Below are 62,002 nucleotides of genomic sequence, written 5' to 3' on the forward strand. Positions count from 1 at the left end.
AAATTTTTCAAAGGTCCTACGTACAACAACAACAACTTGCATTTATATAGCGCCTTTAACATAGCCCCATTCCAGAGACTTGAGCACAAAATCCAGGCTGACACACCAGTACAGTACTGAGGGAGTGCTGCACTTTCGGAGATGCCATCTTTCAGAAGAGACGCTAAACCGAGGCCCGATCTGCCCTCTCAGGTGGACGTAAAAGATCCCATGGCACTATTTCAAAGAAGAGCAGGGGAGTTCTCCCCAATGTCTTGGCCAATATTTATCCCTCAACCAACATCACTAAAACTGGCCATTGTCACATTGCTGTTTGTGGGAGCTTGCTGTGTACAAATTGGCTGCAGCATTTCCGACATTACAACAGTGGCTACACATCAAAAAAGTACTTCATTGGCTGTGAAGCACTTTGGGACATCCTGAGGTCATGAAAGGCGCTATATAAATGCAAGTCTTTCTTTTTTGTTCCTGGGCATTGACTGAAGCCAGGGCAAATGTGAGCACTAACACAGTTCTGGTAGTCTGAATCTATGTGGCAGGTAGGTGGAGGACACAGCAAGTCAAAGAAGAGCCAAAATGAAGAAGGAAAAGAACAAGGTGAGAGACAAGAGATGAGCAATAAGACGATAAGAGACAAGGGACAAGAAAAGATAAAAACAAATAAGCAACATGGTAAGATAGGGCAAGGAGGGGGGGGGGGAGGGAGGAAGGGAGGAGCAAGATTTAAGATGAAAGTAAAGTGGAAGAGAAAGAGCTAGCCGAGAGGGAAAAAATAAAATGAGAGACAGCAAGGAGGTGAGGAAGAGGAAACCGGATAAGAGAGGGAAAAGTAAAGTAAGTTAAAACAGTGGGGGAGATTTTGAGAGCAGGTCAAATGGGCAGTCGCGCCCTGAATATGGTGGGGAATGGCTTTCCACCACATTCCCACCATCGCTGTGATTGCCACAATAGCGCCTGCCTGAGTCAGACGGTAGGTCTTTACAATATGCAAAGAGGAGTCCTATGATGTACGTAGGAGCCCCGATTGCCATTTTAAGATAGGTGGAAAGTAAATTGATCACAGTCCCCTTCCTCTTTCATTCCTTTCTCAGATGTCTAAACTGTGGACTTTCTTTCCCCCTACAACCTAAAGGCTTTCAAAAGCCAAGATTGGCATCAGCTAACTCTGCTATATCCTGATTTGTATTGTCTTCATACCCCTTTGAACATTGGTGGGTGCAGGGGAGGAGTGGGGGAGGTTGAGGAATTCCAGTAGAAATTCTACTTGTCTTGAAGTTCTTGCCTTCTCTGAAGTTTCCCCCTGTTTAAATCAACATTTCTTTCCCCCAACTGATATAGGAGCGTTTACTGCCGCTCAGTGTTACTTTAGGATGTTGCCCATGTCATTGTGAGGTTTTCAACGCGTCGAGAACAGTAATTTTGATTGCTGGGCGCTGTGGGATTGGGCTCCTTTGCAACCTGAGCTGATAATTCGGACATTTCAACTTGGAGTCGTGGGCTTTCCGTTGTGTGTTTTTTTTGTGTTTTATGGGCAGAGATTTGTGCTGGTATCACGTTCGTGTCTGTCTGGTGTTCTGACCAGAGTGGGGAGGGAGGGGGTGGGTGGGGGGAGAAAGGTTTGTGTTGTGTTGTATCTGAGGGATTAGTGTGTGTGTTTTAACAACGAGTTCAACACCAGCCGGAGGAGAAAATCCACTCACAACAACCACCCTGGGAAGAGATCGCAGCGAATCAGGAGAGGAGAGGAGGCGACAGACAGACAGACAGGGGACGGGACGGTCGGTCTGGGAGTGTGGGGACCGGGCACAGGTAATGATGGTGAAACGGGTGAGAAAAGTCAACGCAAGTGTAGAGATGAGAATAACAGAGTCACAGACTGACAGTGATAAAGTAACTGAAGGTACCAAACTCACCAAAAAGTTTTATTTGTACGAAAAAGTATTAGTAGAACAGTATTGTGTTTATATATATATATATATATGTGTGTATGTAATGGTGTTGCTTGTTAAAATTAGGTTAGAAAATCGTACAGTGATCCAAAAATACTGACCTTTTTGAATTATTATAGATCAGTCGATGCGAACTGGCTGCTGTATTTGTAATGAAAGAAGTTTCCCCCTCCCCCTCCTCCCATCAAATAGCCCCAAACAATATTCATTTCGTAACAATCGCTCTTTCTGAATCCATTTGTGTGTTTGGGGGGTCGGTTTCCCCCCTGAGATCTCCTCCCCCCCCCCCCCCCCCCCGGTATCTGTAACCGTGTAGAGATCGTGTTTAAGGCAAGTATTTAAACAATCCTGTGTTGCCACCTCGACTGTTAAATATTGTTAACATAGAAAATTCACATTTTTTCCCCCTTAAAGGTGGGGTTTTTCTTTATTTAAAGCCTGTTTTTTAAAAAGTAGCCGAACTTGTGGGGAACACGTGCCAACTTCACATTTGTGTTTTCCAGGATTCCTTTTCTTCAGGGGTCAAATCACTATCTTATGTATCGTCCATTATCCCACAGCAGTTTGTATTCTTGTGGGAGGGGGAATGGAGGGAGGGGGGAGGGTTACACATTGAGTGCAGGACAATAGACAGGGATCAGTAAATCTATCAGACAGCTTCAGTTACATCATAAACCAGGACAGCCAGGCTTGAGTGGTACAGGAGCACCAATAGATCCAAGAGATTGGATTACCACTGTCAGGCCACTGTCAAGACAACTGCTGCGCTTCATAAAGTGTGACACATGGGATAAGTGGACAAGCTTGCACTCTAGGTATGGGATGTCACCAGCCGTTAATGGATGGGGAGATGGGGTGCCCACGTCCCTGCTAGTGGGGAGCTTCGAATTGTAACATAAGGACCCAGGAACTGCTGGGGAAATAACGGCGTGTTTGGTGGCGGCAGGCCGTTATTAGCGTGTAAGTAACCCAGCAATTTGTGGCGAGGGGAGAGGTGCTCCCAGCGAGTGGCGAATCGCCATGGATTGCTGGACGATTAGCGCCTCTCTGCCCCGTTAGCCTCGCGGAAACGGGGAGCTCGTCCTCAACCTGCCCCATGAGCGTCAAGAAATTTGCCGGGTTAGTGCGTAAATACGAATGGATCTCGCCGCGGAAAGTTAGGGCTGGTATTTCATGTCGTAAGGACCCTGTTAATGACGTGATTTATGGTCCTGACGATGAAACTCAACCTTTTAGGCCCAGAGAGGGAACAATTTAAATTACGGAGTCTCACTCCCGCAGATAGTAAATTGTTCCTACAGGTTTTTAAAATTTAAAATTTTTAAAAAATTCTTACTTTTCCTTTGTCTTTTCTCTCTCTCTCTCTTAATCCAATCTTTATTCCCCTCTCTTTATTTCTTTTTTTTGTACCTAATTTGACTCTACTACATCCTGTTTCCTTCGTTTGCTCTGTTTCTTTCTCAATCCTTAAATCTCACTGGTTGAGGAGATAGACTGTTGGTCCCGTCAATCATCAAGGTCCTCGCCGCACAGTTATCAGCTCACACTACCAGCGATCGGTGGCGCAATAAATAACACAATCTTAAGGGTGAGGGGAAAAATCCAATTCACGGCGCTCGTCAGGAGACGCAATTTCTGGGTCAAGATCAATAATGTTCACTTAAAAAACAAAACAATGTTCAGCTCTTGTTTTCTCAATGTTCTCGTGTGGGTGCGGTGGAATGTGAGATGGAGCTGACCTATGTGAAAGGGCAATGAAGATGTACAATATTACCTGCAGGTCTTTATCTAAATTCCCTCTTTACTCCTTTAGGGCACCTTGAAGTAAGGATCAACCGGGGCTTAAAACTTTACTATATAATTGGTTTTGTTGACATTAAAACACAACAGTTTTACAGATAAGAGATACTTACAAACTTAAGTCAGAAGTGCAACTCGAAACTCAGATTGGTCAAATACTTCTGCTTCAGGAGACCGAGGAATTAACTCTTCGTTGACATCCTTCTTTGTCTGCTTCTGGTCTGTCTCCTCGAACTTACTGAAATGGCCGTTTTTTTTAAAAATCGTTCTTGCTGACACAAGAACAATTTGCTAACGTGTATGACGGTTTCTCACAGTCTTACCTGTAACCTCGTCCTTATCTTTGCAAAAGTATATAGGAACAGGAGTAGAACGTTCAGTCTCACAAGCCTTTTCCGTCATTCAGTTAGATCATGGCTGATCTGTATCTTAACTCCATCTACCTGCCTTGGTTCTGTAACCCTTAATACCCTTACCTAACAAAAATCTATCAAATTCAGTTTTGAAATTTTCAATTGACCCCCAGCCTCAACAGCTTTTTGGGGGAGAGAGTTCCAGATTTCCGCTCCCCTTTGTGCGAAGAAGTGCTTCCTGACATCACCCCTCAACTGCCACCTCTAATTTTATGATTATGCCCCCTTGTTCTGGACTCCCTCCACCAGAGGAAATAGTTTCTCTCTATCTACCTTATCATATCCTTTATTTGTCTGAAACACCCCTTAGCTCACCCCTTGATCTTCTAAACACAAGGGAATATAAACCTAGTCAGTGCAACCTGTCCTCATAATTTAACCCTTTTACTCCAGTTCCAGTTAATCTTCAACAGTCTGAAACAATAATAATAATCCATGACTCCTTTTTCAATTTGGTCAACCTTCCCAGCACGCCTTATGAACAGTCAAGTTTAACAGTTCTGTGTTCTATCCTTTGTTGTTAATACTTTTAACCGAACTCTGCTCTGTCAACAAGGCTTTCTTGCCCATCCTTTTAGTTTTCATTAAAAATGGTATTGAAGGTCCATATTGAAAAACCCAACATACTTCACACCCAATTGGAGCTATCCAAATACCAAATTGGGGCAAGAAGTAGATTGTTGAGTAGTATAATATACACCATATAATAAATTAAATTATCAATCCTGGATTGATTCACTTAGATGTCAGCTGTAGCTCAGTGGGTAGCTCTCTTGAGTCAGACGGTCGTGGGTTCAAGTCCAACTCCTGAAACTTGACCACATAATCCAGGCTGACACTCCCAATGTCAGTACTGAGGGAGTGCTGCATTGTCGGAGATGCCATCTTTCGGATGAGGCGTTGAACCGAGGACCCGTCTGTCCTCTCAGGCGGATGTAAAAGATTCTGCGGCACTATTTCGAAGAAGAGCAGGGGAGTTCTCCCTGGTGTCCTGGGCCTATATTTATCACTAAAAACAGATTGTCTGGTCATTATCTCATTGCTGTTTGTGGGACCTTGCTGTGCATGAACTGGCTGCCGCGTTTCTTACATTACAACAGTGATTACACTTCAGAAATACTTAATTGGCTTTGGGATGTCCTGAGGTCATGAAAGGCGCTATATAAATACAAGTCCGTGCCTTTCTTTTCCTTTAGCACAAGTGTTTGTGTGTAAGAGAGACATTAGTCAGGAATTTCCTTGGGTTCTCCCGATCGGCTGGTGTAACTTCGGTGGAAGATCAATGGAAATCCCAGATACGAGCGTAAACGGAGCATCCGCTGATTTTCTGCCAAAGCCACAAAGGTCTCCTCCCCGAGAAAATTCCTGGCGACAGTCTATAAGGGGAAAAAAAAACTGTGTGCATTTAAAGGACAGAAAGTGAGTATCAGAATATGTGTGCGCACGTGCGTGTGTTTATATGCGTAAGTGCATGCGTGTATGAGCACACGTGTGTGTGAGTGCATGTGTGTGTGCATGTGTGCACTCGTGTGTATGAGAGAAAGAAAGACAGTGACAGACAGAGGCTGAGTGAAGCTTCCAAGGTCAAAAATTTCCAGAATCCAAATCTGATCTTCAGTGTCATTTTGAGTTGAGTTCCATTGAATGGAAAGACACACCAATATCAAAAGTCTCCTACTGATTCTTTCCCAGGACCTCAAAACTGTGCAACTTAGAGTTTAGTCTTTTCTTCTTTCTTCTTTCCTTTGTCCTGACCAACATTCATCCCTTAACATCACTAAAACAGATTATCTGGTCATTATCACATTGCTGTTTGTGGGATCTTGCTGTACGCAAATTTACTGCCGCCTTTCCTACATTACAACAGTGACTACTCTTCAAAAGTACTTCATTGGCTGTAAAGCGCTTTGGGATGATAAAAGGGGCTATATAAATGCAAGTTCCTTCTTTCTACAATCTACGGGTTTTTATAACCCAAGTTATTTGTCACTTATCCACTGTTCTGTGATTTGCCTGGTCTTCTCTCCTGTTCTTCATCAACCCTGGCAGTATCCTGCTTTATGGGCCTTGGCCTCTTACGCAGGTCTCTTGAAAAACAATCTATATTGCACGTAGGTTCTTCAGGGCTCCGGTGTAGAGCGGAGAAGCTCACAGACAATTCACACCAAGAATTACTTTGATCTAAATGTCAGTTTTTGCAGGTTAATGTTGGCGATATATTTTCAGTGATTTGAATTGAGTGGGACAGTTTTGTGGAGGAATTAATTTTGCAAACTGACGTGTCAGTGACAGCGACACCACACTCTAATGCTCAGCACAGGTACAAAAGCGAAAGATAATTTGATACCGTTGTATCGGAAAGTGATATTGAATTCTATATAAATTGAATGTCTGTAGCGAATGCTGCTGTCATTCTATGAAGCCAATGACAACATTTAAACTGAAGTCAAAGGGATAAGAGTGTCTGTTTGCCTTTCACATGACGGAGTGAGAATCTGTGGGCCAGAATTTGCTGTAGCAGGGCATCTAATAGCAGGGCATCCAACGGCGTCTGCCTGTCAATGGTGAGCCAGACAGCGATTTGCTGTTTTCGCGAAGCTAATGGTGGAGAGGCGCGACTCGGATAGCAACTTTTGGATATTCGCATTTTAATCAGTGTACCTGCTCCTCGCCTGAGGTCGCTGTATCATCTACGCTGAAATAACGGCGAACGCCGTTATTTTGACAGCAATTTCTGACAAACAGCATTGGAGTATTATTGCTGAACATTGCTCAGGTATTGTCCTCATGTTTGACGATTAACTGGCCCTGTTTTTTTTTTCAGCAATTAAGTTAGGAACAGAAGAGCTTGAAGTACACGACTTTTAGGTCATGTTTTTGCAATTCGAATTCTGGCGAATGTACGTTGATTAGCACAAAACGCTGTTTTGTTTAGCATGCCGCAGGTCTCTGACTGGTCAGTTGGCTGCTTGGTCATTGTAGGCTGTGAGTTCATCATGTGTTTCCTTTTGCTCTTACATCTGCAGAGGTGTGAATCATGTGTGAAGCGGTAATGATGCCACCAACAATTCCCCAAGAGGTCAACCCCATTTGCAAAAATACGTAAGTTCAAGTTCTTTATGCAGCTCGTGTTTTTTTTTATAGAATTACACAGCACCGAAACAGGCCACTCGGCCCATCTGGTCCATGCCGGAGTTAATGCTCCACACGAGCCTCCCCTCACCCCTCTTCATCTCACCCTATCAGCATATCCTTCTATTCCTTTCTCCCTCATGTGTTTATCTACCTTTCTCTTAAATATATCCATGCTATTCGCCTCAACTACTCCTTGTGGTAGTTTTACTCTCTGATTAAAGAAGTTTCTCCTGAATTCCCTATTGGATTTATTAGATTTATTTTAAATCTTATATTTATAGCCCTCTAGTTTTGGTCTCCCGCACAACTGAGAACTTTTTCTCTACGTGTACCCTATTGAACCCTGTCATAATTTTGAGGACCTCTATCAGGTCACCCCTCAGACTTCTCTTTCCTAGAGAAAGGAGCCCCAGCCTGTTTGATATACAGAATATATGACTGAAATATATAATCCTCATTCCGATAAGAATAAAATATTGGGAACCCATTTAGGCAATATTCTGTGGTCTGAACAAACTCACATAGGGCAACTAAATGTCACGATATATTAAAAATTCAAAATAAATAACCAGTCAAACCTTTTTAGAGGTGTATCCTTGAATGACAATCTAATTGGACTTTGGGGAGTGGGTGGGGTGAGACACACATAAGAACATAGAAAAAGTGAAATGTCAAAGAGCCAGTAAACCTAGTCCTTCCATATATAATCTGCACTGTCTTCTGAACTCAAGAGGGAGGGGAATTACTAGAAATGCAGCTTCCAAGACTCTGAATTTTCTCTCTTAATGATTCACGACTGAAAACCTCATGCCTAGATCTGTCTGCTGGCGACAGCTTCGTGCTAGTTCTGAATTATGTAACAGAAAGGTACCCAAAGCAGACATCTGTAGAATCCATTGCAATGCCCCCGCAATCCAATCTTTGCCCCCTTTCTTGGCACCTTTTGAATTCTATTGAGAAGACAATTCCGTCTAGCTGGTTTACTGTAAATTCAATGAGTCATGAATTATGTGAAACGCCTCCTGAGAACCTACACGAATCGGTCACTAATTTACATTACCTCCTCAAAGAATTCCAGTAAACTTGTGATGCTTGAAGTATCACTTTGGAAATTGCAATAACCCTTATGGGCTCTACGCTCTTTAGATGAGCACTTATAATCCACCGTTCGATGCTTTCAAGTATTTCCCTACTATTGATGTTAAACGAGCTGATTTATTATTTCCTGCTTCTTGTTTCATTCCATTTTTTGACTATTACAATCATATTAGTTGTGACCCTTGCTCATCCCCCACTTCCATCGCGCCCCCCCCCCCCCCCATTGGCGGCCGCGCCTTCAGCTGCCTAGACCCTAAGCTCTGGAATTCCCTCCCTAAACCTCTCCGCCTCTCCACCTCTCTTTCCTCGTTTAAGACGCTCCTTAAAACCCGCCTCTTTGACCAAGGTTTTGGTCACCTGTGTGTCGGTGTCAAATTTTGTTTGATAACGCTCCTGTGAAGCGCCTTGGGATGTTTTACTATGTTAAAGGCAACATATTATTAAAAGTTGTTGTTGCTGTAGTAGTAGTAGTAGTTATGTAGTAGTATTAGTTATCCAGCAGTAGACACTTAAAGGGTCCCCTGAACTCAATGTCGGAATTTCCAATATGGACTCACAGCACACGAAGCTTTGCGGGAAGGACAAATGCATAAAACTCAACCCTTTAAATACTTTAACAATCTTTATGCTACATTTCGTAGAGCTGGATTATCTGTTTCTCCACAGCTTTCATCTGTAAACCTGATGTGAAGGATCCACTGAACAGACATGGCCACCTATTGATCCCCTGCAATATTTCTACCCAATTTATCGCTTGAAGGGAACGGTTTAATTTTTAATACTCCGCCAACAGGCACATGCAGTGGTTTCGGGTTATACTAAATCGATTTGGATAAGTCCATTACAAGTGGCTGATCGCTACATTCTCAGATGTCCTATGTGGCTCCATGTAGAAGATCACTGATCCCGCCAAGTATTTCAATGTTGGCATATAAAAGTTGGTGAGGACGGCATGCTGTTGCCAGTAACACCAGCTGGTTACTCTACATTCAATAACACGCGCTCCACTCACTGACACTTCAAACACAGAGATCCAAATGTTTAAAAGTTGAGTTCTAAATGTTTAGAGTGTGAGGGAACAGAACACGTGTTGAATGTGACAATAGGTAGTTACTGTAAATTCAACAAGTCGAGCTGCACTTGATTTTTAAACTTCCTCAGGACTCTGGTTGGGGTGGGGGGAGGCGATGCATCGGCTTAAGTGGGCAGGTGGGTGAGAGGCAAAGCAGTAGGTCACAGGCGGGTCGATGGGGAGAGACCACATATGTCGAGATTCAGGTAAGAAGAGATAGAACATTGGGACTCAGACTGCAAATAATCTTGAGCATCGGTTAGAAGAACAATCTGTGAAATATTGTTCAAGGAAGGAAGAGGAGGATAAACCAGGTCACTAAAGACCAGTTTGTGGACAAACTCTTAGAATCCATAATTTGAGCTCAAATTAGTAAGTAATTAGAAATGTATCAAAAGTACCAAGGGCAGCCAATATGGAACGTAGAAAGAACATAGGAACATAGGAACAGGGGGAGGCCGTTCAGCCACTCGAGACTGTTCTGCCATTCAATTAGATGATGGCTGATCTGTATCTTAACTCCATCTATCTGCCTTGGTTCCATAACCCTTAATACCCTCACCCAACAAAAGTCTATCAGCCTCAGTTTTGAAATTTTCAATTGACCCCCAACCTCAATAACCTTTTGGGGGAGAGAGTTCCAGATTTCCACTACCCTTTGTGTGAAGAAGTGTTTTCAGACATCACCTCTGAACGGCCTAGCTCTAATTTAAGGTTATGCCCCACCTTGTTCTGGACTCCCCCCACCAGAGGAAATAATTTCTCTCTACCTAGCCCATCAAATCCTTTAATCATCATAAACACCTCAATTATGCAACCTGTCCTCATAATTTAACCCTCTTAGCCCCTTGTTAAAGGGAAACTCATTAGAATTTTTTGGGTAGGTAAAGAGAATGCAGTAGATGTAGTGTACATGGATTTTCAGAAGGCATTCAATAAAGTGCCTCACAAGAGGTTTGTTGGAAAAATTGAGGAGTATGGTATAAGAGGAAAACGGCAGCATGGATAGAAAGTTGGTTAACGGACAGAAAACAAAGAAATAGGGGAAATGGGTGTTGCTTGGACTGGAGAAGGTGGGATCAGCAAAGTATCCATTTTTGTTCTTGGCATCTTTAGATGATTAGAATTTGGGTAGGGGGAGCAGAATCTTGAAATTTGGCGATGACACAAAAGTTTGACAGTTCTGATGGAAGGTCATCGACCTGAAATGTTTAACTCTGTTTCTCTCTCCACCACCCCCCCGCCCCACCTCCCCCTCCCCCCCCCCCCCCGATGCTGCCTGACCTGCTGAGTGTTTCTGGCATTTTCTGTTTTCATTTCACATGTCCAGCATCCGCAGTATTTTGCTTGAACGGTGATTTGCAATAAACAGACCCTATCTTATATGTTGGAGATAAAGTTTATTTTTCAGTAATTTTTTAAAAAATCCGTCTAGAAATGAACCATTGACGACGCGAAGCAGATTGGCGCAACCACCTCTACCTTGCCTCGGCTATAGTACGTCTAGACCAGCGACCACCAACGCCTGCAGGTTCGGCAATCTCAGCCAGAACACATTCTTTTCTCGCAACATTCCTCACCCCAGAAGGGTCTACCATATCCAAGGTAAACTGTACATACACACACACGCTAGATTTAATAGGGGTGTTCAAAATCATCAAGGGTTTTGAGAGAGTAAATAAGGAGAAACTGCTTCCAGTGGCAGGAGGGGTCGGTAACCAGAGGACACAGATTTAAGGTAATTGGCAAAAGAACCAGAGGGGGACATGAGGAGAATTTTTTTTTACTCAGCGAGTTGTTATGATCTGGAATGCGCTGCCTGAAAAGGTTGTGGAAGCAGATTTAGTAGTAACTTTCAAAAGGGAATTGGATAAATACTTGAAGAGGAGAAAATTTGCGGGGCTATGGGGAAAGAGCAGGGGAGTGGGACTAATTGGATAGCTCTTTCAAAGTGCCGGCACAGGCAAGATGGGCCGAATGGCCTCCTTCTGTCCTCTAAGATTCTATGTATTGGAATCTTTTAATTCCTGATCATCTGTGTCGTTGTTAGAAGAATCCTACTCTTGGTGCTATTTAATTATCTCTGTGGTGTCCACCCATTTGTGTCTGCTCATCTCCCCAGAATGCTTTATTATTTATAATCTCTTGTTTGGTGATAATGTGAATCATTAACTGTAACCAGAACCACGTAATCTGAGACTACTCGATAAATCATCTTCAGTCTAGCTCAATGGAGAGGACAACAGATGAAGTAGATAAATAAAATTATGAAAGGGTTTGATAGGGTAGACACAGAGAAGACGTTTCCACTTGTGGGGGAGAACAAAAATAAGGGCCATAAATATAAGGTAGTCACTAATAAATCCAATAGGGAATCCAGGAGAAACTTCTTTACCCAGAGAGTGGTGAGAATGTGGAACTCGCTACCACAAGGAGTAGTTGAGACGAATAGCGTAGTTCATTTAAGGGGAAGCTGGATAAACACTTGAGGGAGAAAGGAATAGAAGGATATGCTGATCGGGTGAGATGAAGAGGGGAGGGAGGAGGCTCGTGTGAAGCATAAACACCGGCATAGACCAGTTGGGCCGAATGGCCTGTTTCTGTGCTGTAAATTCTGTGTAACTCTATGTAACATTAGGGGAAAGTACATTCAGCATGATGTAGTTACCACTTGATGTTCTCCAGATGCTTATGTTTTTTTAATTTCCTTTCTATTTCTTGAGTTGAAGGCAGTCAAAGGAGGCCTTGAGCAGAGGCCAGAGGCATTCATTTAATTGATTAGGAAATAGCTAAAATATATACGCACACATGCATATTTACATTTTTGTTTATATATTCGTTCATGGGATGTGGGCGTCGCTGGCGAGGCCGGCATTTATTGCCCATCCCTAATTGCCCTTGAGAAGGTGGTGGTGAGCCGCCTTCTTGAACCGCTGCAGTCTGTGTGGTGAAGGTTCTCCCACAGTATATGGGCTATTCCTGGTGCTAACACACACATATATAATATCTATACCTATAACCTATCTATATGTGTTAGCGCTAGGAAACGGGAGAGTTATTTCGGAGAAGAGCAGGGGAGTTCTCCCCGGTGTCCTGGCCAATATTTATCCCTCCACCAACACCATTAAAACGAACAGATTATCGGGTCATTAGGAAAGAACTTGCATTTATATACGATCTCAGGACGTAATCTCATTGGTGTTTGTGGGATCTTGCTGATTGCGAATTGGCTGCTGGGTTTCCCTGCATTACAACAGTCACTGTATATGCGCGATATAAATGCCAGTTTTCTCTTTTTTTTAATATATGGATAGATTGATCGATTGATTGCAGGATTCTCTGGATTTTCTAGCACTGTAAATGTAATGAAAGTTACTATTGTACACACAAGTAGATTTGACGAACTTGTGCTCCCAACACAGGAATCAATGGGATGAAAATGTGGCAGGTTTTTCAATGGCGGGAGGGTGGGGGGCGGTGATATGCTCCACCAAATTACTACCCAGGGGGTGAAGGTGAACGTTAGCCCCATGGTAAGGATGCACTTTGTGTATTGAGGGTGATGTTCTGTCAGGCTTTATTTTGCCAGTAGATGTCATGGTAGGGAGCAAGGGATGGCAGGCTTCCCTGATCAAATTACATGATTTGACCAGCCACGATACTGTACCACGTGGTAGGAATTATTTCACTGCAAGTTAGAAGGGAATAAATAATCACACCCTTACATATAATGTCAAAAACCCCGCATCACCGCCTGTTCAAATCACATGGTACACCAGCCCTGCAGTTCAGATTCACCTGATTCGCTGTAAGTGGTTTGTTATCATGGAATCATAGAATCTTATAGCACAGAAGGAGGCCATTCAGCCCATCATGTCTGTGCCGGCTCTTTGAAAGAGCTATCCAGTTAGTCCCCGCTCTTTCCCCATAGCCCTGCAAATTTTTCCTTTTCAAGTATTTATCCAATTCCCTTTTGAAAATTACTATTGAATCTGCTTCCACTGCCCTTTCAGGCAGCGCATTCCAGATCGTAACAACTCGCTGCGTAAAATAAATTCTCATCCCCCCCCCCCCCCCCACTCCCAATTTGCCAATTATCTTAAATCTGTGTCCTCTGGTTACCGACCCTTCTGTCAGTGGAAACAGTTTCTCTCTATCTACTTTGTCAAAACCTCTCATGATTTTGAACACCTCTATTAAATCTCCCCTTAACCTTCTCTGCTCTAAGGAGAACAATCCCAGCTTCTCTAATCTCTCCACATAACTGAATTCCCTCATCCCTGGTACCATTCTGGTAAATCTCCTCTGCACCCTATCCAAGGCCTTGACATCCTTCCTAAAGTGTGGTGCCCAGAATTGGACACAAAACTCCAGCTGAGGCCTAACCGGTGAATCATTTAATTGACATTCTTTGCTCGCGGAATAAAAAAGGTTACTAACAACAACAACAACTTGCATTTATATAGCGCCTTTAATGCAAGTGTCGCAAGGCTCTTCACAGGAGCGATTATCAAACAAAATTTGACACCGAGCCACATAAGGAGATATTAGGACAGATGACCAAAAGCTTGGTCAAAGAGGTAGGTTTTAAGGAGCTTCTTAAAGTCGGAGAGAGAGGTAGAGAGGTTTAGGGAGGGAATTCCAGAGGTTAGGGCCCAGGCAGCTTAAGGCATGGCCGCCAATGGTGCAGTGATGAAAATCGGGGGATGTGCAAGAGGCCAGAATTGGAGGAGTGCAGAGATCTCGGACGGTTGTAGGGACCGGAGGAGGTTACAGAGATAGGGAGGGGTGCGAGGCCACAGAGGGATTTGAAAGCAAGGATGGGAACCTTAAAATCGAGGTGTTGCTGGATGACATTCTCTACTGGTTTACTTTACTGTCCCCTGGCCCTTGATGATACACTCTAGCATCTGTATTAGCATTTCAGTAGATTCATCAACAGACTTTGTATTAGCAGCTAAAATGTTAAGTCGGAGATCTATTCAGGTGCCTCTGTTGACTGTGTTGCAGGTCTGAATGATTCACTTGTCTGTAAAGTGGATGATGATTGCTTCTCTGCACAGGAACAGATCAAACCGCCAGTTATTAGACAAGATCTCTTCAGACCTAAGCGGCCAATAACTGCTAATATTCCCCTAACTACTCCACATCCAGCACATATCATCTCAGGAATACCGCAGCCCCCATGTAAAGAAGGAGCACAGCCTGACATTGGCTTATTATGTGAGTATTAATGGGTATTAATGTGAGTATTAATACATATAGAGGCATCCAAAACCATGAACGGATTTGATAGAGTAAATAAGGAGAAACTGTTTCAGTGGCAGAAGGGTCGGTAACCAGAGGACACAGACTTAAGGCGATCAGCGAAAGAGCCAGAGGCGACATGAAGAATCATTTTTTTACGCAGCGAGTTGTGATGATCTGGAATGCGCTGCCTGACAAGGTGTTGGAAGCAGATTCAATCGTAACTTTAAAAAGGGAATTGGATAAACACTTGAAGGGAAAAAATTTACAGGGCTATGGGGAAAGAGCAGGGGAATGGGACTAATTGGATAGCTCTTTCAAAGAGCCGGCACAGGCACGATGGGAGGAATGGCCTCCCCCTGCGCTGTACCTACTATGATATCTAGTTTAATTCACGGAGAGGAAAGAGCTGATAGGCCATGAGCAGGGCCTTCACTTTATAGGGAGATGAAAAGGATCATTCTGTTACCCAGAGTCCTGTCTCAGAGTCCAAATTGCTTTTCCTGACCCAAACCCATGGATCCATTGAATTTTAACAATGTAGAATGGAGCCATTTGGTTCATTTCACCTGTGCTGGCTCACTGCAAAAAGGTTTTCACTTAGTCCCATTCCCCTGATACACGCACTCCTTCAAGCTAGCAATCAACCAGCAACTTAAGGATGACTTTGTTTTGTATTCCACCGTAGTTCTACACTCCGCCAGTTGAGGTATTGAAGGCCCATTATTTCCTGTTGACTCAGGAATTGATTTAACTCCAACAACTGCTCACATTTTCTATTGACCTGGGTAACATAGTGAACTGAAAGGCCTTTCCTTCTGCCTACATTGCATTTTCTCTAGAAAAGAGAAGGTTGAGAGGTGACCTGATAGAAGTCTTTAAAATTATGAATGGGTTCGATAAGATAAACGTAAAGAAGATGTTTCCACTTGTGGGGGAGTCCAAAACTAGGAGCCATAAATGTAAGATAGTCACTAATAAATCCAATAGGGAATTCAGGAGAAACTTCTTTACTCAGAGAGTGGTGAGAATGTGGAACTCACTCCCACAAGTAGTAGTTGAGGTGAATAATATAGATGGATTTAAGGGGAAGTTAGATAAACACATGAGGGCGAAAGGAATAGAAGGATATCCTGATAGGGTTAGATGAAGAAGGGTGGGAGGAGGCTCATGTGGAGCATAAACACTGAGATGATTGGCCTCCAACAACCACAACTTCCTTTGTGCTAGGTATGACTCCAGCCACTGGAGAGTTTTCACCCTGATCCCCAGTGGCCAGTTTTACTGGGGCTCATTGGTGCCACACTCGGTCAAATGCTGCCTTGATGTCAAGGGCAGTCACTCTCACCTCACCTCTGGAATTCAGCTCTTTTGTCCATGTTTGGACCAAGGCTGTAATGAGGTCTGGAGCCGAGTGATTCTGGCGGAACCCAAACTGAGCATCGGTGACCAGGTCATTGGTGAGTAAATGCTGCTTGATAGCACTGTTGATGACTCCTCCGATCACTGTGCTGATAATTGGGAGTAGACTGATGGGACGGTAATTGGCCGGGTTGGATTTGTCTTGCTTTTTGTGGACAGGACATACCTGGGCAATTTTCCACATTGTCAACCCTTGTTGTCCCTTTCAGAAAACATTTTTAAACATGTTGCTTGTCCTAGTGCTGGAAAAGTGTGTTTAGACTCCGTGGTTATCCACTTTGGTTAGCAGGAGATTTTTTTTTGAATTTCCAGAAGTTAATTTTTTACTTACTGAGAAATTGTTAACTGAATTTTAACGGGAGGAAACTATTTGTAAAATTGCGATGTTTCAACATAGTTTTAGTACACAGACCGAGGCGGAGGGGGAGCAATACAGATGGCGAAGGATCAGATGCAGCAAGATATCAGAAAATAAGCCATTATTACTAACGTTACTGGAAAGCGGGGAAGTAAATTGTCTCGGGTCAACTCTGGTTTGTTTCAATGAATGTAAATGTCAAAGGTCAAGGGCCAAGTTCTAGACCGAAAACAATTGAAATGGGCTTGAGTGTACATTGGTCGAAATTAATCCCCCTTTGGAGACCAGCAGAACCTTGACTGACGAAAGGTCTTCGACCTGAAACGTTAACTCTGTTCCTTTCGCCACAGATGCTGCCTCACTTGCTGAGCGTTTCCAGCATTTTCTGCTTTTATTTTCTATTAGAACCTTGACTGCCTTTGTTATTTTTTGTGCAGACTCGCAAGCTTGGCGAGAAGAACTGAGGGACCTAACAGCAAGAGTGGAATTCTTTACCCAACCAACAAAAGAAACAAAAGAGGTGAAGGATTCGCGTCTCGGGTGGCATCAATCTGTAGGCCTGTAAAATCTAAAGACTCCATAAAATCCACATACAAATCCTGACATCAATATCGGCTCTTTACAAAGTCCTGAATTATTTCCTAATGTAGCTTTCGGTTGGGAAAGATTTGTGGCTCCGTGAAGTATAATTTTCCAAAAAATTTGCTTGTGTCACTTGTTGTCCCTGGAGTTCCCTTTGTGGATTTACATGAAGCACAAAGAATAGTTGCAAAATGATAGAGATAAAAAGAAAACTGAATGTTGGAAATCTGAGATTACAAAACAAAAATTGCTGGAAATATAAAGCAGGCTGATCTAAACCTTTATGAAACACTGGATGGGCCTCAGCTGGAGGATTGTGTTCAATTCTGGGCACCACACTTTAGGAAGGATGTCAAGTCCTTGGAGAGGGTGCAGAAGAGATTTACTAGAATGGTACCAGGGATGTGGACACACTGGAGAAGCTGGGATTGTTCTCCTTCGAGCAGAGCAGAGAACGTTAAGAGGAGATTTGATAGAGGTGTTCAAAGCCATGAACGGTTTTGATAGAGTAAATAAGGAGAAACTGTTTCCACTGGCAGAAGGGTCGGTAACCAGAGGACACAGATTTAAGGTGATTGGCAAAAGAACCAGAGGCGACATGAGGAAACATTTTTTTAAGTAGCGAATTGTTATGATCTGGAATGCGCTGCCTGAAAGGGCGGTGGAAGCAGATTCAATAGTAACTTTCAAAAGGGAATTGGATAAATGCTTGAAGGGATAAAAATTACAGGGCTATGGGGAAAGAGCAGGGGAATGGATCTAATTGGATATCTCTTTCAAAGAGCTGGCATAGGCATGATGGGCCGAATGGCCTTCTTTTGTGCTGTACGATTCTATGATCACTATGACACTATTTTGCACCCAACTGTGCTATACCTCTCCTGGGAGTGTTGAAGCTGACATGGGTAAGGGGGAAAATTCCTCCCATCAATAATTTTACCAAAAAAACGTTGGCATGAATGCAAAATGGATTTCCTCACGCCAGCCATTTTGAAAGAATTATTGGGAGGATGAATTTCGCCCAATGGGTGCCAGATAGAGTTGCTGACCCGAGTCTCCAGGAATCGAAGGTTGATCTCCAGGACACTGCTGCCAGCAAAAACCCGGGGAGAAAAATAATCGTGAGATTTTAAAAAAACGATGGGTTTTAAAAAAATTTTCTTTGAATGTTTTATAAACAAAACATTGGCGATCGGGGCATAAAGGGCTGTTTGACTGAAGTTGATTGGGTGACGAAGAGTTTGTTTGCAACTCTATTGGCCGTGGGAAGGCGGGGCCCCGCGAGGATGGACGTGTTGGGAGAACAACGGTGGTGGGGGATGGGGGCGGGTCAGTGGGAGCCGGGAGGTCATGAGATGAAACCTCCAGGAATACACCCAACCAGAGTTGGCAACCCTTGTGCCTGAAGTGGGAGTGTTCCATTCCCCACAACTGACATCCCTCACTTTGATGAACACGGATCAGTTTGTCTCCCCGAATTTTATGTTTTACGTGCCGATTTTCCAGTTTTATTTTTTTTTTAAGTTAGTTTGTGATGTTAGAATTCACACGGGCAAGGCCTGCATTGTTTGAAAATCGAGGAGATCAAAAGAAAATGGAAGTGTCAATGGCCAATAATGGCCAGTTGTTCAATAAGTATATTCAAGGCCAAAAGATGGAAATTAGGGGTTACGGGGAGCGGGCAGGAAATTGGACATGAATTTAGATTTGAGGTTAGGATCAGATCAGCCATGACCTTATTGAATGGCGGAGCAGGCTCGAGGGGCCGATTGGCCTACTCCTGCTCCTATTTCTTATGATCTTATGTTCTAAATTAAAATACTTAATACAGTAGAAGCCACGTAAACAGGATATCCACTTTATGGGGACTAGGAAACAATTTTCCAATACTCCAGATGGGGTCTGACCAAGGCTCTCTAATGATACCAAAATGATTCGGGGGCCTAAAGGGTTAAATTATGAGAACAGGTTGTATAAACCTTGGGTTGTATTCCCTTGAGTTTGGAAGGTTGAGGGGTGATCTAATTGAGATGTTTAAAGTGATAAGTGGTAGATATAGAGAGAAGCTATTTCCTCTGGTGGGGGGAGTCCAGAACAAGGGGCCATTACCTTAAAATTAGAGCTAGGTCAGTCAGTGAAATCAGAAAGTACTTCTTCACACACAGGGTAGTGGAAAAGTGGAATTCTGTCCCCCAAATGGGTGTAGATGCTGGGGGTCAATTGAAATTTTCAAGACTGAGATCGACATCTTTTCATTAGGTAAGGGTGTCAAGGGGACATAACCTTAAAATCAGAGCCAGGCCACTCAGTAGAAAAGTTAGGAAATATTTGTTCACGCAAAGGGCGGCAGACGTGTGGAACTCTCTCCCACGAAACTCAGTAGGTGCTAGCTCAATTAATAATTTTAAATCTGAGATTGGTAGATTTTTGTTAGCCAAGGGTAACAAGGGATATGGAGCCAAGGTGGGCGGATGGAGTTAGGATACAGATCAACCATGATCTCACTGAATGGCGGAACAGGCTGGAGGGGCTGAATGGCCTACTCCTGTTCCCGTGTTCCTGATATGTATCAAAGGCGGGTAAATGGAGTTGAGGTACAGATCGGCCATGATCTAATTCAATGGCGGAACAGGCTCAAGGGGCTGAATGGCCTACTCCTGTTCCCGTGTTCCTGATATGTATCAAAGGCGGGTAAATGGAGTTGAGGTACAGATCGGCCATGATCTAATTCAATGGCGGAACAGGCTCAAGGGGCTGAATGGCCTACTCCTGTTCCCGTGTTCCTAATCGTAGCACAGAAGAGGGCTCTAATAAAAGGAGAAGTCTATCAGCTTGGAATATAGCACATTGGAAAATCTTTATTTGGTCCTGGGCCAATTCTGTAAAGTAGTAGAAAATTTAAACATTTCAATAATATCCTGAAACTCTGGTATTGCTTGACAGAGAATGTATCTGCACAGCCCTCTGTGTCGTGTTTCTGGACCAAGTAAAAATCTGATTGTATTTGAACTTTTTTTTTTAAAAAAAGGAGGAGAATTCAAAATGGAGCTGCCAATATCCCGCTGAGAGAGGGCAACTGACCCCTACTCCAACACGACCCATTTCCCGGAGTTCCTCTAGGCAGAGCTCACGTGCTGGATCCACAGAATGTGCTCGGCCCGTCCTTACAGCTGCTGAACGTGAAGTTCTTGTGAGTAGTCCCGGAATTTGTGGCGTCGCTTATTCCCTGCTTTTTTTGGTTGTTTGTATATTCGGTGGCCATGTAGGTAACACCTCTCTGTCTGCACACTGTGATTGCCTTGGCAGCGGGCAGTTGGAAAGACTATCTGTGATCACCAGGTATTGTTCTGTGATTTATAAATGCCTTTGTGGGGGGGGGGGTGAGTTTTTGACAGCTCTAGAATGTCATCATCACTCTTCACGTGTCAGCCGTGGCTCAGTGGGTAGCATTCTTGTCTCTGAGCCAGAATGGTTGTGGGTTCAAGTTCCCACTCCTGAAACTTGACCGTGCAATCCAGGCTGACCCTCCCAGTGCAGTACTGAGGGAGTGCTGCACTGTCAGAACTGCTGTCGTAAGAACATAAGAAATTGGAGCAGGAGTAGGCCAATCGGCCCCTCGAGCCTGCTCCGCCATTCAATAAGATCATGGCTGATCTGATCCTAACCTCAAATCTAAATTCATGTCCAATTTCCTGCCCGCTCCCCGAAACCCCTAATTCCCTTTACTTCTAGGAAACTGTCTATTTCTGTTTTAAATTTATTTAATGATGTCGCTTCCACAGCTTCCTGGGGCAGCAAATTCCACAGACCTACCACCCTCTGAGTGAAGAAGTTTCTCCTCATCTCAGTTTTGAAAGAGCAGCCCCTTATTCTAAGATTACGCCCCCTAGTTCTAGTTTCACCCATCCTTGGGAACATCCTCACCGCATCCACCCGATCAAGCCCCTTCACAATCTTATATGTTTCAATAAGATCGCCTCTCATTCTTCTGAACTCCAATGAGTAGAGTCCCAATCTACTCAACCTCTCCTCATATGTCCGCCCCCTCATCCCCGGGATTAACCGAGTGAACCTTCTTTGTACTGCCTCGAGAGCAAGTATGCCTTTCAGATGAGATGTTAAACTCTCAGGTGGATGTAAAATATCCCATGACACTATTTGAAGAAGAGCAGGGGGAGTTCTCCCCGGTGTCCTGGGCCAATGTTTATTCCTCAACCAACATCACTAAAAACTGATTATCTGGTCATTATCACATTGCTCTTTGTGGGAGATTGCTATGTGCAAATTGGCTGCCATGTTTCCTTACATTACAACATTGACTGTACTTCATTGGCTGTAAAGCGCTTTGGGACGTCCTGAGGTAGTGAAAGGCGCTATCTCAATGCAAGTCTTCCTTTCTTACCTCTGCAAGTTGTTATTGTTATGATAACAGAGTACCAACATTTGTTTAACCTGCACTGTCAATGTACAGTGGACTGCCTGGTGCCCACCAGGCACGTATTAAACTCGACCCATTGTCCTCCTCATCCCACACCATTCCTGCATCTACTTGAGGACTGTAATATTATGGGAAAAATAGCGTCCCTCAAATGGGGCAGATGAGCTTCCTGTTGACATACTGAGCTTTGCGCCACTGTCTGTTTTTTTTTCCATGCTCACTTTTAAAATAACAAAAGAAGCCCTGAGAAATTCTGTGACCCTCACAATCCGACGGGAGATGATGTGATTGTAGGTTTAGGTATTGCCTCAAGAGAATCAACCGTGCGCATTTTGAAAAGAAATCATTTTGGGTCAGGAGGGAGAGGAGAAACAAAAAGAAATGTAGAAGTTGGAAACAAAAAAAAAAACATTTTCACGTAACTGACCTGGCCGTTTAACTCATCTCAAACCTTGATCACTTTGATGGAAGTAGATATGCTCCATCCACTGCACTGTATTATCGTTGCCCACATTCCCACTCCATCCCCACCAAAAAAAAAGTGCCATAGAGTTTTTGGAGGAAGAGTTTGCGAGCGTAAAGTGAAATGTGTATCCTTGTTCTCGTCACAGTTCGGGTTAGTGAAACAATGATCCACTCTCCTGTTTAATTAAACCTGTGCTGCCCTTCACTCAGGTCCTGGAGCTGCTGTGTCAGATCTTGCAGACAGATTCATTGCAAATGGTACAGCAATGGTTACTCACAACAGGACAGAAAGGTTAGTGATGCAGCCCTGGATTATTGCACAGCATAAACAACCTACTGGACAACTGAGGGTAGAATTTCTTGGGTGGGGGTCAGCTGTGGTTCAGTGGGTAGCACTCTCGCCTCTGAGTCAGAAAGGTCGTGGGTTCAAGTCCCACTCCAGAGTCTTGAGCGCAAAAATCCAGGCTGACGCTCCCAGCACAATACTGAGGGAGTGCTGCACTGTCAAAAGTGCCATTTCTCAGATGAGATGTTAAACAGAGGCCCCCATCTTGCTCTCTCAGGTAGATGTGAAAGTTCCCATGACATTATTTCAAAGAAGAGCAGGGGAGGTCCCCTGGGCCAATATTTATCCCTCGACCAACATCACTGAAACAGATTATCTGGTTGTTATCGCATTGCTGTTTGTGGGACCTTGCTTTGCGCAAATTGGCTGCTGCGTTTCCTACATTTCAAAAGTACTTAATTGGCTGTAAAGCGCTTTGGGACGTCCTGAGGTTGTGAAAGGCACTATATAAATGCAGGTTTTTTTCTCCTGACCTCCCGCTGCAACTTTGGTGGAAGATTGGTCGAAAGCTTTAGAATTGCCCTGTGAAAATTCCAGGCGCTGCTCTTCAAAATAAAATAAACAATTGCCAGATGCACCTCACTGTCCATAGGTTTGAACTCAAGAAGTTCTACACCGTCCAGGATAAAGCAGACCTTCACCCCACCATTGGCGGCCGTGCCTTCAGCTGCCCAGGCCCTAGGCTCTGGAATTCCCTCCCTAAACCTCTCCACCTCTCTCATCCTTTAAGACGCTCCTTAAAACCTACCTCTTTGACCAACACTTGGCCACCTGTCCTAATGTCTGCTTCTTTGGCTCGGTGTCGAGTTTTGTCCGATTCCATTCGTGTGAAGCGTGTTGGGATGTCTTACTAAGCTAAAATAGGAAAATAGGAACAGGAGTAGGCCATTCAGCTCTTGGGGCAGTCTGAAATTGCAGCCACCATGCCTGCTATTTTTTTATCAAATGACCCCAGGACAGACAGACAGGCACTCCATGGCATTGGCATCACCAGGGATGGAGAAACAACTTGAGTCTCCGTGGGTAATAAAATGGACTTTTCTACAAAATTGTCAAAAAAAATGAGGGTATTTTAAAAAATTATTTCTTGGGATATGGGCATCGTTGGCAAGGCTTGCATTTATTACCCGTCCCTAGTTGCCCTTTGAGAAGACTGTGGTGAGCCACCGCCTTGAACCGCTGTAGTCAGTGTGGTGAAGGTGCTCCCACAGCGCTGTTAGGTAGGGAGTTCCAGGATTTTGACCCAGTGACCATGAAGGAACGGCGATATGTGTCCAAGTCAGGATGGTGTGTGACTTGGAGGGGAACTTGGATGAACATAGGAACAGGAGTAGGCCATTCAGCCCCTCGTGCCCGCTCCGCCATTTGATAAGATCATGGCTGATCTGTGATCTAACTCCATATACCTGCCTTTGGCCCATATCCCTTAATACCTTTGGTTGCCCAAAAGCTTTCTATCTCCGATTTAAATTTAGCAATTGAGCTAGTATCAATTGCCGTTTGCGGAAGAGCACTATATAAACGCAAGTTGTTGCACTCTTCCATATCTGGTTTAAGAAATGTGATTATCATTTTCAGTTTTCTTCTGAGAGGATTTTCAGGAGGCCTGTTGTTAAAGTTGAGTTAAAATGGACACATCTAGCTTCACCTTTTGCTAATTATGTTTCCCCTCCCCCCCCCCCCCCCCCCCCCGTCTTTCACGTATTTTAGAGAAAGAGATGGCCCTCGATTTGATTCGTTTGGCACTGTCCAACATGAACCTGAGTAGTCCAGACAGTGCAGCCTCCAGCACTTCCAAAGAAAGCTACACTTCACGTCAACCGGCTGAAGATGCAGAAATTACGATATTCCGAGCGCCAACTGCAAGTGAGAGACGACGTGCCAGGCAAGTATCACCCTTCAATCCCGACCTCTTCGTGCACTTTTATAAGTTTCTCGCGCAAAAAAAAAAGAATGTTTTCTGCATGTTTCCATTTCCGTCCGCCAATATTCATCCCTCAACCAACGTCACTAAAAAACAGATTATCTGGTCATTATCTCGTTGCTGTTTGTGGGACCTTGCTGTGCGCAAATTGGCTGCTACGGTTTCAGTGACTACACTTCAAGAGTACTCCATTGGTTGTAAAATGCTTTGGGATCACCTGAAGTCGCTATATAAATGCAAGTCTTTTCATATTCAACTCCAAATAACCCTGAACTCCAAGAACTGTAGAGTAGTGATAATGGGGGACTTCAACTATCCTAATATAGACTGGGATAGTAATAGTGTAAAGGGCAAAGAGGGGAAGAAATTTCTCAAGTGTGTTCAGGAGAACTTTCTTGATCAGTATGTTTCTGGTCCAGTGGGGAAGGAGGCATTGCTGGATCTGGTTCTGGGGAATGAGGTGAGTCAAGTGGAGCAAGTGTCAGTGGGGGAACATTTAGGGAACAGTGATCATAGTATCATAAGGTTTAGATTGGTTATGGAAAAGGACACTGAGCAATCTAGAGTACAAATACTTAATTGGAGGAAGGCCAACTTCAGTGGGATGAGAACGGATCTGGCTCAGGTAAATTGGAATCAAAGATTGGCAGGCAAAACTGTAGTTCAACAATGGGCGGCCTTTAAAGAAGAGATGGTTCAGGTACAGTCTGGGTACATTCCCGAGAGGGGGAAAGGTAGGGCAACTAAAGCCAGAGCCCTCTGAATGACAAAAGAGAGTAAGATGAAGCAGAAAAGGGGGTGTATGACAGATGTCAGGTTGATAATACAAGTGAGAACCAGGCTGAATATAGAAAGTACAGACGAGAAGTGAAAAAGGAAATAAGAGGGGCAAAGAGAGAGTATGAGAATAGACTGGCAGCTGATATAAAAGGGAATCCAAAAGTCTTCTATAGGCATGTAAACAGTAAACGGGTAGTAAGAGGAGGGGTGGGGCTGATTAGGGACCAAAAAGGAGACCTACTCATGGAGGCAGAGGGCATGGCTGAGGTACTAAATGAGTGCTCTGCATCTGTCCTTACCAAGGAAGAAGATGCTGCCAAAGTCACAGTAAAAAAAGAGGTAGGTGAGCTACTGGATGGGCTAAAAATTGATAAAAGAGGCACTAGAAAGGCTGACTGCACTTAAAGTCACCCGGTCCGGATGGGATGCTGAGGGAAGTAAGGGTGGAAATTGCAGAGGTGCTGGCCATAATCTTCCAATCCTTCTTAGATACGGGGGTGATGCCAGAGGATGGAGAATTACAAATGTTACACCCTTGTTCAAAAAAGGAAGTAAGGATAAACCCGGCAACTGCAGTTTAACCTCAGTGGCGGGGAAGATTTTAGAAACGATAATCTGGAACAAAGTTAAGAGTCACTTGGTCAAGTGTGGCTTAATAAAGAAAAGCCAGCACATATTTGTTAACGGCAAATCGTGTTTAACTAACTTGATTGAGTTTTTTGATGAGGTAACAGAGAGGATTGATGAGGTTGATGTTGTGTATATGGACTTTCAAAAGGCGTTTGATAAAGTGCCACATAAAAGGCTTATCAGCAAAGTTGAAGCCCATGGAATAAAAGGGGCAGTGGCAGCATGGGTATGAAATTGGCTAAGTGACAGGAAACAGAGAGTAGTGGTGAACGGTTGTTTTTCGGACTGGAGTGGGGTGTACAGTGGTGTTCCCCAGGGGTCGGTACTAGGACCACTGCTTTTTTTGATATATATTAATTACTTGGATTTGGGTTTGCAGGGCACAATTTCAAAATTTGCAGATGACACATAACTTGGAAGTGTAGTAAACAGTGAGGAGGATAGTGATAGACTTCAAGAGGACATAGACAGCTGGTGGAATTGGCAGACATGTGGCAGATTAAATTTAATGCAGAGAAGTGCAAAGTGATACATTTTGGCAGGAAGAATGAGGAGAGGCAATAAACTAAATGATACAATTCTAAAGAGGGTACAAGAACAGAGAGATCCGGGGGTATATGTGCACAAATCTCTGAAGGTGGCAGGACAGGTTGAGAAAGCGGTTAAAAAAGCATACGGGATCCTGGGCTTTATAAATAGAGGCATAGAGTACAAAAGCAAGGAAGTTATGTTGAACCTTTATAAAACATTGGTTCGGCTACAAATGGAGTATTGTGTCAAATTCTGGGCACCGCACTTTAGGAAAGATGTGAAGACCTTAGAGAGGGTACAGAAAAGATTTACTAGAATGGTTCCAGGGATGAGGGCCTTCTGTTGCGTGCATAGACTGGAGAAGCTGGGGTTGTTCTCCTCGGAGTAAAGAAGGTTGAGAGGAGATTTGATAGAAGTGTTCAAAATCATGAAGGATTTAGATAAAGTAAATAAGGAGAAACTGTTCCCATTGGCGGAAGGGTCGAGAACCAGAGGACATAGATTTAAGGTGATTGGCAAAAGAACCAAAGGCGACATGAGGAAAAACTTTTTTACGCGGCGAGTTGTTATGATCTGGAATGCGCTGCCTGAAAGGGCGGTGGAAGCAGATTCAATTGTGGCTTCCAAAAAGGATTTGGATAAATACTTGAAGGGAAATAATTTGCACGGATACGAGGAAAGAGCGGGGGAATGGGACTAACTGGATTGCTCTTACAAAAAGCCAGCACGGGCTCGATGGGCAGAATGGCCTCCGTCTGTGCTTTAACTATTCTATGATTCTATGACTCTACTCATTCCAATGTACCAAACCACTTCCTATTTATCGCAATGTATAGAACACCTGGACTAAGCACATTTCTTAATCGTCTTCCAAGTATAAGATGCTACCCCGTGGTCAACAGTCTGGGCTCCTGATGGACAACCCAGGGAAAGAGACAATCTTGGAACTTAAAAACATCCTTACACTTACTGCACAGGTGACTTCACTACTCTGTTCACCCTCCAGCTGAAGAAAATGGCTGCACAAAATTCAGGATGGTGTGCACACATCAAAGAGCCGGTACAGGCACGATGGGCCGAATGGCCTCCTTCTGTGCTGTATGATTCTACAAATATTGGATTCCAAAACCCTTGACCTCCCACCACTTGCATTGACCCTCCGTGAAAAGGTTCGGCAAGTTCCAGCCCCGTCTCCAATGGCCATGAAAGCACAGAGTGAAATTGTCTGTGATTTAGAGCTGTTAGCCAATCTGGGACATTGTACAGTTTCGCTTTTCAGGCATAAGCTGAAAATTTATGATTTTTTTGATGGTGGAAGTATTTGATGCCGATCAAGGCAGAGGTGCTTTTACTCCTTGTACCCAAGACTGCACTGAGTGGTACCAGGTCAGGTAATGGTAACACAGGCTACATGGAGTGTATATTCCCTTCCGAACGTGCCTTAATCACAATTGCAGAAGAGCCCCTTCCCTCATATGACAACAGAATGATATTTACATTTATTTTTAACCTAGCATTACAGCCTCTCCGAGTCAGATTGGCTAACAGCTCTAAATCACAGACAATTTCATACTGTGCGGGAACTTGCCGAACCTTTTCACGGAGGGTCAGTGCAAGTGATGGGAGGACAAGGGTTTTGGAATCCAATATTTATAGAATCATACAGCGCAGAAGGAGGCCATTCGGCCCATCGTGCCTGTACCGGCTCTTTGAAAGAGCTATCCAATTAGCCTCGCTCCTCTGCTCTTTCCCCATAAGCCTCAAATTTTTCCTTTTCTATTATTTATCCAATTCCCTTTTGAAAGTTATTATTGAATCTGCTTCCACCGCCCTTTCAGGCAGCGCATTCCAGATCGTAACAACTCGCTGCGTAAAAAAAATTCTCCTCGTCTCCCCCCCCCGCCCCGGTTCATTTGCCAATCACCTTAAATCTTTGTCCTCTGGTTACCGACCCTCCTGCCAGTATGGTGTTGTTTAGAAATTGTCCTATTTGGGGAAGTTTCATTGAGCTCCACGAGTTACCTTGCATTGTATTAAACTTAAAAGCACGTGTTGTAAATATATAACTGTCACTTAAATTTGGAATAAAAGCAGTAAATTCATCCTTACAAGCACATTTTCCTCTAAAAGACCCAAGCTTTACTGGATTATGAGAAGGACCGAGGGATGGAATGATATTAACGGTTAATGATTAGCGCTAAGGTTTTTATTTTCTATTTCACAGGTCACAATGTCAAAGACTGGACTCAATCTTTGAGAAGGAGCCAGGTATGCAGATTATGAAGCAGAGGGTCAAACAATATTTTCTTTCTGATGTATTAGTGGCTCTAAACAGGGGTTACCCAAGGCTGGTTATAGTAAGGCATGACAGCCCACCCCATCCACCACCCTAAACATTCACTCCCTTCACCACCGGCGCACTGTGGCTGCAGTGTGTACCGTCCACGGGATGCACTCCAGCAACTCGCCAAGGCTTCTTCGACAGCACCTCCCAAACCCGTGACCTCTACCACCTAGAAGGACAAGGGCAGCAGGCACATGGGAACAACACCACCTGCACGTTCCCCTCCAAGTCACACACCATCCCGACTTGGAAATATATCGCCGTTCCTTCATCGTCGCTGGGTCAAAATCCTGGAACTCCCTTCCTAACAGCACTGTGGGAGAACCTTCACCACACGGACTGCAGCGGTTCGAGAAGGCGGCTCACCACCATCTTCTCAAGGGCAATTAGGGATGGGCAATAAATGCTGGCCTCGCCAGCGACGCCCGCATCCCATGAACGATTAAAAAAAAAGTCAACATAAGTCATTAATGGAAGAAATGGTCTAACGTATGGTGATAGGTGATCCTTTCAACTCTATCAGGCAAGAAGGGAAATTTGCAGGGCTATGGGGAAAGGGCAGGGGATTGGGACTAATTGGATAGCTCTTTCAAAGACACGATGAGCCAAAAGACCTCCTTCAGTGCTGTAAGATTCTATGATTACAAAGAATTACATAGAATGTACAGCACAGAAACAGGCCATTTGGTCCATCTGGTCCATACCGCGGTGTGTTTATGCTCGACAAGCGCCTCCCCCCTCCCCTCTTCATCTCACCCTATCAGCATATCCTTCTATTCCTTTCTCCCTCATGTGTTTATCTAGCTTCCCCTTAAATGCATCTATGCTATTCGCCTCAACCTCCTTGTGGTCGTGAGTTCCACGTTCTCATCACTCTCTGAGTAAAGAAGTTTCTCCTGAATTCCCTGTTGGATTTATTAGTGACTATCGTATATTTATAGCCCCTAGTTTTGGTCTCCCCCACAAGTGGAAACATCTTCTCTACGTCTACCCTATCAATAATCTTAAAAGACCTCTTTCAGGGCACCCCTCAGCCTTCTCTTTTCTAGAGAAAAGAGCCCCATCCTGTTGCGTCTTTCCTGATGGGTATATCACCTAATTAGTGATCAGAAAACAAGCGCACACAGATATAACGGTAGCACCAATACAGCTTTCCTTCTCTAAAATAAAACCTTAAGCTTAATAAAAACAAATTTTAAAAAATAGTGAGTTTCCCCTCGCTTACCACGAGATAATGCTTTCGGAGCAGGCTGTATGCATGCTTTATGCTTTAGAAATCTTGGGTTACTTTGAAGAATATTGTTATCAATACTGTATTTATCACATTTATTACAACGTGTAAATATTTCAGACCGAAACAGAGACCTCAAAATGCTGGAATCGCCGCGGCCGATGTCCTCCGCTCGCCAATACAGCCCACAACCAAAAACTGTTAAGAAGCCGAAAACGCTTTGGCCCCAAGCTTCAGCGAAACCATTCAGTGCACCGCCTTCACCCGTAACGGACGGGAGGTTGTGCCACAGTAAGACTGACTTGTATAAAACATAAAACAGAAGCAGACCCCGGGAAGAGTTTGCAACAAATGAGCATGCAGAGTTGTTATCAGTAAATCTTTTGGAGATAAAACGAAGCATCGGTGTGTCAGATTATATCCTCTATCTTCCTTGGTCCGAAATACAGATTTGTCCAAACACATTCTACCACTGAATGGCAATGCAGTAGTTTTAAAGGAGAACTTCAGAGTTACAACATTGAATCTTTAAGACAAGAATGTGGTTACTATCCCTATCTACTTGGAAATGTAAAGAATCTTACAACTTATAGGGAGAGTTTGGATAGACTGGGACTTTTTTCCCTGGAGAGTAGGAGGTTAAGGGGTGATCTTATAGAAGTCTATAAAATAATGAGGGGCATAGATAAGGTAGATAGTCAAAATCTTTTCCCAAAGGTAGGGGAGTCTATAACGAGGGGACATAGATTTAAGGTGAGAGGGGAGAGATACAAAAGGGTCCAGAGGGGCAATTTTTTCACTCAAAGGGTGGTGAGTGTCTGGAACGAGCTGCCAGAGGCAGTAGTAGAGGCGGGTACAATTTTGTCTTTTAAAAAGCATTTGGACAGTTGCATGGGTAAGATGGGTATAGAGGGTCATGGGCCAAGTGCAGGCAATTGGGACTAGCTTAGTGGTATAAACTGGGTGACATGGACATGTTGGGCCGAAGGGCCTGTTTCCATGTTGTAAACTTCTATGATTCTATGATTCTAACACCAGGTTATAGTCCAACAGTTTTATTTGAAAATCACAAGCTTTCGGAGATTATTTCCTTCGTCAGGTGAGTGAGTGGGATTCCTTGAACGTTTCGCATTTATAGTCAGAGAACAATACCTGGTGATTACAGATAATCTTTCCAACTGCCCGTTGTCAAGGCAATCAAAGTGTTCAGACAGAGAGATGAACACTTTGATTGCCTTGACAATGGGCAGTTGGAAAGATTATCTGTAATCACCAGGTATTGTTCTCTGACTATAAATGCGAAATGTTCAAGGAATCCCACTCACTCACCTGACGAAGGAGATAATCTCCGAAAGCTTGTGATTTTCAAATAAAACTGTTGGACTATAACCTGGTGTTGTAAGATTCTTTACATTTGTCAACCCCAGTCCATCACCGGCATCTCCATATCATATCTACTTGTAGTATAACCGTTCCCTCCAAAAATGTCACCCAAATTACATCTCACTCAACAACAACAACTTGCATTTATACAATGCCTTTAACGTAGTAAAACGTCCCAAGACGCTTCACAGGAGTGTAATCAAATAAAATTGGACACCAAACCACATAAGGAGATATTAGGACAGGAGACCAAAAGCTTGGTCAAAGAGGTAGGTTTTAAGGAGCATCTTAAAGGAGCAGAGAGAGGTAGAGAGGTGGAGAGGTTTAGGGAGGGAATTCCAGAGCTTAGGGCCTAGACTGCTGAAGGCACGGCCGCAAATGGTGGAGCGATGAAAATCGGGGCTGCGCAAGATGCAAGAATTGGAGGAGCGCAGAGATCTCGGAGGGTTGTAGGGCTGGAGTTGGTTACAGAGATAGGGAGGGGTGAGGCCGTGGAGGGATTTGAAAACAAGGATGAGAATTTTAAAATCGAGGCGTTCCTGGATCAGGAGCTGATATAGGTCAGCGAGCACAGAGGTGATGGGTGAACGGGATTTGGTACGAGTTAGGATACAGGCAGTGGAGTTTTGGATGAGCTCAAGTTTACGGAGAGTGGAAGATGGGAGACTGGCCAGGATTGTTAAATTGGATAGCCATGTAGTGAAGGATAGAATACTAGAGCCTGGTCTTTAGTTGCTTCCAAGCCTTTATTCACAGAGATTCCCCTTACACACACACCACACAACCTAGCTAAGCTCTCATATAAAAAGGATACACGAGAGTCCCCAGTTGATACCCACCACCTGAATACAATTAAAACTAATTGATATAAATCATACAGTTAACAAGGAGAGCATTGAAATAGTCAAGTCTTGAGGTAACAAAAGGCACGGATGAGGGTTTCAGCAGCAGATGAGCTGAGGCAGGGGCAGAGATGGGCAATGTTATGGAGGTGGAAGTAGGCGGTCTTGGTGATGGAACAGATATGTGCACTGCAGTACAGACCTAAGGACACAAGAATCTTTAACAGAAAAAGCCCTAATTTAAGACCTGACAAGCCCATCCTTTTTGATAGATCTTCACCCTACCTACCAAAGTTCCTACCATGGATTAAAAATTCCAATCACTGTTGTTCATGTATGAATGTATAACATATTCATGTTACAATCTTAAGCGCACCTCGTATTCCTCAATCCAGTCGCTACAAAAAATACACCTCATTGCCTCTGGAACCCATTTATACCATCTGCTGCAATGGACTTTTTATACCCTTAGTTTAAAAAAGTTCTGCCCAATTTCCCTTTTTATTCTTAACTTCCTACTTTGTGTTCCCCATGTATAGTGAACAATTTATCATCATCTACTTTGCAAGTCACTTTGTAATCTTGAAAACTTTAATTAGGCCACCTGTTTCCCCTTTTCCAAAGAGAACGATTCATACCAGCCTGGCCAGGGCACCAAACATTAGTTATTCTCCAAGATAATGCCCTTTTTTGCAGTAATTTGGGACGAGAGCTGCACTGGCAGGGCGGCATTTATTGCCCATCCCTGGTTGCCTTGAGGACATAAAAAGATAGCCACATACTGTGAGACTGGAGTCACGTGTAGCCAGACCAGATAGGAGTGGCAGGTTCCCTTCGCTGAAGGACATTAGTGAACCAGTTGAGTTGTTATGACAATCTAGCAGCTTTCATTTTTTCTGTGCTCGCCCACCAATGACCAGATTAATTGAATTCAGTTTCACAATTTCTCATAGTAAGATTTGAACTCAAGGCCACCAGGTTGCTAGCCTAGGGTCATAAGCACTAGGGTACCATAATCTTTCTATGATCATATTTAAACAAAAATATTTTCTGGTTTTGTTTCCCAATTGGAGACTAATGCAATGTTGAGAGCTTTCATTGAGTAGGCTATGATTACGATTAACAGTTTGTCGATGCTAGGCCTGCAATGGAGCTCTCTATTTACAATCTATATTAATGACTTAGATGAAAGGACCGAGTGTAATGTATCCAAGTTTGCTGACGATACAAAGGTAGGTGGGAAAGTAAGCTGTGAGGAGGACACAAAGAATCAGCAAAGGGATATAGACAGGTTAAGTGAGCGGGCAAGAAGGTGGCAGATGGAGTATAATGTGGGGAAATGTGAGGTTATTCACTTTGGTGGGAAGAATAGAAAAGCAGAATATTTTTTTAAATGGTGAGAAACTTTTAAATGTTGGTGTTCAGAGAGATCTGGGTGTCTTCGTACAAGAAACATGGAAAGTTAGCATGCAGATACAGCAAGCAATTAGGAAGGCAAATGACATGTTGGCCTTTATTGCAAGGAGGTTGGAGTACAAGAGTAAGGAAGTCTTGCTACAATTGTGCAGGGCTTTGGTGAGACCACATCTGGAGTACTGCGTACAGTTTTGGTCTCCTTACCTAAAGAAGGATATTCTTGCCTTGGAGGTGGTGCAATGAAGGTTCAGTAGATTGATTCCTGGGATGAGAGGGTTGTCCTATGAGGAGAGATTAAGTAGGATGGGCCTATACTCTGGAGTTTAGAAGAAAGGGATTTGATCTCATTGAAACATGTAAGATTCTGAGGGGGCTTGACAGGGTAGATGCTGAGAAGTTGGTTCCCCTGGCTGGCGAGTCTAGAACTAGGGGGCATGGTCTCAGGATAAGGGGTCGGCTAAGATGAGGAGGAATTTCTTCATTCAGAGGGTTGTGAATCTTTAGAATTCCCTACCCCAGAGGGCTGTGGATGCTGAGTCATTGAGTATATTCAAGGCTGAGATAGATTGATTTTTGGACTCTAAGGGAATCACGGGATATGGGGATTGGGCGGGAAAGTGGAGTTGAGGCCAAAGATCAGCCATGATCTTATTGAATGGCGGAGCTGTATGGCCTACACCTGTTCCTATTTCTTATGTTCTTAAAGACATTCTTTTAGAAATTAAAAAACAGCTTTCAAGCGACACTTGTTATTATTTTCAGCACAAAATGCTGATGATTCCTTAACAGCAATTGGCAAAACATGTTAGTAAAAATAGCCTTAGTACTACTCATCTATAAGTGGTTGACTTGCATGATTTCTGTTGCACAATAATCAGATATTAGCTAAAATTTACATACACAGCCTTCTTGATTCTACTGAGAGGGCCTTTTAAAAAAAACTCTAAACAGTCGCATAAATTGAATAGGAGGTTGCTAACCCTCCAGGCTTGCCCTGGAGTCCCCAGGAATTGAAGATTAATCTCCAGGACGCTGCTGCGAGCAAAACCCAGAAGAAAAATCATAAGAGGCGTTAAAGAAAATTGTGTTTTTTTTTTCATTTTCTTTGACTATTTTCATTTATTAGTTGTAAAAATATTGGAGATGGGGGATAAAAGGCTGTTTGACTGACAGTCATGAATCATCCAATATGGTAACGAAGAGTCATGTGATGAAACCTCCAGGAACACATCCAACCAACACTAATAGGGGGTACTGTGGCATCATTCAGGTCCGACCTACTGTGAGATCCTGCTGTACAGTTGTGAGCAAAATGGCTTCTTAAACATAATTTAGTTCATATGCCAGTATGATTTTGTAACCGCATCAGTACTGAAAGTTATTCGGATATTTTTTTGTCAGCCAAATCTGTTGATTCACTATTATAAGATGAATATAAAGCTCATTTTTCATAGTTTTTAACTTTCAATTATTGTCAATTCTCCCCAAAGTTTCCCTACGCCATCTACTTCTCCCAGCCTAGTAAAAAAAAACACCCTTCTTTCAGCCCTCTATCTCTATTGCTGGATGTTAGGTGGTGCAGAGGACAATCAAGGGTGACCTGGCTGCAGGGAATGCCTGGTCTCTGTTCAGCATCTTCCAACCATATGGCTTTCAGCACACTGGGGTACAATGCAAACCAATCCATGGCACAATGCAGCAGACCAACACACTGCATGCCACCTTACATTTAGTGGTTTTCTTGCGATACAGAAGAACGTCACAGCTAACAGAACAGTTCTAATCCATTGTCCAACACAAATCACTCCAGAATTTACATTTAGTTTGGGCTTTCTTTGTCACATCAAACAACTCTAGAAAATGTATGCTGATCATAATCATTCATTCACTATGCATGTGGAGATGGCAATTTTACTACAAAAATATCAGCACTGTAAACAAATAAAATACATTTTGACATTCACAGCACTACCTTGTGTTTGACTGTAGATTACAAGTGAATGTTTAACCCTAGATTTATGGTAATATTAATGTGATAATACAGGTAACAGTCCTGGGTTAACTATTGACAATACAAGCACCAGGAAATTCCTTTGAGGGTTTTCCTGATTGGCTGCGATAAGGTCAGCAGAATCCCCGGACTTGGGTTATGCTGGCTAATCGGGAGAATCCCTGAAGAACTCACAGCAAAGTTAATTCAGTGTGATGGTGAGATGGTCACTATTAGTAAGACGCAAGGCAACAAGATTTTTAAAAAAAAAGTCTGACCCTTAACAAACCAGGAGGGAGATGACTTTTTTTTTAAAAAGTGAGTTGTTATGATCTGGAATGCACTGCCTGAAAGGGTGGTGGAAGCAGATTCAATAGTGACTTTCAAAAGGGAATTGGATATATATTTGGAAAAGAAAAATTTGCAGGGCAATGGGGAAAGAGCAGGGGGAGTGGGACTAATTGGACAGCTCTTTCAAAGAGACAGCACAGGCACGCTGGGCCGAATGGCCTCCTTCTGTGCTGCATGATTCTATGAAGATTGCCAAGGACTTGGGAAAACACCCCCATCTCCCTCGGTCATTTTCGACAGTTACCAGCTCGCACATCGTGATACTGAAATAAACATTAGTGTAATAAAGCTACTCAATCTTCAGGAATCCCTCCTGCAGTTTTTAAAACTTGTGCCAAGTTTTCTCTCCTCCTCCTAGGGTTATGGTCGTGCCTCAGTGGTTATGCTGTGTGTTAAGCAGGCAATTCAACTGTGGAGGGTATCACAGCTTAACCTGATTGTATCCTTACACATACACTTTCTATCAGGGGTCATTGATTAGGAGTGGAAACCTGGACTGATTTCCCCCCTTTTGCGGAGTCTTAATTGTAGCCCTCCTACTGACACTTGGGCTGCTCTCAGTTAACACTGTAATCCTCAGGAAACTAACCTGGCATTTTCTGGTCTCTGTGACTCAGTTACATGCTCATTGAAAGAGTTTATTACCATAATAATCCTAAATTACAATTTTTTATATAAAAATTAAAATATTCACATCCAGTTATCCATTTCCTTTCTATTCACTTTTTAAAAAAAAAATAACTTTGATGTTTACACTTTCCTGCCCATTCTAAAAGCTTATATTTTAATTTTCATCCACCAGCATTTTGGAGATGGGAGCAAATTATTTTTTTTTAAAAAAGAGTTTTCATTGGATGAAGATCAGCTTTAAAGGCCAGTTTTCCAGAAGATGAAAAGCCCAGGTTGGTAAAATGGACACAATCACAACACAAAATCATCGGATAGAAAAATCACATCAAAACCAGGAAGTGCCAACAAGCATCTCTTGCACGGCACAGAGGAAGGGATTTGTAAAAATATACAGCAAATCATAAGAGGACTCGGTGAGCAAGGAAAATCTGCTGTAAAAACATGCAGAATCGTATATTTCAGTCATTAATGACTGCTCTTAGTAAATGGGAACCATCTACTTTGAAACAAGTTCTACTAATTAAAACTCACCGTCCAGAATTAGCTATTGAAGCAGGTTGTATGCATAGATATTTAGTTTGTAAGAGGGTTAATTTTTCTCCCAGTTGTGTGCTCTTCCTTGCTACACTCACCTTCTATGCTCTCAACTTACTGGATATCATCGCTGGGTCAAAATCCTGGAACTCCCTACCTAACAGCACTGTGGGAGAACCTTCACCACACGGACTGCAGCGGTTCAAGAAGGCGGCTCACCCACCACCATCTCAAGGGCAATTAGGGATGGGCAATAAATGCTGGCCTTGCCAGCGGCGCCCACATCCCATGAATGAATTAAAAAATATATTGTCACTGCTGGGCTGACCATAGTAATGCACCTTTTCTCTCTTTCACAACTGGATATCAGTACAAACTAATATCTTCTCTTCATCTGTTTACTTAGACCCTTTCCTGACTGTACCAGTTAATTAATCTTTACTTTTGGACAGGAGGCAGCTGGTGGTGTTCTGGCAACAATGAACTAGCACCCATTTTTCAGACTGATCTTCATGCAGTTAATTATCCTGGACACTCGTTCTAAAAATAGTACACTATTTGGTTGCTTATGTTGAAAGTCACAAATAAAAAGTTATGATTATTAGCATTTGAAGGTTGTGGTTTCTTCTTCAGTCATTGTTGACCAGCTTGTTCCGAGCCTTACGCAAGATCAGGCATTAATTAGTGTTTCCTCTGTCAAATCGCCCAGGAGAGGACACGATCGACACTGCAGTTTGGGAATTTAGCCTCGCCTCTCAATAGCTTCACAGTTTCCATTGAACTTGCTGAGAAGTGGCAGATAGAGTTCACCTGCAGCCACACTGCTGGAGTGATACAAGTTTCTCTTCACAAAAAGCTGTTGAGGCTGGGGGTCAATTGAAAATTTCAAAACTGAGATTGATCGATTTTTGTTAGGGTAAGGGTATTAAGAGTTACGGAACCAAGGCAGGTAGATGGAGTTAAGATATAGATCAGCCATGATCTAATTGAATGGCGGAACAGGCTCGAGGGGCTGTACGGCCTCCTCCTGTTCCTATGTTCCTAAGATTAAATCAGAAGTTGGGAGCCCTCAGGAACTACATAATCTGCACAGCAATTGATTATTTGAATCATATTTACTGTATTACTTCATAACATCTACACAGCCTTTGAATCAACAGAAACCAAGTGAATCAAAGAATTAAAAAGTTAATCACCTTCTGTCGGTAAGTATTATTACTGAAACGTAAGCATCTAGAACTATAAACATCCAGGACAAGTTGGCTGGTCATTGCTTCCATTGTAAACTAGTGTAGCAAACTGAAATCAAAGTATCTTAACTATTTTGTTATTTGATTATCATTGGTTTGCTCCCATGAAAATCAGAATTCTTTTTATAGCATGTTAGCAATTTACAGTAAATATGGACACCTGTAATAATTGAAATACTACAAGGAACTGGATTAGTTTTTATATATACACACATACGTACATACATAGGGCACATTCATAGAATAAGACGCATTTAATCTGGGGGAATAAACTGACACCATTTTCAACCTAGTCGGTGACTTTGTAAAGCAATTAGGAACAACTCTGTGTACAATCTAGTCGGACTTCATTAGACTAACCCAAAGCAACTAAAATACTACTTTGAAAACTGGCACTGACTGCAGGCATTGCAATTTTAAATTCCAGCAACTGTAACGCAGCGATTTACAAGGTCCAGTGGAGTCACTAACATAGGCGAACAACTAGCAACCTTGGTTAAAATATTTTAAATGGATCAAATATTTTGTCCAAAAACACTTCACTGAACTCAGTGACTTAAGTATCATGTGAGAATACAAGAGAGAAACGTAAAGTGTTATGATGCCAAATCAAAAGTCCTGCTTTTGGATCATTTTAGCCATACAAGGGCTCACAAATAAATAAAACCTCAAAACAATGGTTAAAGTATTTAATCAAATAGAGACAGTGTTACGTTTCACCATCTATTCCTTCACTAATTTCTGTGCCACTCTCTTCACAATTTAATTCACTAGGCTGTTTGTCTTCCTGTGCAACAGCCTCTGTTCCATTCTCTGTAGAATCGCAAGTGTCCGAGTCACCATCAGGCTCGTTTTGTTCTGTGCTGCCAGGCTGGCCTGCAGGGACCGCACCTTTGCGCTGTGGCAGGATGGTAAAAAAGGCTTCCTGCCAGTCCTCCTTCTCTAAATAGGCCAGGATTATCTCAAATACTGTGGGAAGGAAAACAATCCTCATTTAGGCACCAGATGGCAGGATGGACGTAACATTTTACTAGTGCCCCAACATTAAAGTTGTTGACATACTTTTTAGTGGAATGGGTTATAAATGTACTTGTTTGAAAGTACATTATCCATTAATTGAACCCCTCTGTTGTTCTTGCCTTTGTCATCTTACTGAGCCACGTGGCTCCTAAGGGCCGGCAAGATGATTTCCTCTCACACCTGAGTGAGCTGCATGAGCCAATGATTATTTTCCCCCACTCTGCTCCACCCTCCCATTTTCCATCCCTCTTTCCTTGTGGAAAGGCATCTGTGTGCAACTGAGATCACAGAATCAGCATCTCACCACTCTGTCACCTTGCCTTGCTGCTACAATGTGATACCTGACTTTATTTAGTCATAGAATCTGACAGCACAGGAGGCCATTCAGCCCATCGTGCCTTTGCCGGCTCTTTGAAAGAGCTGTCCATTTAGTACCACTCACCTGCTCTTTCCCCATGGCCCTGCAATTTTCTCCCCTTCAATAATTTATCAAATTCCCCTTTGAAAGTTACGGCTGAATCTGTTTCCACCACCCTTTCAGGCAGCACACTCCAGATCATTACAACCAAAAAAATTCTCCTCATCTCACCTCTGGCTCATTTGTCAATTACCTTAAATCTGTGTCCTCTGGTTACCGACCCTTCTGCCACTGGAAACAGTTTCTTTTTATTTACTCTATCAAAACTCTTCTTCATGATTTTGAACAACTCTATTAAATCTTCCCTTAACCTTCTCTGCTCTAAGGAGAACAACCCCAGCTTCTCCAGTCTCTCCACATAACTGAAGTCCCTCATCCCTGGTACCATTCTAATAAATCTCCTCTGCACCCTCTCCAAGGCCTTGACATCCTTTCTGAAGTGTGGTGCCCAGAATTGGACACAATATTCCAGCTGGGGCCTAACCAGTAACTTATAAAGGTTTAGCATAACTTCCTTGCTTTTGTACACTATGCCTCTATTTATATTATTGGAAGAAAATTTGTATCGACACTTTCACGTCAGGTATAGCTTTGGTCCCTCATCAACAAGATTATACTTCTGTTGATTAAAAAATGTTAATGATGAGCAACATACTTTGTTGAACATTAGTCTTCCACACAACAGCCTTCAGAGCACAAAATGTAACACTGGTCTCATTTTTCAAAAAAAAACTAATTTATAAAAGGCAGATTTATTTGCACCATGTTATTTAAATGAATTATTGCAGATTATCTGTTTGAAACACATGAGCTGTACGTTAAAAACTGCGGTTGAACTACATGCCCTTATCATAGAAGAAAACTAGGCTCATTTTAGTACTTACCATGATTTACAGTCAACACTTTGCGGCTATCCATTTTCACATAGTTTCCAAGAGGAAGCTGGGCATGTGCGATTCCTAATTCCAGTGCTTTATTGTACGTTAGACCCTGAAATGGCAGCCACGGAAAAGCCAAGACAAAGTAATGTTAAATCCATTTTCTCAAATCGCTTAATTTATTTTTGTGGGGCTGCAGCTTTATTGAGCGATCTTCAAGAACGACTTGGATTTATATATGCCGTTAAAGGATTGCACATGACTACAATCTCACGGTTACTTTCATCAAAGAACTCTAAGCTTCAGGGCATTGGAAGATGCACAGATTACCTTGTGGTGATTATGATCCACCAAGCCACCTATGATGTAAGCTTTCGTTGCATCCAGTTCAATCAGCACGTTAGGAGAGTCAGAGGTGAGATAAACCAAGTCTTCCTTCTCCATTGCTTCACTGAAGTGCTCTGAGGTAATGACAATTCCCTAACAGACAAAGTCAAATTACAATAAAGCACGTTTATATTAATCTGAATTTTCATTGCCATTAGTAATTCAAGTGATATTCGAATGTGTTCTGAACAGGAACTGTACACGTTTGTTTTTAATATACTCATTCCCCAACCCTATACAGTTTATGTTTCGGTTGGAGAATTAGTTCCTCCATGGAGTTGGTGACAGTCACCCGTAGCTGCTCTTGTGCATCTCCCACCAGCTAAAAATCATTGCATGGTAGAGCATCGCTTGATGGTTTGAGGCTTTACGTCTCGACACACTGCCCTATGTAAACGGCAGCTCTGATCACCTGGCCAATTACCGCTATGTAAAATATTTAAGTCATTGTTTCCTTGTTTCCAGTTTGACAACTATTTTGTGTGAAGTTTTGTCGTACCTTCCAGTTGACCCATCCTTTGTCATTCTCATCCATATTCTTCTTTAACTGTCCACTGTGGCTGGTCAAATACATCTAGTGAGAAAAGAAAGTTAGAATTAATACCTACTCAAAGTACACTGTCAGGATTTTAAAAAAATTACTAACACTGACATAACACCTTATCAGATCCCTTGGAAACACCTTAAAAGTCCATCACACCCATGAATTACTTTCAAGTAGTGTCTGTTCTTTTTTAGGTCAAATACGGTAGTCATTTTGCACACAGCAAGATCCCACAAAGAACGGCACTACCTTTTCTTCTTCGAATAGTGCCATGGGATCTTTAATGTCCACCGGTTTAGGTAAGTAGGCCCTCGATTAACATCTCATCCATAGGATGACACCTCTGATAATGCAGCACTCCCTCAGTGTAGTATAAAGTGTGAGCCTAGATTATGTGCTTAAGCCCAGGAGAGTGGCTTGAACTTTTCTGGCTTAGAGGCAGGATTGTTCGTATGTGATACTTCACACTAATTTCTTCAGCATCAACTTAACAACATTCTGTTTCATTAGGGGAAAAAAAACTTCCTTTCCTCGATGCCACTTGCAGTCCAAGAGGCAGAAAGGCAACCTACTCTCAAGTGTATGGTGTGAATGATATGGACTAAACCCACCGTATGTTCCTGTCGGCATGCAATCACACTCCCCTCCCCTAGAACAGCTGAAATTGAGAATTTGTATGGTGTGCCGTAATCTTATTATTCCATGACATTGTTTCTTGATGCATTAATAACCTGGTCCATGTTACCCAGAACTAATTATTGTATAGACCACTGAGTACTGGAAACAAATGGATGCAGAGTGAAGTATGTATTTAGTTTTGAAAAAAAAAATCGTATACTTGAATTCAGCACTTCATTCAGAAGTTAACCAAGTCACATTTAAGCTTCCAAAATTCACAGAATTTTTTCATGATGATTCAGCTCAGCACTTGTATTAAAAGTTACCTTTTTGCTTACTGTGGTGAATAGAAAACCCCGTTGAAAGTTTCCCTTACGTTCACAATTCTTAGTGGCTTATAGTTATAATGATTTTAAGTTCGTAAGAATTATAGAGCTTAGCCTGGACTGCTCCTTGATAAAGACTGCTACTGGTATTTCGGATCGGAAATTTGATGTTTAAGAGGATGGTGCCATTTTCAGTTTGTGTATATCTGTTCTCCAGAGACGCAAATCAAAATGGATGTCAAGACTCACCTTTACAGGATGTGTTGCTTTTCGATTTTCTGCGTAACACCTCTGAATCTGTTTATGCAGCTTTTTGACATCCTAAATTTTAAAAAAGCGATTTTAACCATTATACACACTTTAGTTTCGTGCATTTAACAATATATCAAGGGCTTAGTAGTGAAATAGAAAGAGGAAAAACCACAACACACTTTACACTTAAAAACTCACACATCACTTATTGTTAATTCTAACAATATTCTTACTCAATTACAAAATAGAAAAGAGAAGGCTGAGGAGTGATCGGATAGAGGACTTTAAGATTATAAAAGGGTTTGATAGGGTAGACGTAGAGATGTTTCCACTTGTGGGAGGTGACAAAAACTAGCGGCCATAAATATAAGATAGTCACTAATAAATCCAAAACTTCTTTACCCAGAGAGTGGTTAGAATGTGGAACTCGCTGCCACATGGAGTGTTGAGGTGAATAGAAGGATATGATGATAGGGTGAGATGAAGCAGGGAGGGAGGAGGCCTGTGTGGAGCATAAACATCGGCACAGACCAGTTGGACCGAATGGCCTGTTTCTGCGCTATAAACTGCACGTTAATTCTATGCAACTCCCGTGCAACTCTCACACTCCCTTACCTTCAACACCATTAAACTATCAAAGCTGCAGTCCAGCGCTACACGAATGTTACTTGGAGTGACATCCCTCTTGAATCGTTTCCTGGCAGACTCTTCATTCCTATCCTCGGTCTGAGTTTGACGTTCTAGTCTTCTTTTGAGTTTCTTCTCTTTACGTTTTTGCCTAACCCCAGAGGAAGAGAGATAGTGGAAGGTGGCTAGTTTACAATTTTAATTGTTACTGTTAATGAGTGAAAGGAAAGAAGACGCTGGCATGGCTACTTCTGATTATTCAACGTATCCGTGCAAATATTTTAATGAGTACTGACAAAAAAAAACGGTCCCAATTTTAATTAAGCTTCTAATACACAAGGCTGGTGTGATCGCATGTTCCTGACATGTGGCAGAACTTCCAGATAATTCAATCCCTTGGGGTTTGTGTTGTCGATATATTACAGAAAGCACCACACAGAAGTCTCAAAGATTTTTTTTTATGGTGCGTATGCAATAATGAGGGGCGGTTAAAAATATAAAGCAGAAAGATTAAAAATTGATCAATCAGAATTAATGTTTAAAATTAGTTCTAATATAAAAAAATTAGAAGGATTTTTTGTAGATTATGGTTAATAGTTACAGCTACTCCTAGCATTTGAATAGCTTCATTATTCAGGAGGATATTTATTTGTGATTATTGCTGGTTTAAGTACATTCAGTGGTGTAATTCAGGTTCCACAGCATAGCTGAGGAGAGATGTACTGGTGGCAGATAGAGAGGTAGTTACCTCCCTGCTTGTCCTCAGAAAGCAGGGTGTGTGTACCTTGGGGTATTAGAAAAAGGGAGAAAATCAAGGACGTCGATTACAGTTTTCACAGAAAAATGGACGGAAATCGCAAAATTGCGATCCGCAAAACACCGGAACAATAAATGGGAATTTGACTTACTCATTCACCATAAATCAGTGGCCGCGGAAAAATTAAAGTGGAGAGATACTTGTACAATAACTTGCTCCCAACACTTACTTGCGTTGCTCTTTCTGGTCCTGCCACTGTTTCTCCCTCATTAACTTCTTCATCTGTCTTTTTGACATTGGCTCAGTTCTCCCGATATTCCAGTCCTTCTCCTTCAGTTGATCTTTCTCGTCCGTCGGTTTGGACTCGCCGATTACACGGTGCTCAATTCTTTTACCACTCGAATCCCCACCTTTCACAAAAGCTGCCGAAGATTCTGCCCCTTCTCCAAACGCCTCAGATGCCATGGTAAACCGGGCTATTGAAAGAATGCTCTACGTCATCACATTCAAAGCTGAAAATAGAAAGAAATCAGATTCTGGATTAATTTACCTATGGAATTTATTTTTTAAAAATAAACATTCAAATTTACTGCAACATTGAGACACTGGTAAACATCATTCAGTAGTTTTACCAGTAAACTTATAAAAACTTTAAAAAAACAAACCTCTCCATAGTCATTGTTAATCCAGCCCCTAATCAACAAGGCAGCAAGCAGGTTTTAGCAAAATCGGCCTCACTTTAGAGTCTCATCACCCCCTGCCCTGCAGCAACTCCCTGAAGCACCAATACCACACACATGTTCTTCATCGAACAAGGCAACCAGATTTGATTAGAAGTGAAACAGGAAAATAATGAAACACAAAACAGATAGGCTAAACAAGAATGTTTTGTCATTTTTTGTTTCAACTGACTCGTGCATTTCCAATTTAGCTCAGGTTTCCATAGTGTGTATATGGGGGTGCTGGGGTTGTGTGTGGGTGTGTATGGGGGGGGGCAGGGGCACTTTGTGTGGGTGGGTATGGGGGGGGGCTTGTGTGAGGGTGGGTATGGGGGGGCTGTGTGAGGGTGGGTAATCGGGGGGGGGGCTGTGTGAGGATGGGTATGGGGGGAGGGCTGCGTGTGGGTTAGGTATGGGGGGGGGGCTGCGTGTGGGTGGGTATGGCGGGGGCTGCGTGTGGGTGGGTATGGGGGGGATGCGTGTGGGTGGGTATGGGGGGGATGCGTGTGGGTGGGTATGGGGGGGGCTGCGTGTGGGTGGGTATGGGGGGGGGCCTGCGTGTGGGTGGGTATGGGGGGGGCTGCGTGTGGGTGGGTATGGGGGGGTGCTGCGTGTGGGTGGGTATGGGGGGGCCTGCGTGTGGGTGGGTATGGGGGGGCCTGCGTGTGGGTGGGTATGGGGGGGGGCCTGCGTGTGGGTGGGTATGGGGGGGTGCTGCGTGTGGGTGGGTATGGGGGAGGGCTGCGTGTGGGTGGGTATGGGGGGGGGCTGCGTGTGGGTGGGTATGGGGGGGGGCTGCGTGTGGGTGGGTATGGGGGAGGGCTGCGTCTGGGTGGGTATGGAGGGGGCTGCGTGTGGGTGGGTATGGGGGAGGGCTGCGTGTGGGTGGGTATGGAGGGGGCTGCGTGTGGGTGGGTATGGGGGGGGGCTGCGTGTGGGTGGGTATGGGGGAGGGCTGCGTGTGGGTGGGTATGGGGGAGGGCTGCGTGTGGGTGGGTATGGGGGGGGCTGCGTGTGGGTGGGTATGGGGGGGGGCTGCGTGTGGGTGGGTATGGGGGGGCCTGCGTGTGGATGGGTATGGGGGGGGCCTGCGTGTGGGTGGGTATGGGGGGGGGCCTGCGTGTGGGTGGGTATGGGGGGGGGCTGCGTGTGGGTGGGTATGGGGGGGGGCTGCGTGTGGGTGGGTATGGGGGAGGGGGGGCTGCGTGTGGGTGGGTATGGGGGGGGGCTGCGTGTGGGTGGGTATGGGGGGGGGCTGCGTGTGGGTGGGTATTGGGGGGGGGGCTGCGTGTGGGTGGGTATGGGGGGGGGGGGGCTGCGTGTGGGTGGGTGTGGGGGGGGGGGCTGCCTGTGGGTGGGTATGGGGGGGGGGCTGCGTGTGGGTTGGTATGGGGGGGGGCTGCGTGTGGGTGGGTATGGGGGGAGGGCTGCGTGTGGGTGGGTATGGGGGGGGGGCTGCCTGTGGGTGGGTATTGGGGGGGGGGGGCTGCGTGTGGGTGGGTATTGGGGGGGGGGGGGCTGCGTGTGGATGGGTATGGGGGGAGGGCTGCGTGTGGGTGGGTATGGGGGGGGGGCTGCCTGTGGGTGGGTATTGGGGGGGGGGGGCTGCGTGTGGATGGGTATGGGGGGGCCTGCGTGTGGATGGGCATGGGGGGGGGGCTGCGTGTGGGTGGGTATGGGGGAGGGCTGCGGGTGTGTGGGTATGGGGGGGGGCTGTGTGTGGGTATGGGGGGGGGCTGTGTGTGGGTATGGGGGGGGGGCTGTGTGTGGGTATGGGGGGGGGGGCTGTGTGTGGGTATGGGGGGGGGGGCTGTGTGTGGGTATGGGGGGGGGGCTGTGTGTGGGTATGGGGGGGGGGCTGTGTGTGGGTATGGGGGGGGGGCTGTGTGTGGGTATGGGGGGGATGGGAGTATGGGGGGGATGGGTTGGGTGGGAGTATGGGGGGGATGGGTTAGATGGGAGAATGGGGGGGATGGGTTAGATGGGAGAATGGGGGGGATGGGTTGTGGGGGGGGGTATGGGGGTGATGGGTTGGGGGAGGGGGGGGAGTATGGGGGTGATGGGTTGTATGGGGGGGGGGCAAAGATGCGGGATGGGGGTGCGGGTTGCCCCTCCCCCTTTATTTCCCCGGCAACACGCCGCGTTGATGACGTAGACAATCCCCGCGTTCTATTGCGTCACCCGCGCCAGCTCGGCTTTCCGAACGGTTTTTTTTTCAAACGGCGGAGCGACCGTTAAACCGTCGCCCGGCACGAGGAGCCCTCCCGTCACGCAGCGGCCGATGTTTAGGACATTAATTCTAAACGGTGACCCGTTGTCATTTAAACCGACAGCCGGTTTAGCCGCTCACCTCCCTCCCTCCGTCTGTCTTGTCTGTCTGTCTGTCGGGATCGCTGTGAAGCGGAGCGTGTACCCGGGCCTCAGGTCCCTGCGCCGAGGAGCGCGCCGTTGCCCAGCCGCCGGGCGCTGCTCTATGACTTCATCAAAACCGCGACCGCCGCCTAAGATGGAGGGAGGAGACAATTTAAGGTGAACTAGTTCACATGTCGGGGAGATGGTAGGAGTGGGTTTTTTTTAAAAAAAACTCAGTAACTGCTCGACAGATTGCAAACCTTCATTGGAGGTATTGTTCTTTCTTCGAATGGAGAGGGGGTAGTTTCATTCATTTTAATGGAGTAAGGTTCCCAAAGTATTTTTCAAGCCCACTTTGTGTGTAGTGAGACATGTCGTTCTACAACAACAGCTTGCATTTATATAGCGCCTTTAACATAGAAAAGCGTACCAAGGAGCTTAACATAGGCGAAATAAATGCGTGTGAAGAAAAGAATTACATAGAAGTTTACAGCAGGTAAACTTGGCATTCGGCCCAACTGCTCCACGCTCTTTATGCTCCACACGAGCCTCCTCCCACCCCTCTTTATCTCGCCCTATCAGCATATCTTTCTATTCCTTTCTCCCGTATGTGTTTATCTAACTACCCCCTTAAATGCATCTGTGCTATTTGCTTCAACCACTCCCTGTGGTAGCGAGTTCTACAGTCTTACCACGCTTTGGGTAAAGAAGTTTCTCCTGAATTCCTTGTTGGATTTATTTAGTGAATATCTTATATTTATGAACCCCAATTTTGGTTCCCCTCCCCCCCCCCCCCAAATGGAAACATTTCATCTACGTCTACCCTACGTACCCCTTCATAATTTTAAAGACCTCTATTGGATCACCTCTCAGCTTTCCCTTTTCTCGGGGAAAAGAGCCCCACCCTGTTCAGTCTTTCCTGATTGGTTATAACCAATCAGTTCTGCTATCATCCTTGTAAAATTTTTTGCACCTTCTCCAGTGCCTCTATTTTTTTTGTAATATGGAGATCAGGACTTGACACCATACTCTTAAGTGTGGTCTAACCAAGGTTCTATACAAGTTTTAAGAATCTGATAGTTATCTTTGCTCGCCAGGATGATTCAGGCTTGGCTGTAAAGTGCTTTGGGATATCCTGAGGATGTAAAAGGTGCTATAGCAATAAAATTTCTTTCTTTTCTTTCTAGTCTTCCTCCTATTGTGGATGATAAAACGGTGCAGTGAAATTCTTGAAATGAAACAAAATAATTAGTGAAGCTAAGTCATTATACTAATAAATGTGGCATCCACGACTTCACAAACTTGTCTTGTCTAGCTGAATCATCATTTTAAATGATTGAAGACAGTGTATTTATTTGCTGTATAATTAGTCCAATTACCTGGAGTGATGTTCAATTATAGTAGTTTAAAGTACAGTATTTAAAGTTCAGCAACACTCACCTAAATTAGAAGGCTTTGGGACAAAGATTTGGAAAATGAGAAGGCTTTCTATAGATTTTGACAGATGGAGAAGAAAATAAGAGCAGGAAGACAGTAAACTTAAATCAACATCGTCGAAACGGACTCAAGTATTTGACACCCCAGCTAATCAGCTGCCGTATGGAAAATGTGTAGTTAAAAATTAAAGAAACTTCACCGGAAAGTGTAATAGTGCTATTTTACACCTTCAACTCTGCCAAATGAATGCTGTAACATTGGTGGTGATAATTGTGCTATGGATGTAATTAAATAAATTGGTTGTTAGTAATACATTTGAGTTTTGTGTCATGTCCTTGAGGTTTTACAAGTGTAGTCAGAGTTAATCGCAGTAATGCATTATAGGCACGTTAACCAGGACTGTGGTATTTTCTTTACCTAAGTTGGTTTATATAGGACAACTCCCAAGCCAAATGGCACCACATCTAAATTCTGGATATAAATCTTAAATCCTGATCCTATTCTTCCTGCTCTGGGATGCAGATTGTGCAGACTGTTGAGGTGGCCTGCAGGGTCCGGAGCAGCTCTTGGAGCAGTCTGAAATTGCAGCCACCATGCCTGCTTATTTTTTTAATCAAATGACCCCAGGACAGACAGGCACTCCATGGCATTGGCATCACCAGGGATGGAGAAACAACTTGAGTCTCCGTGGGTAATAAAATGGACTTTTCTACAAAATTGTCAAAAAAATGAGGGTATTTTAAAAAATTAATTCTTGGGATATGGGCGTCGTTGGCAAGGCTTGCATTTATTACCCGTCCCTAGTTGTCCTTTGAGAAGACTGTGGTGAGCCACCGCCTTGAACCGCTGTAGTCAGTGTGGTGAAGGTGCTCCCACAGTGCTGTTAGGTAGGGAGTTCCAGGATTTTGACCCAGTGACCATGAAGGAACGGCGATATGTGTCCAAGTCAGGATGGTGTGTGACTTGGAGGAGAACTTGGAGGAACATAGGAACAGGAGTAGGCCATTCAGCCCCTCGTGCCTGCTCCGCCATTTGATAAGATCATGGCTGATCTGTGATCGAACTCCATATCCCTTAATACCTTTGGTTGCCAAAAAGCTATCTATCTCACATTTAAATTTAGCAATTGAGCTGGCATCAATTGCCGTTTGCGGAAGAGAGTTCCAAACTTCTACCACCCCTTGTGTGTAGAAATGTTTTCTAATCTCGCTCCTGAAAGGTCTGGCTCTAATTTTTAGACTGTGCCCCCTACTCCTAAAATCCCCAACCAGCGGAAATAGTTTCTCTCTATCCACCCTATCTGTTCCCCTTAATATCTTATAAACTTCGATAAGATCATTCCTTAACCTTCGAAACTCTAGAGAATACAACCGCAATTTCTGTAATCTCTCCTCGTAACTTAACCCTTGAAGTCCGGGTATCATTCTAGTAAACCTACGCTGCACTCCCTCCAAGGCCAATATGTCCTTCCGAAGATGCGGTGCGCAGAACTGCTCACAGTACTCCAGGTGCGTTCTAACCAGGGTTTTGTATAGCTGCAGCATACCTTCTGCCCCCTTGTACTCTAGTCCTCTAGATATAAAGGCCAGCATTCCATTTGCCTTCTTGATTATTTTCTGCACCTGTTCATGACACTTCAATGATCTATGTACCTGAACCCCTAAGTCCCTTTGGACATCCACGGTTTTTAACTTTTTACCATTTAGAAAGTACCCTGTTCTATCCTTTTTTGATCCAAAGTGGATGGCCTCACATTTGCCTACATTGAATTCCATTTGCCACAGTTTTGCCCATTCACCTAATCTATCATTATTGCATTGTAATTTTATGTTTTCATCTACACTGCTTACAATGCCACCAATCTTTGTGTCATCGGCAAACTTAGATATGAGACTTTCTATTCCTTCATCTAAGTCGTTAATAAATATTGTGAATAATTGAGGCCCCAAGACAGATCCCTGCGGGACTCCACTAGTCACATCCTGCCAATGTGAGTACCTTCCCATTATCCCTACTTTCTGTCGCCTTTCGCTCAGCCAACTTCCTAACCAAGTCCGTACTTTTCCCTTGATTCCATGGGCTTCTAACTTAGCTAACAGTCTCTTATGTGGGACCTTATCAAATGCCTTCTGGAAGTCCATATAAATAACATCCCCTGTCCACTACTTTAGTCACCTCTTCAAAAAATTCAATCAGGTTTGTCAGGCACGACCTACCTTTCACAAATCCATGCTGGCTCTCTCTGATTAACTGAAAATTCTCGAGGTGTTCAGTCACCCTATCCTTAATTATAGACTCCAGCGTTTTCCCCACAACAGATGTTAGGCTAACTGGTCTATAATTCCCCGGTTTCCCTCTCCTTTCTTAAAAAGCAGAGTGACGTGCACAATTTTCCAATCTAGAGGGATAGTTCCTGAATCTAGAGAACTTTGAAAGATTATAGTTAGGGCATCTGCAATGTCCTCACCTACTTCCTTTAAAACCCTGGGATGGAAACCATCTGGTTCCTGGGGATTTGTCACTCTTTAGTGCTATTATTTTCTTCATTACTGTTGCTTTACTTATGTTAATTTTATCGAGTCCCTGTCCCCGATTCAATATTAGTTTTCTTGGGATTTCCAGCATGCTATCCTCTTTTTCTACTGTAAATACTGACGCAAAGTAATCGTTCAACATGTCCGCCATTTCTCCATTGTCAATGACAATATCCCCACTTTCAGTTTTTAAGGGGCCAACACTGCTCCTGGCCACCCTCTTTTTCCTAATATAACTATAAAAGTTCTTCGTATTGGTTTTGATATCCCTTGCAAGTTTCTTTTCATACTCTCTTTTTGTAGCCCTTGTAGAGGTGATGATGATCCCGTGTATCTGCTGCCCTTGTCCTTCTAGATAGTATGAGATCGCTGGTTTGTGGCCTCTATTTTGTCTATGTAGAATAGAGAGGGGGATACGTTAACATATTTGCTATGGATGACTGCATTCTTGACAGACGACAGATATGGTTTCAGCTGGCCAGTTACTGAAATCCAGGTAGGAGGTATTGGTTAGCTACTTGACCTAAAACTCTGGTCAAGTGGTTCCCTGAATTACTAAGTAAAAAGGTTAACTTAATATTAACTGAAAAATCAATAAAAATTCAAGAATCAGTAAGCTTTCAATTGATTAAAGGCAATTGCGGAATTCCATAAATCCAACAGGGAATTCAGGAGAAACTTTACCCAAACAGTGGTGAGAATGTGAAACTTGCTACCACACAAGAAATAGGAGCAAGAGTAGACCCTATGGCCCCTCGAGCCTGCTGCGCCATTCATTGAGATCATGGCTGATCTTCGACCTCAACTCCACTTTCCCACCCGATCCCCAGATCTCTTGGTTCCCTTAGAGTCCAAAAATCTATCGATCTCAGCCTTGAATATACTCAATGACTCAGCATCCACAGCATAAACACCAGCATAACCGAATGGCCTGTTTCTGTGCTGTTGCCTCTTAAGTAAATGAAGAAGCCTGACGCACTGCATAATCTAACCGAGATATCAAAAAATGGGATTTCTCTAAAAGAAAACCCAGACACATTAGAACTTTACCTCTCTATTTATTCCATTATTTGAAGGGGCTACTGCTGAACCTCTGGCTGCACTTCAGTCCCACGCTCCTGAACTTTGGCCACCCAGGGGGGAGGGGGACCTCCTCGTGGGTCTGCTCCTGGGCTTGGGCCTGGGTCATCCACAGGTCCAGGATGGACGCGGCCCGTGGGGAGGGAGGGGGGGGGGCTCGGTCGGGCTGCCTGCCCTCTCTTCCGCAGTCTCGTCCGTGCCCGGGTGGCCCTGGAGAAGGTACGCTCGAGGCCGTCCATGACCGAAAGGCGCCAGAGGGACTGGATTGCGTGGTGGATAGTGAAAATAACATTATTATTTAATTTGTTAAGTTTCCTTTGCTTTTTGTATGATTTGGGTTTTATTAGTTGTGACCCTCTTAAAAAGAGGGCACTTTGGTTGGATTTTTTTTTTGTTTTGTTTGATGACACTGGGGCAACGCAGTGTCTCCTTAATTGTTGAATGAAAAGAGTAGAAAGGGGCGTAGTTTAACCGCATTTGTAACAAAAAAGACAAGTTTCCACGGCAACGGCAGCTGTTCTGTGTGACGGCATAGTGGCGGGAGTTGGATAAAAGTTGATGCGAGAAGGTGTGACCGCGAGTAGCGCGAAGTGGGCAGCAGAGGTGATAAGTGTTTGCCATTTTTACCAGTTGCTTTGTTAAATATAAAAAAAATTAAAACAGAATGTGTGGAAAACGATGGAAGATTGCCATCGAGAGGCGGTTACCCAGCTTATCGTTAATGTTTGTCTTCCTGGCCATTACAACCTTATTTTACTTTTACCCGTAAGTATTTTAATTAAAGAGGCGCTTTCGTTTACCATTGCCTGATATATTTTACGTGCATGTTTAGAAATGGGCAATAATTTATTTTAGAAATCACGTTTCCAATAATTTCATTATAATAAAATACCAGGGACATTTTTCGATATGGGCTTCCAGCGGGTGGGTCTCCCTGCTGGCAGCTTGAACTCAAAATATGTTCCTTTTGATTTATTCTTAGTGTTTTTGTTATATAACAAAATTAAGATTATTTAAACTGTAAACAATTTTTTAATGTCCATTTTCAGCATTTTCATTAGCTCATAAAACTTGGTCAATGTTACTTTTCAACGATCTCCTTGTGACTATTGCAATTGGTAGCGTTGCTTTCTAGCAGCCTTAATGGCCAAAGTAATGGTGACTCTTCCAAATGTTGGTGAGTGAAGGTTGCAACTTCATTAGCCGACAATAATCATAGAAACTTGCATTTGAACAAAGGCATTTTTGAACACTACGATTGGTCTGTGGGAACAGTGCAACTGAAAAATATCACCTGTGGTGGGTCTGTAGTACTGCTGTTATAAGAACACAAGAAATAGGAGCAGGAGTAGGCCATACGGCCCCTCGAGCCTGCTCCGCCGCTCAATAAGATCATGGCTGAATCTTCAACCTCAACTCCACTTTCCTGCCCGATCCCCATATTCCTTGATTCCCCTAGAGTCCAAAAATCTATTGATCTCAGCCTTGAATATACTCAATGACTCAGCATCCACAGCCCTCTGGGGTAGAGAATTCCAAAGATTCACAACCCTCTGCGTGAAGAAATTCCTCCTCATCTCAGTCTTAAATGGCCGACCCCCTTATCCTGAGACTATGAGTTATGTGACTGTAACAAGGAATGATGCCATAACCACAGTGACATCATAGAGCACATTCAGTCAGTCATTTCATTCTGATTCTTACCTCATCATTGCATCGAATGTACAGCACAGAAACAGGCCATTTGGCCCAACTGGTCTATGCCGGTGTTAATGCTCCACACGAGCCTCCTCCCACCCCTCTTCATCTGACCCTATCAGCGTAACCTTCTATTCCTTTCTCCCTCATGTATTATTCTGACTTCCCCATTATTGCATCTATGCTATCCGCCTCAGCTGCTCCTTGTGGCGAGTTCCACATTCTAACCACTCTCTGGGTAAAGGAGTTTCTCCTAAGATCCCTATTGGATTTATTAGTGACTATCTTATATTTATGGTGCCTAATTTTGGTGTCTCCCACAAGGGGAAACATCTTCTCTACATCTACCCTATCAAACCCTTTCATAATCTTGAAGACCTCTGTCAGGTCACCCCTCAACATTCCCTTTTCTAGAGAAAAGAGCCCCAGCCTGTTCAATCTTTCCTGATAGTTATAACCTCTCAGTTCTGGTATCATCCTTGTAAATCTTTTTTGCACCATCTCCAGTGCCTCTATATCCTTTTTATAAAATGGAGAACGGAACTGTGCATAGTACTCCAAGTGTGGTCAAACTAAGGTTCTATACAAATTTAACATAACTTCTCTTTTTATAGAACTTTTATTTACCATGCATATAGAACATGTACTTTATAGAACCACTTCTTGGCTGATCCTACTTAGTCAAACTCCTACTTGGCATGAACCACTCCCTCTTGTTGCCTGTGGTCTGGTACTGTTCCTATTCCTGTTTGCAACCAGTTCCTGCCCTTGATTGCCACCCTTGGCCAGTGGCAAATTATCACTGCAGCTAGTGGTAGTTTTTACTTTAATACATTTATATTTTATTAGAATGTTTATCCTTCTTCTTTTGGGGAAGCTCACAAAAATAAACTTGGTAAATATTTATCTTTGTTCTGGCAGAGAATTCTGCAATGGTGGTAGGAGGGAAATCTTTGAGGCTTACCATACTAAGTTAAGCTCCAGTGCTGGTGGGTGGCATTGTGGAGAGAAAAGACCGAGCAGATACAGGGGGTATGGAACCAAGGCGGGTAAATGGAGTTGAGGTACTGATCAGCCATAATCTAATTGAATGACAGAACAGGCTCCATGGGCTGAATGGTTGACTCCTGTTCCCATGTGTTGGTGGCAGTAGTGGGAGGGAGGTAATTGTAAGGAAATTAAGAATCTAGTATATATTTTAGGAATCTGTCTAAAACATATTTTTGAATGTTTGTGCTTCTTTTTCAGATGTATGTGGCTGATTTACAATTTATCAATGGCTGTTCCTATCATTCAAACAATCTCTTTGATAAGCTGCTGTCTTAACTACATAGTTTGCATCTTTATGGATCCAGGAATTCTTTGCAGAGGTAAAATCATGTGGAGTATTTATGTTGAATCTGATGTGTTTATTACAGCAAAAGGTGTCCGGATTTATCCAGAAGTCCCATTGCTTGCCTGCCATAACTAGTCGGAACTTCTTGGTTCAGTAAGACTGAACTCGGGGATTAGTCTTATTCTTAGTGCAGGTCGGAAGCAACGTTATTTTAATACTCGCTGACACAACTAGATGATAGTTGTTGCATGCATTGGTATCAACTGACAAAGCAGAACATTAAAGAAGACAGTACATTATAACCCCAATCTGAGATGATTGGGTTTGCCTCACCCAGGGTCTGGGGTCATTGCCAGAACTTGTCGGCCAACTTGCCCCTCGAACTGCACTGGCAGTAAAATCAGCGGATTCAATTTTCACACTCTCCTGGGAGCCGTCCCATTAATCATTGTGGCTCCCCAGACCACAAGGGATTGAATTCACTGAAATAATGGTGTGCTGCACCAATAGTGGCTGCACATTATTGTGGTAAGTGGGCCTTTTTTTTTCTGTTTGCAGATTTGTGCATTTTGCTCGTTAATTTCTGAATGTGTGACGTGAATCGGCTGTGAATAAACTCATTCCAGACTGTTCGAAAGGGCAGACAGGAAGGTGCTTGCCCACTTAGGAAATGTCTGATCAGTGTGTTACTACTTGCTGCATCAGAATGTTCCACGCGTCATTCTTGATCCTATTGCTGGCAGTCTGAGACCCGATGGCAGACTGTTCATATCAGGGGTGGCACCTGAGTTGGTAGAAACCTGATGGGCACAGAGATGGAGACAGAGTGAAAGGCAAAACAGACGAAAGAAAGCCAGAGAGAGAAAGTGGAATGGAAAATTAGAGGACTGAGCTGAAATGTGTGAGGAGGAACACCTGTTTGGATAAAAATGATCAGGCCTGCTCCCTGCCATTGGGTCTGTCTGTGCATGTAAATAAACTGCGCATAAATCAGTGCCTCGAGATCTTTCCTCACCTGCAGTCATTTCTTTTATCCAATTTAGTTTTGTTTCTAGTTATCTTTGTTTAGGCCGGAAAGAGATTCAGAAAGAGACTGAACCAATATGGTGTGTAGTGAGTATATTTTATTAATAGCAGATTTAAAAGAACTCGTAGTAGTCACAGAGTTAACCAGCTGACTCACTAGCAAAGCATAATTCTTGCGCTCAAGAACGGCCCAGTGAAATGATTAATAGAACAGGAGCGATGTTACCCGAACCTGTAGGGAGGAGTGTGGACCTCAGGACTCTTCCTTGTCTGCCTCCACATTTGGAACTTGTGCTGTTTTATACCTTGTATTTTGTTATTCATATTCCTTTCAGTCTAGCTATTGTGGGAAATTGATTGCTGCTAGATCTAATCAAGGGCGCCGATAGCTGCCAGATCTAAGCAAGCTCTCCTCCCTTGTCTTATTATACGCAGCCCATCAGTCTAGCTATTGTGGGAGATCGATAGCTTCCAGATGTAACCAAAGACTTCTTGGCCAAGCTCGGATAACGTAAAATATATAAATAAGCATGCATAGGTGTTACGGCTATATCTTACAGGGCAGTCTCCGTAGAACTCTAACCACCATTTCATAGAGTCTCTGGGGCACAGTTGCACTGGGCTGATATCAGCCAGAGTGCATTCCCTTCAATTCTTCCACCTCATGGATCAGGGATCTCCCTTTGTTGGTTTCAAAGAGACCTGACACTGCCCAGTTTTGCCATGTTTTTCAAGAGTTCATCGGTCATTAATTAATAACAATGATCGTATTTAATAGTTACCTTATCCTTAACATGCAAATTCAATCATATGGTAATTGATGTGGTAGTTTTGAATGCTCATAGTTGTTTAAAAAGTTAATTTTAGGATTTTTTGTTACATTTCAGTCCTCCAATAACTTGCCTACTGCGTAGTGAACCATTAATACGTACAACACAAGGCCCAGCTTTGCAGGATAAGAATTAAGAGCAGCAGTAGGACATTCGGCTCCTCAAGCCTGCTCTGCCATTTGATAACCCTACTTTCCCATTTACCTACAATAACCTTTGACTCCCTTGTTAATCAGGAATCTAACTAACTCAGCCTTAAAAATATTCAATGACCCTGTCTCCACCACTCTCTGGGGAAGGGAGTTCCACAGACTCACGACCCTCTGAGAGAAAAAAATTCTCCTCATCTCCGTCTTAAATGGGAGACCCCTTATTTTTAAACTGTGGCCCCTAGTTCTAGTCTCTCCCACAAGGGGAAACTTCCTCTCAGCATCTACCCCTCCATGTCCCTTAGGATCTTATATGTTTCAGTAAGATCACCTCTCACTCTTCTAAACTCCAGTGTATACAGGCCCAACTTATCCAACATTTCCTCAAAAGATAACCCCCTCATCCCAGGAATCAGTCGCATGAACCTTCTTTAGAGTCATAGAGTCATAGAGTTATACAGCACGGATAGAGGCCCTTCGGCCCATCGTGTCCGCGCCGGCCATCAAGCCCTGTCTACTCTAATCCCATATTCCAGCATTTGGTCCGTAGCCTTGTATGCTATGGCATTTCAAGTGCTCATCCAAATGCTTCTTGAATGTTGTGAGGGTTCCTGCCTCCACAACCCTTTCAGGCAGTGAGTTCCAGACTCCAACCACCCTCTGGGTGAAAAAGTTCTTTCTCAAATCCCCTCTAAACCTCCCGCCTTTTACCTTGAATCTATGTCCTCTTGTTATAGAAACCTCAACAAAGGGAAAAAGCTCCTTAGTATCCATCCTATCTGTGCCCCTCATAATTTTGTACACCTCAATCATGTCCCCCCTCAGCCTCCTCTGCTCCAAGGAAAACAAACCCAATCTTCCCAGTCTCTCTTCATAGCTGAAACGCTCCAGCCCTGGTAACATCCTGGTGAATCTCCTCTGCACCCTCTCTAAAGCAATTATGTCCTTTCTTAAATAAGGAGACCACTTAAGTAAGGCACACAATATTCTAGATGTGATCTCACCAATGCCCTGTACAACTGTAGCAAAACATCTCTACTTTTATATTCCATTCCCCTTGACAACATTCCATTTGCCTTCCTAATCTCTTGCTGTACCTGCCTTTTGTGATTCATGTACCAGGATACCCGGATCCCTCTGTTCCTCAGAGTTCTGCAATCTCTCTCCATTTAAATAATATACTGCTTTTCTATTCCTCCTGTCAAAGTGGACAAGTTCACATTTTCCCACATTATATTCTGTCTGCCAAATTTCTGCCCACTCACTTAACCTATCTATATCCCTTTGTAGACTCCTTATGTCCTCTTCACAATTTACTTTCCTTCCTACCTACCTTTGTGTCATCAGCAAATTTAGCAACCATACCTTCATCCAAGTCATTGATATAGATTGTAAATAGTTGAGGCCCCAGCACTGATCCCTGTGGCACTCCACTCGTTACATCTGGCCAACCTGAAAATGACCCATTTATGCCTACTCTCTGTTTCCTGTTAGCTAACCAATCCTTTATCCTTGCTAATATGTTACCCCCTATACCATGAGCTCTTATTTTGTGTAGTAGCCTTTGATGTGGCACCATGTCAAATGCCTTCTGGAAATCCAAGTACACCACATCCATGGGATCCCCTTTATCCATGTTGCTTGTTACTTCCTCAAAGAACTCTAATAAATTAGTCAAACATGATTTCCCTTTCACAAAGCCATGTTGACTCTGCCTAATTGCATTGAGATTTTCTAAGTGCCCTGCTATAACCTCGTTAATAATAGATTCTAGCATTTTCCCTATGACAGATGTAATCTAACTGGCCTGTAGTTTCTGGCTTTCTGTCTTCCCCCCTTTCATGAATAGAGGAGTTACATTTGCTATTTTCCAATCTGATGGGACCCTTCCAGAATCTAGGGAATTTTGGAAAATTATCTACTATCTCTGCAGCTACTTCTTTTAAGACCCTAGGATGAAGTCCTTCAGGACCTGGGGACTTTATCGGCTTTTAGTTCTAATAATTTTTTCAGAATCCTTTCCATGGCGATTGTAAATGTTATAAGTTCCTCCATCCCTTTCACCTCTTGATTCACAACTATTTCTGGCATGTTATTTGTTGTATCCTCTACAGTGAAGATGGACGCAAAATATCTGTTCAATTCATCTGCCATTTCCTTATTGTCCATTATTAATTCCCCAGACTCTAGAGGACCAAAGCTTACTTTACTTTACTTTTTTCCTTTTTAAATACCTATAGAAACTCTTAGAAACACTTTTTTATATTTCTAGCTAGCTTTCTCTCGTACTCCAATTTCTCCCTCCTCATTATTCTTTTAGTCATTCTTTGCTGTTTTTTATATTCTGTCCAATCTTCTGACCTGCCACTAATCTTTGCGGAATTGTATGCTTTTCCTTTCAATTTGATATTATATTTAACTTCCTCAGTTAGCCACGGATGGTACGTCCTTCCCCTAGAGTCTTTCTTTTTCACTGGAATGTATCTTTGCTGATTGTTATGAAATATCTAATTAAATGTCTGCCACTGCATCTCTACTGACCGAACCCTTAACCTAATTTCCCAGTTCACTTTAGCCAGCTTTGTCCTCATGCCCTCATAATTGCCCTTTTTTCAGTTTAATACACTAGTCTTAGACCTACTCTTCTCTCCCTCACACTGACTTGAAATTCAATCATATTGTGAATTTGACAATACTACCTAGAGGCTCTTTTACAATGAGGTCATTAATTAATCCTGTCTCATTACACATTACCAGATCTACATTAGCCTGCTTTCTCTGGTTGGTTCTAGAACGTGCTGCTCTAAGAAACTGTCCCGAAAGCACTCTATGAACTCATCTTCCAGGCAACCTTTGCCAATCAGATTACGTGGCGAGACTGGAGAAACTGGGGTTGTTCTCCTTAGAGCCAAGAAGGTTAAGGGGAGATTTAATAGAGGTGTTCAAAATTATGAATTATGAGGGGTTTTGATAGAGTAGATAAGGAGAAATTGTTTCTACTGGCAGGAGGGTCAGTAACCAGAGGACACCGATATAAGGTGAATGGCAAAAAAAAACCTGAGGGGAGATGAGGAAAATTTTTTTAGGCAGCGAGTTGTAATGATCTGGAATGCACTGCCTGAAAGGGCGGTGGAAGCAGATTCAATAGTAACTTTCAAAGGGGAATTGGATAAATACTTGAAAAGGAAAAATTTGAAGAGCTATGGGAAAGAGCAACTAAATAAGTGTGACTAATTGGATAGCTCTTTCAAAGAGCCGGCACAGGCATGATAGGCCGAATGGCCTCCTTCAGTGCAATATGATTCCAAATATTTTCCTTTGTTGCAGATCCCGCTAACCTGAATTGTGCATTGGATGCAGAGGAAGTGACGATCAATGGTGCCACGTTTACAAAAAAATGGTGCCAAGCCTGCAAGTTATTCCGGCCTCCACGGTGTCGACATTGCTACACCTGTAATGTCTGTGTGGAGGTAAAACTTGGTACAACATTTTTGTGTCATTGATTTATTTTTTTGTCCAATTTTAAATGAGCAGGCCACTTCCAGGTATGTGCCAGTGCTCGCCTTGAATGAATGGGCTGCTTGGAGCTATGAGAGTTGACTCCAATCGCAAAGCGCAAATCAAGAACTCATTTATAAATACATTTCCTCTCAGCCCCACCTACTTTGAGTACCTGCTGAGGGACCAGCGGGTCCATATTTTCTGCCCTGGGCTATTTACATGGCCCAGCTGCTTTTCCGGTACAGAGCTCCTGCAGAGAGCAGTAGCCCAAAGACCCGCAAGGCCCGAAGATTACCCCACAAAACAAACAAGGAGACTTCCCTTCAGCAAGACCCATCGAAGACACTCTGATCTGTGGAGGGCTCAGGCATAGCTTGTGAGGTGCCTTTCTGGGCATCCCTTGGGAACACTGCTCCTGCCTCATTTAGATGCTAACATTGGGCCTGGTGTCTGCTGCAGACGAGGCCTAGTTACGCCCATTCTAGAACCCACCCCCCTGGAAATCCAGGGGCTAGTTGATGAGGGGCTGATCGAGCGGACTGCTTTGCCCTGAATCGTGGCAAGCTTCTAGAGTGTTGTTGCAGCTTCACCCATCCTGGCTCATGGAGAGTATTCCATCACACTCCTGACTTGTGCCTTATAGGTGGTGGAGAGGCTTAGCAGAGTCAGGCGATGAGTCACTTGCCATAGAATATTCAGCTTCTGACCTGCTCGAGTAGCCATGGCATTTATGTGGTTGGTCCTGTTGAGTATCTGATCAATGATGATGCTCCCCCTCACCACCCAGGATGTTGGTGGTGGGGGATTCGGTGATGGTAATGCCACGGGGGGAGGTGGTTACGCTTTCTCATGTTGGAGAGGACCACTTGTCTGGTGTGAATGTCACTTGCCACTTATCAGCCCAAGCCTGGATGTTGTCCACGTCTTGCTGCAAGTGGGCACGGACTGCTTCATTACCTGAGGAATGGGGAATGGAGCTGAACACTGTGCAGTCATCAGCGAACAGCCCCACTTCTGACCTTATGATGGAGGTAAGATCATTGATGAAGCAGCTGAAGATGGTTGGGCCTAAGATGCTGCCCTGAGGAACTCCTGCAGTGATCTCCTGGGACTGAGATGATTGACCTCCAACAACCACAACCATCTTCTTTGTACAAGGTATGACTCCAACCATTGCAGAGCTTTCCCCCTGATCTCCATTGACTTCAGTTTTACTAGGGCTACTTGATGCCACACTTGGTGTCAAGGGCAGTCACTCTCATCTCACCTCTGGAATTCAGCTCTTGTGTCCGTGTTTGGACCAAGGTTGTAATGAGGTCTGGAGCCAAGTGGTCCTGGCGGAACTCAAACTG

At 43.7% G+C, this 62,002-nt stretch overlaps 2 protein-coding genes and 1 long non-coding RNA gene across 4 annotated transcripts; 2 read left to right on the forward strand and 1 right to left on the reverse strand.

Moving 5' to 3' along the window:
- The first annotated feature begins 1,598 nt into the window (after nucleotides 1-1,598).
- LOC137305596 (protein TBATA-like) lies at nucleotides 1,599-30,160 on the forward strand. 2 transcript variants are annotated; one of them, XM_067974491.1, is made up of 10 exons: nucleotides 1,599-1,900; nucleotides 7,189-7,264; nucleotides 10,903-11,072; nucleotides 14,478-14,690; nucleotides 16,932-17,014; nucleotides 20,105-20,266; nucleotides 22,190-22,271; nucleotides 24,036-24,210; nucleotides 28,415-28,458; nucleotides 29,886-30,160. In XM_067974491.1, exons 2-10 carry the CDS (start codon nucleotides 7,200-7,202, stop codon nucleotides 30,080-30,082), a joined length of 1,191 nt encoding a protein of 396 aa, XP_067830592.1. In that variant the 5' UTR covers nucleotides 1,599-1,900; nucleotides 7,189-7,199; the 3' UTR covers nucleotides 30,083-30,160. The 2 variants fall into 2 exon arrangements, with proteins under 2 accessions (XP_067830592.1, XP_067830671.1); XM_067974570.1 differs by having other exon boundaries at nucleotides 1,599-1,809.
- An 8,188-nt stretch (nucleotides 30,161-38,348) lies between these two features.
- Nucleotides 38,349-47,191, reverse strand: LOC137330540 (tRNA methyltransferase 10 homolog A-like). Its single transcript, XM_067994505.1, has 8 exons — nucleotides 47,058-47,191; nucleotides 44,218-44,500; nucleotides 43,220-43,382; nucleotides 42,602-42,673; nucleotides 41,364-41,438; nucleotides 40,808-40,957; nucleotides 40,484-40,589; nucleotides 38,349-39,130 (listed from the first exon to the last, which is right to left on the reverse strand). Exons 2-8 carry the CDS (start codon nucleotides 44,451-44,453, stop codon nucleotides 38,871-38,873), a joined length of 1,062 nt encoding a protein of 353 aa, XP_067850606.1. The 5' UTR covers nucleotides 44,454-44,500; nucleotides 47,058-47,191; the 3' UTR covers nucleotides 38,349-38,870.
- Nucleotides 46,902-48,542, forward strand: LOC137330556 (uncharacterized). Its single transcript, XR_010965054.1, has 2 exons — nucleotides 46,902-47,236; nucleotides 48,247-48,542. It is a non-coding gene; the product is annotated as an uncharacterized lncRNA (long non-coding RNA).
- The last annotated feature ends 13,460 nt before the right edge of the window (nucleotides 48,543-62,002 follow it).

This window comes from Heptranchias perlo, chromosome 1 (assembly GCF_035084215.1).
Source record: "Heptranchias perlo isolate sHepPer1 chromosome 1, sHepPer1.hap1, whole genome shotgun sequence".
NCBI classification, from domain to species: domain Eukaryota; kingdom Metazoa; phylum Chordata; class Chondrichthyes; order Hexanchiformes; family Hexanchidae; genus Heptranchias; species Heptranchias perlo.

What these genes read in the sequence shown, in the direction of transcription:
- LOC137305596 (XM_067974491.1), top strand. Translation starts at nt 7,200, where the DNA reads ATGTGTGAAGCGGTAATGATGCCACCAACAATTCCCCAAGAGGTCAAC. An exon ending in GCCTGACATTGGCTTATTAT is followed by an intron (nt 14,691 to 16,931) that starts GTGAGTATTAAT and finishes TTTTTTGTGCAG; the next exon opens with ACTCGCAAGCTTGGCGAGAA. An exon ending in CAACAAAAGAAACAAAAGAG is followed by an intron (nt 17,015 to 20,104) that starts GTGAAGGATTCG and finishes TTTTAAAAAAAG; the next exon opens with GAGGAGAATTCAAAATGGAG.
- LOC137330540 (XM_067994505.1), bottom strand. Translation starts at nt 44,453, where the DNA reads ATGGCATCTGAGGCGTTTGGAGAAGGGGCAGAATCTTCGGCAGCTTTT. An exon ending in GACCAGAAAGAGCAACGCAA is followed by an intron (nt 43,383 to 44,217) that starts GTAAGTGTTGGG and finishes CTCTGGGGTTAG; the next exon opens with GCAAAAACGTAAAGAGAAGA. An exon ending in AAGCAACACATCCTGTAAAG is followed by an intron (nt 41,439 to 42,601) that starts GTGAGTCTTGAC and finishes TTTTCTCACTAG; the next exon opens with ATGTATTTGACCAGCCACAG.